This window comes from Natrix helvetica (assembly GCF_964273705.1).
Source record: "Natrix helvetica genome assembly, chromosome: W".
NCBI classification, from domain to species: domain Eukaryota; kingdom Metazoa; phylum Chordata; class Lepidosauria; order Squamata; family Natricidae; genus Natrix; species Natrix helvetica.
The window spans coordinates 32,505,143-32,574,066 of record NC_138555.1 but is presented as its reverse complement, the minus strand read 5'-3'; positions in this window follow the sequence as shown (position 1 = coordinate 32,574,066).

The window sequence follows — 68,924 nt, the reverse complement described above, 5'->3', positions numbered from 1 at the left end:
GTCTTAAAACTGTCTCATTGAATCCAGGAATAGGGAAGATGCAGAGCGGCTGGAAGTGTATGGATGTGCACCGGCTGTGATTCTTAAAACCGTCTGAGTGAATCCAGGAAGAGAGAAGAGGCAGAGGGGCTGAAAGATTGTGTGCGTGTTCACAAGCTATGATTTTTAAAAACATCTGAGTGAATCCAGGAAGAGGGAAGCGGCAGAGGGGCTGGAAATGTGTGGATGTGCACCATCTGTGAGTCTGAAAACTGTTTGAGTAAATCCAGGAAGAGGGAAGAGGCAGAGGGGCTGGAAGTGTGTGGATGTGCACCGCCTGTGATTCTTAAACCGTCTAAGTGAATCCAGGAAGAGGGAAGAGGCAGAGGGGCTGGAAGTGTGTGGATGTGCACCGGCTGTGAGTCTTAAAACCGTTTGAGTGAATCCAGGAAGAGGGAGGAGGCCGAGGGGCTGAAAGAGTGTGTGCGTGTTCACAAGCTGTGATTTTTAAAAACATCTGAGTGAATCCAGGAGGAGGGAAGAGGCAGAGGGGCTGGACGTGTGTCTATGTGCACCGGCTGTGAGTCTTAAATCCGTTTGAGTGAATCCAGGAAGAGGGAGGAGGCCGAGGGGCTGAAAGAGTGTGTGGGTGTTCACAAGCTGTGAGTCTTAAACCGTCTAAGTGAATCCAGGAACAGGGAAGAGGCAGAGGGGTTGGACGTGTGTCTATGTGCACCGGCTGTGAGTCTTAAATCCGTTTGAGTGAATCCAGGAAGAGGGAAGAGGCAGAGGGGCTGGAAGTGTGTCGATGTGCACCGCCTGTGAGTCTTAAACCGTCTTAGTGAATCCAGGAAGAGGGAAGAGGCAGAGGGGCTGGAAGTGTGTGGATGTGCACCGGCTGTGAGTCTTAAAACTGTCTCAGTGAATCCAGGAATAGGGAAGACGCAGGGCGGCTGGAAGTGTGTGGATGTGCACCGGCTGTGAGTCTTAAAACCGTTTGAGTGAATCCCGGAATTGGGAGGAGGCCGAGGGGCTGAAAGAGTGTGTGCGTGTTCACAAGCTGTGAGTCTTAAACCGTCTAAGTGAATCCAGGAACAGGGAAGAGGCAGAGGGGCTGGAACTGTGTGGATGTTCACTGCCTGTGATTCTTATACCTTCTAAGTGATTCCAGGAAGAGGGAAGAGACAGGGCGGCTGGAAGTGTATGGATGTGCACTGCCTGTGAGTCTTAAAACCGTCTGAGTGAATCCAGGAAGAGAGAAGAGGCAGAGGGGCTTGAAGTGTGTCGATGTGCACCGGCTGTGAGTCTTAAAACCGTTTGAGTGAATCCAGGAAGAGGGAGGAGGCCGAGGGGATGAAAGAGTGTGTGCGTCTTCACAAGCTGTGATTTTTAAAAACATCTGAGTGAATCCAGGAAGAGGGAAGAGGCAGAGGGGCTGGAAGTGTGTGCATGTGCACCGGCTGTGAGTCTGAAAACCGTCTGAGTGAATCCAGGAAGAGAGAAGAGGCAGAGGTCCAGGAAGTGTGTGGATGTGCACCGCCTGTGTTTCTTAAACCGTATGAGTGAATCCAGGAAGAGGGAAGAGGCAGAGGGGATGGAAGTGTGTGGATGTGCACCGGCTGTGAGTCTTAAAACCGTTTGAGTGAATCCAGGAAGAGGGGAGAGGCAGAGGGGTTGGAAGTGTGTGGATGTGCACCGGCTATGAGTCTTAAAACCATCTCAGTGAATCCAGGAATAGGGAAGACGCAGGGCGGCTGGAAGTGTATGGATGTGTACCGGCTGTGAGTCTGACAACCGTCTGAGTGAATCCAGGAAGAGGGAAGAGGCAGGGCGGCTGGAAGTGTATGGATGTGCAACGGCTGTGAGTCTTAAAACCGTTTGAGTGAATCCAGGAAGACGGAAGAGACAGTGGGGCTGAATGTGTGTGGATGTGCACTGGCTGTGAGTCTTAAAACTGTCTCAGTGAATCCAGGAATAGGGAAGATGCAGAGCGGCTGGAAGTTTATGGATGTGCACCGGCTGTGATTCTTAAAACCGTCTGAGTGAATCCAGGAAGAGAGAAGAGGCAGAGGGGCTGGAAGTGTGTCTATGTGCACCGGCTGTGAGTCTTAAATCCGTTTGATTGAATCCAGGAAGAGGGAGGAGGCCGAGGGGCTGAAAGATTGTGTGCGTGTTCACAAGCTGTGATTTTTAAAAACATCTGAGTGAATCCAGGAAGAGGGAAGCGGCAGAGGGGCTGGAAGTGTGTGGATGTGCACCGCCTGTGAGTCTTAAACCGTCTAAGTGAATCCAGGAAGAGGGAAGAGGCAGAGGGGCTGGAAGTGTGTGGATGTGCACCATCTGTGAGTCTGAAAACCGTTTGAGTAAATCCAGGAAGAGGGAAGAGGCAGAGGGGCTGGAAGCGTGTGGATGTGCACTGCCTGTGAGTCTTAAACCGTCTGAGTGAATCCAGGAAGAGTGGAGAGGCAGAGGGACTGGAAGTGTGTGGATGTGGAAAGGCTGTGAGTCTTAAAACCGTCTAAGTGAATCCAGGAAGAGGGGAGAGGCAAAGGGGCTGGAAGTGTGTGGATGTGCACCGGCTGTGAGTCTTAAAACCGTCTGAGTGAATCCAGGAAGAGAGAAGAGGCAGAGGGGCTGGAAGTGTGTCGATGTGCACCGGCTTTGAGTCTTAAAACCATTTGAGTGAATCCAGGAAGAAGGAGGAGGCCGAGGGGCTGAAAGAGTGTCTGCGTGTTCACAAGCTGTTATTTTTAAAAACATCTGAGTGAATCCAGGAAGAGGGAAGAGGCAGAGGGGCTGGAAGTGTGTGGATGTGCACCGCCTGTGATTCTTAAACCGTCTAAGTGAATCCAGGAAGAGGGAAGAGGCAGAGGGGCTGGAAGTGTGTGGATGTGCACCGGCTGTGAGTCTTAAAACCGTTTGAGTGAATCCAGGAAGAGGGAGGAGGCCGAGGGGCTGAAAGAGTGTGTGCGTGTTCACAAGCTGTGATTTTTAAAAACATCTGAGTGAATCCAGGAAGAGGGAAGAGGGAGAGGGGCTGGAAGTGTGTCGATGTGCACCGGCTGTGAGTCTTAAAACCGTCTCAGTGAATCCAGGAATAGGGAAGATGCAGAGCGGCTGGAAGTGTGTGGATGTGCACCGGCTGTGAGTCTTAAAACCGTCTGAGTGAATCCAGGAAGAGAGAAGAGGCAGAGGGGCTGGACGTGTGTCTATGTGCACCGGCTGTGAGTCTTAAATCCGTTTGAGTGAATCCAGGAAGAAGGAGGAGGCCGAGGGGCTGAAAGATTGTGTGCGTATTCACAAGCTGTGATTTTTAAAAACATCTGAGTGAATCCAGGAAGAGAGAAGAGGCAGAAGGGCTGGAAGTGTGTCGATGTGCACCGCCTGTGAGTCTTAAACCGTCTTAGTGAATCCAGGAAGAGGGAAGAGGCAGAGGGGCTGGAAGTGTGTGGATGTGCACCGGCTGTGAGTCTTAAAACCGTTTGAGTGAATCCAGGAAGAGGGAGGAGGCCGAGGGGCTGAAAGAGTGTGTGCGTGTTCACAAGCTGTGATTTTTAAAAACATCTGAGTGAATCCAGGATGAGGGAAGAGGCAGAGGGGCTGGACGTGTGTCTATGTGCACCGGCTGTGAGTCTTAAATCCGTTTGAGTGAATCCAGGAAGAAGGAGGAGGCCGAGGGGCTGAAAGATTGTGTGCATGTTCACAAGCTGTGATTTTTAAAAACATCTGAGTGAATCCAGGAAGAGAGAAGAGGCAGAGGGGCTGGAAGTGTGTCGATGTGCACCGCCTGTGAGTCTTAAACCGTCTTAGTGAATCCAGGAAGAGGGAAGAGGCAGAGGGGCTGGAAGTGTGTGGATGTGCACCGGCTGTGAGTCTTAAAACCGTCTCAGTGAATCCAGGAATAGGGAAGACGCAGGGCGGCTGGAAGTGTGTGGATGTGCACCGGCTGTGAGTCTTAAAACCGTTTGAGTGAATCCCGGAATTGGGAGGAGGCCGAGGGGCTGAAAGAGTGTGTGCGTGTTCACAAGCTGTGAGTCTTAAACCGTCTAAGTGAATCCAGGAACAGGGAAGAGGCAGAGGGGCTGGAAGTGTGTGGATGTTCACTGCCTGTGATTCTTATACCTTCTAAGTGATTCCAGGAAGAGGGAAGAGACAGGGCGGCTGGAAGTGTATGGATGTGCACTGCCTGTGAGTCTTAAAACCGTCTGAGTGAATCCAGGAAGAGAGAAGAGGCAGAGGGGCTTGAAGTGTGTCGATGTGCACCGGCTGTGAGTCTTAAAACCGTTTGAGTGAATCCAGGAAGAGGGAGGAGGCCGAGGGGATGAAAGAGTGTGTGCGTCTTCACAAGCTGTGATTTTTAAAAACATCTGAGTGAATCCAGGAAGAGGGAAGAGGCAGAGGGGCTGGAAGTGTGTGCATGTGCACCGGCTGTGAGTCTGAAAACCGTCTGAGTGAATCCAGGAAGAGAGAAGAGGCAGAGGTCCAGGAAGTGTGTGGATGTGCACCGCCTGTGTTTCTTAAACCGTATGAGTGAATCCAGGAAGAGGGAAGAGGCAGAGGGGATGGAAGTGTGTGGATGTGCACCGGCTGTGAGTCTTAAAACCGTTTGAGTGAATCCAGGAAGAGGGGAGAGGCAGAGGGGTTGGAAGTGTGTGGATGTGCACCGGCTATGAGTCTTAAAACCGTCTCAGTGAATCCAGGAATAGGGAAGACGCAGGGCGGCTGGAAGTGTATGGATGTGTACCGGCTGTGAGTCTGACAACCGTCTGAGTGAATCCAGGAAGAGGGAAGAGGCAGGGCGGCTGGAAGTGTATGGATGTGCACCGGCTATGAGTCTTAAAACCGTCTCAGTGAATCCAGGAATAGGGAAGACGCAGGGCGGCTGGAAGTGTATGGATGTGTACCGGCTGTGAGTCTGACAACCGTCTGAGTGAATCCAGGAAGAGGGAAGAGGCAGGGCGGCTGGAAGTGTATGGATGTGCAACGGCTGTGAGTCTTAAAACCGTTTGAGTGAATCCAGGAAGACGGAAGAGACAGTGGGGCTGAATGTGTGTGGATGTGCACTGGCTGTGAGTCTTAAAACTGTCTCAGTGAATCCAGGAATAGGGAAGATGCAGAGCGGCTGGAAGTTTATGGATGTGCACCGGCTGTGATTCTTAAAACCGTCTGAGTGAATCCAGGAAGAGAGAAGAGGCAGAGGGGCTGGAAGTGTGTCTATGTGCACCGGCTGTGAGTCTTAAATCCGTTTGATTGAATCCAGGAAGAGGGAGGAGGCCGAGGGGCTGAAAGATTGTGTGCGTGTTCACAAGCTGTGATTTTTAAAAACATCTGAGTGAATCCAGGAAGAGGGAAGAGGCAGAGGGGCTGGAAGTGTGTGGATGTGCACCATCTGTGAGTCTGAAAACCGTTTGAGTAAATCCAGGAAGAGGGAAGAGGCAGAGGGGCTGGAAGCGTGTGGATGTGCACTGCCTGTGAGTCTTAAACCGTCTGAGTGAATCCAGGAAGAGTGGAGAGGCAGAGGGACTGGAAGTGTGTGGATGTGGAAAGGCTGTGAGTCTTAAAACCGTCTAAGTGAATCCAGGAAGAGGGGAGAGGCAAAGGGGCTGGAAGTGTGTGGATGTGCACCGGCTGTGAGTCTTAAAACCGTCTGAGTGAATCCAGGAAGAGAGAAGAGGCAGAGGGGCTGGAAGTGTCTCGATGTGCACCGGCTTTGAGTCTTGAAACCATTTGAGTGAATCCAGGAAGAAGGAGGAGGCCGAGGGGCTGAAAGAGTGTGTGCGTGTTCACAAGCTGTTATTTTTAAAAACATCTGAGTGAATCCAGGAAGAGGGAAGAGGCAGAGGGGCTGGAAGTGTGTGGATGTGCACCGCCTGTGATTCTTAAACCGTCTAAGTGAATCCAGGAAGAGGGAAGAGGCAGAGGGGCTGGAAGTGTGTGGATGTGCACCGGCTGTGAGTCTTAAAACCGTTTGAGTGAATCCAGGAAGAGGGAGGAGGCCGAGGGGCTGAAAGAGTGTGTGCGTGTTCACAAGCTGTGATTTTTAAAAACATCTGAGTGAATCCAGGAAGAGGGAAGAGGGAGAGGGGCTGGAAGTGTGTCGATGTGCACCGGCTGTGAGTCTTAAAACCGTCTCAGTGAATCCAGGAATAGGGAAGATGCAGAGCGGCTGGAAGTGTGTGGATGTGCACCGGCTGTGAGTCTTAAAACCGTCTGAGTGAATCCAGGAAGAGAGAAGAGGCAGAGGGGCTGGACGTGTGTCTATGTGCACCGGCTGTGAGTCTTAAATCCGTTTGAGTGAATCCAGGAAGAAGGAGGAGGCCGAGGGGCTGAAAGATTGTGTGCGTATTCACAAGCTGTGATTTTTAAAAACATCTGAGTGAATCCAGGAAGAGAGAAGAGGCAGAGGGGCTGGACGTGTGTCTATGTGCACCGGCTGTGAGTCTTAAATCCGTTTGAGTGAATCCAGGAAGAAGGAGGAGGCCGAGGGGCTGAAAGATTGTGTGCGTATTCACAAGCTGTGATTTTTAAAAACATCTGAGTGAATCCAGGAAGAGAGAAGAGGCAGAAGGGCTGGAAGTGTGTCGATGTGCACCGCCTGTGAGTCTTAAACCGTCTTAGTGAATCCAGGAAGAGGGAAGAGGCAGAGGGGCTGGAAGTGTGTGGATGTGCACCGGCTGTGAGTCTTAAAACCGTCTCAGTGAATCCAGGAATAGGGAAGACGCAGGGCGGCTGGAAGTGTATGGATGTGTACCGGCTGTGAGTCTGACAACCGTCTGAGTGAATCCAGGAAGAGGGAAGAGGCAGGGCGGCTGGAAGTGTGTGGATGTGCACCGGCTGTGAGTCTTAAAACCGTTTGAGTGAATCCCGGAATTGGGAGGAGGCCGAGGGGCTGAAAGAGTGTGTGCGTGTTCACAAGCTGTGATTTTTAAAAACATCTGAGTGAATCCAGGAAGAGGGAAGAGGCAGAGGGGCTGGAAGTGTGTCGATGTGCACCGCCTGTGATTCTTAAACCGTCTAAGTGAATCCAGGAAGAGGGAAGAGGCAGAGAGGCTGGAAGTGTGTGGATGTGCACCGGCTGTGAGTCTTAAAACCGTTTGAGTGAATCCAGGAAGAGGGAGGAGGCCGAGGGGCTGAAAGAGTGTGTGCGTGTTCACAAGCTGTGATTTTTAAAAACATCTGAGTGAATCCAGGAAGAGAGAAGAGGCAGAGGGGCTGGAAGTGTGTTGATGTGCACTGGCTGTGAGTCTTAAAACCATCTCAGTGAATCCAGGAATAGGGAAGATGCAGAGCGGCTGGAAGTGTGTGGATGTGCACCGGCTGTGAGTCTGAAAACCGTCTGAGTGAATCCAGGAAGAGGGAGGAGGCCGAGGGGCTGAAAGAGTGTGTGCGTGTTCACAAGCTGTGATTTTTAAAAACATCTGAGTGAATCCAGGAAGAGGGAAGAGGCAGAGGGGCTGGAAGTGTGTGGATGTGCACCGCCTGTGAGTCTTCAAACCGTTTGAGTGAATCCAGGAAGAGGGAGGAGGCCGAGGGGCTGAAAGAGTGTGTGCGTGTTCACAAGCTGTGATTTTTAAAAACATCTGAGTGAATCCAGGAAGAGAGAAGAGGCAGAGGAGCTGGAAGTGTGTCGATGTGCACCGGCTGTGAGTCTTAAAACAGTCTCAGTGAATCCAGGAATAGGGAAGACGCAGGGCGGCTGGAAGTGTGTGGATGTGCACCGGCTGTGAGTCTGAAAACCGTCTGAGTGAATCCAGGAAGAGGGAGGAGGCCGAGGGGCTGAAAGAGTGTGTGCGTGTTCACAAGCTGTGATTTTTAAAAACATCTGAGTGAATCCAGGAAGAGGGAAGAGGCAGAGGGGCTGGAAGTGTGTGGATGTGCACCGCCTGTGAGTCTTCAAACCGTTTGAGTGAATCCAGGAAGAGGGAGGAGGCCGAAGGGCTGAAAGAGTGTGTGCGTGTTCACAAGCTGTGATTTTTAAAAACATCTGAGTGAATCCAGGAAGAGAGAAGAGGCAGAGGGGCTGGAAGTGTGTCGATGTGCACCGGCTGTGAGTCTTAAAACCGTCTCAGTGAATCCAGGAATAGGGAAGATGCAGAGCGGCTGGAAGTGTATGGATGTGCACCGGCTGTGAGTCTTAAAACCGTCTGAGTGAATCCAGGAAGAGAGATGAGGCAGAGGGGCTGGAAGTGTGTGTATGTGCACCGGCTGTGAGTCTTAAATCCGTTTGAGTGAATCCAGGAAGAGGGAGGAGGCCGAGGGGCTGAACGATTGTCTGTGTGTTCACAAGCTGTGATTTTTAAAAACATCTGAGTGAATCCAGGAAGAGAGAAGAGGCAGAGGGGCTGGAAGTGTGTCGATGTGCACCACCTGTGAGTCTGAAAACCGTCTGAGAGAATCCAGGAAGAGGGTAGAGGCAGGGCGGTTGGAAGTGTATGGATGTGCACCGGCTGTGAGTCTTAAAACCGTCTGAGTGAATCCAGGAAGAGAGAAGAGGCAGAGGTGCTAGAAGTGTATGGATGTGCACCGGCTGTGAGTCTTAAAACCGTTTGAGTGAATCCCGGAATTGGGAGGAGGCCGAGGGGCTGAAAGAGTGTGTGCGTGTTCACAAGCTGTGATTTTTAAAAACATCTGAGTGAATCCAGGAAGAGGGAAGAGGCAGAGGGGCTGGAAGTGTGTGGATGTGCACCGCCTGTGATTCTTAAACCGTCTAAGTGAATCCAGGAAGAGGGAAGAGGCAGAGGGGCTGGAAGTGTGTGGATGTGCACCGGCTGTGAGTCTTAAACCGTCTAAGTGAATCCAGGAATAGGGAAGACGCAGAGCGGCTGGAAGTGTATGGATGTGCACCGGCTGTGAGTCTTAAAACCGTCTGAGTGAATCCAGGAAGAGAGAAGAGGCAGAGGTGCTAGAAGTGTATGGATGTGCACCGGCTGTGAGTCTTAAAACCGTCTCAGTGAATCCAGGAATAGGGAAGACGCAGGGCGGCTGGAAGTGTGTGGATGTGCACCGGCTGTGAGTCTTAAAACCGTTTGAGAGAATCCCGGAATTGGGAGGAGGTCGAGGGGCTGAAAGAGTGTGTGCGTGTTCACAAGCTGTGATTTTTAAAAACATCTGAGTGAATCCAGGAAGAGGGAAGAGGCAGAGGGGCTGGAAGTGTGTGGATGTTCACCGCCTGTGAGTCTTCAAACCGTTTGAGTGAATCCAGGAAGAGGGAGGAGGCCGAGGGGCTGAAAGAGTGTGTGCGTGTTCACAAGCTGTGATTTTTAAAAACATCTGAGTGAATCCAGGAAGAGAGAAGAGGCAGAGGGGCTGGAAGTGTGTCGATGTGCACCAGCTTTGAGTCTTAAAACTGTCTCAGTGAATCCAGGAATAGGCAAGATGCAGAGCGGCTGGAAGTGTATGGATGTGCACCGGCTGTGAGTCTTAAAACCGACTGAGTGAATCCAGGAAGAGAGATGAGGCAGAGGGGCTGGAAGTGTGTCTATGTGCACCGGCTGTGAGTCTTAAATCCGTTTGAGTGAATCCAGGAAGAGGGAGGAGGCCGAGGGGCTGAACGATTGTGTGCGTGTTCACAAGCTGTGATTTTTAAAAACATCTGAGTGAATCCAGGAAGAGGGAAGAGGCAGAGGGGCTGGAAGTGTGTGGATGTGCACCATCTGTGAGTCTGAAAACCGTCTAAGTGAATCCAGGAAGAGGGAAGAGTGAGAGGGGCTGGAAGTGTGTGGATGTGCACCGGCTGTGAGTCTTAAAACAGTCTCAGTGAATCCAGGAAGAGGGAAGATGCAGGGCGGCTGGAAGTGTGTGGATGTGCACCGGCTGTGAGTCTGAAAACCGTCTGAGTGAATCCAGGAAGAGGGAGGAGGCCGAGGGGCTGAAAGATTGTGTGCGTGTTCACAAGCTGTGATTTTTAAAAACATCTGAGTGAATCCAGGGAGAGGGAAGAGGCAGAGGGGCTGGAAGTGTGTGGATGTGCACTGCCTGTGAGTCTTCAAACCGTTTGAGTGAATCCAGGAAGTGGGAGGAGTCCGAGGGGCTGAAAGAATGTGTGCGTGTTCACAAGCTGTGATTTTTAAAACCGTCTGAGTGAATCCAGGAAGAGAGATGAGGCAGAGGGGCTGGAAGTGTGTCTATCTGCACCGGCTGTGAGTCTTAAATCCGTTTGAGTGAATCCAGGAAGAGGGAGGAGGCCGAGGGGCTGAACGATTGTGTGCGTGTTCACAAGCTGTGATTTTTAAAAACATCTGAGTGAATCCAGGAAGAGAGAAGAGGCAGAGGGGCTGGAAGTGTGTCGATGTGCACCGCCTGTGAGTCTTAAACCGTCTAAGTGAATCCAGGAAGAGGAAAGAGGCAGAGGGGCTGGAAGTGTGTGGATGTGCACCAGCTGTGAGTCTGAAAACCGTCTAAGTGAATCCAGGAAGAGAGAAGAGGCAGAGGGGCTGGAAGTGTGTCGATGTGCACCGGCTGTGAGTCTTAAAACAGTCTCAGTGAATCCAGGAATAGGGAAGACGCAGGGCGGCTGGAAGTGTGTGGATGTGCACCGGCTGTGAGTCTGAAAACCGTCTGAGTGAATGCAGGAAGAGGGAGGAGGCCGAGGGGCTGAAAGAGTGTGTGCGTGTTCACAAGCTGTGATTTTTAAAAACATCTGAGTGAATCCAGGAAGAGGGAAGAGGCAGAGGGGCTGGAAGTGTGTGGATGTGCACCGCCTGTGAGTCTTCAAACCGTTTGAGTGAATCCAGGAAGAGGGAGGAGGCCGAGGGGCTGAAAGAGTGTGTGCGTGTTCACAAGCTGTGATTTTTAAAAACATCTGAGTGAATCCAGGAAGAGAGAAGAGGCAGAGGGGCTGGAAGTGTGTCGATGTGCACCGGCTGTGAGTTTTAAAACTGTCTCAGTGAATCCAGGAATAGGGAAGATGCAGAGCGGCTGGAAGTGTATGGATGTGCACCGGCTGTGAGTCTTAAAACCGTCTGAGTGAATCCAGGAAGAGAGATGAGGCAGAGGTGCTGGAAGTGTGTCGATGTGCACCGGCTGTGAGTCTGAAAACCGTCTGAGAGAATCCAGGAAGAGAGAAGAGGCAGAGGTGCTAGAAGTGTATGGATGTGCACCGGCTGTGAGTCTTAAAACCGTTTGAGAGAATCCCGGAATTGGGAGGAGGTCGAGGGGCTGAAAGAGTGTGTGCGTGTTCACAAGCTGTGATTTTTAAAAACATCTGAGTGAATCCAGGAAGAGGGAAGAGGCAGAGGGGCTGGAAGTGTGTGGATGTGCACCGGCTGTGAGTCTTCAAACCGTTTGAGTGAATCCAGGAAGAGGGAGGAGGCCGAGGGGCTGAAAGAGTGTGTGCGTGTTCACAAGCTGTGATTTTTAAAAACATCTGAGTGAATCCAGGAAGAGAGAAGAGGCAGAGGAGCTGGAAGTGTGTCGATGTGCACCGGCTGTGAGTCTTAAAACAGTCTCAGTGAATCCAGGAATAGGGAAGACGCAGGGCGGCTGGAAGTGTGTGGATGTGCACCGGCTGTGAGTCTGAAAACCGTCTGAGTGAATCCAGGAAGAGGGAGGAGGCCGAGGGGCTGAAAGAGTGTGTGCGTGTTCACAAGCTGTGATTTTTAAAAACATCTGAGTGAATCCAGGAAGAGGGAAGAGGCAGAGGGGCTGGAAGTGTGTGGATGTGCACCGCCTGTGAGTCTTCAAACCGTTTGAGTGAATCCAGGAAGAGGGAGGAGGCCGAAGGGCTGAAAGAGTGTGTGCGTGTTCACAAGCTGTGATTTTTAAAAACATCTGAGTGAATCCAGGAAGAGAGAAGAGGCAGAGGGGCTGGAAGTGTGTCGATGTGCACCGGCTGTGAGTCTTAAAACCGTCTCAGTGAATCCAGGAATAGGGAAGATGCAGAGCGGCTGGAAGTGTATGGATGTGCACCGGCTGTGAGTCTTAAAACCGTCTGAGTGAATCCAGGAAGAGAGATGAGGCAGAGGGGCTGGAAGTGTGTGTATGTGCACCGGCTGTGAGTCTTAAATCCGTTTGAGTGAATCCAGGAAGAGGGAGGAGGCCGAGGGGCTGAACGATTGTCTGTGTGTTCACAAGCTGTGATTTTTAAAAACATCTGAGTGAATCCAGGAAGAGAGAAGAGGCAGAGGGGCTGGAAGTGTGTCGATGTGCACCACCTGTGAGTCTGAAAACCGTCTGAGAGAATCCAGGAAGAGGGTAGAGGCAGGGCGGTTGGAAGTGTATGGATGTGCACCGGCTGTGAGTCTTAAAACCGTCTGAGTGAATCCAGGAAGAGAGAAGAGGCAGAGGTGCTAGAAGTGTATGGATGTGCACCGGCTGTGAGTCTTAAAACCGTTTGAGTGAATCCCGGAATTGGGAGGAGGCCGAGGGGCTGAAAGAGTGTGTGCGTGTTCACAAGCTGTGATTTTTAAAAACATCTGAGTGAATCCAGGAAGAGGGAAGAGGCAGAGGGGCTGGAAGTGTGTGGATGTGCACCGCCTGTGATTCTTAAACCGTCTAAGTGAATCCAGGAAGAGGGAAGAGGCAGAGGGGCTGGAAGTGTGTGGATGTGCACCGGCTGTGAGTCTTAAACCGTCTAAGTGAATCCAGGAATAGGGAAGACGCAGAGCGGCTGGAAGTGTATGGATGTGCACCGGCTGTGAGTCTTAAAACCGTCTGAGTGAATCCAGGAAGAGAGAAGAGGCAGAGGTGCTAGAAGTGTATGGATGTGCACCGGCTGTGAGTCTTAAAACCGTCTCAGTGAATCCAGGAATAGGGAAGACGCAGGGCGGCTGGAAGTGTGTGGATGTGCACCGGCTGTGAGTCTTAAAACCGTTTGAGAGAATCCCGGAATTGGGAGGAGGTCGAGGGGCTGAAAGAGTGTGTGCGTGTTCACAAGCTGTGATTTTTAAAAACATCTGAGTGAATCCAGGAAGAGGGAAGAGGCAGAGGGGCTGGAAGTGTGTGGATGTTCACCGCCTGTGAGTCTTCAAACCGTTTGAGTGAATCCAGGAAGAGGGAGGAGGCCGAGGGGCTGAAAGAGTGTGTGCGTGTTCACAAGCTGTGATTTTTAAAAACATCTGAGTGAATCCAGGAAGAGAGAAGAGGCAGAGGGGCTGGAAGTGTGTCGATGTGCACCAGCTTTGAGTCTTAAAACTGTCTCAGTGAATCCAGGAATAGGCAAGATGCAGAGCGGCTGGAAGTGTATGGATGTGCACCGGCTGTGAGTCTTAAAACCGACTGAGTGAATCCAGGAAGAGAGATGAGGCAGAGGGGCTGGAAGTGTGTCTATGTGCACCGGCTGTGAGTCTTAAATCCGTTTGAGTGAATCCAGGAAGAGGGAGGAGGCCGAGGGGCTGAACGATTGTGTGCGTGTTCACAAGCTGTGATTTTTAAAAACATCTGAGTGAATCCAGGAAGAGGGAAGAGGCAGAGGGGCTGGAAGTGTGTGGATGTGCACCATCTGTGAGTCTGAAAACCGTCTAAGTGAATCCAGGAAGAGGGAAGAGTGAGAGGGGCTGGAAGTGTGTGGATGTGCACCGGCTGTGAGTCTTAAAACAGTCTCAGTGAATCCAGGAAGAGGGAAGATGCAGGGCGGCTGGAAGTGTGTGGATGTGCACCGGCTGTGAGTCTGAAAACCGTCTGAGTGAATCCAGGAAGAGGGAGGAGGCCGAGGGGCTGAAAGATTGTGTGCGTGTTCACAAGCTGTGATTTTTAAAAACATCTGAGTGAATCCAGGGAGAGGGAAGAGGCAGAGGGGCTGGAAGTGTGTGGATGTGCACTGCCTGTGAGTCTTCAAACCGTTTGAGTGAATCCAGGAAGTGGGAGGAGTCCGAGGGGCTGAAAGAATGTGTGCGTGTTCACAAGCTGTGATTTTTAAAACCGTCTGAGTGAATCCAGGAAGAGAGATGAGGCAGAGGGGCTGGAAGTGTGTCTATCTGCACCGGCTGTGAGTCTTAAATCCGTTTGAGTGAATCCAGGAAGAGGGAGGAGGCCGAGGGGCTGAACGATTGTGTGCGTGTTCACAAGCTGTGATTTTTAAAAACATCTGAGTGAATCCAGGAAGAGAGAAGAGGCAGAGGGGCTGGAAGTGTGTCGATGTGCACCGCCTGTGAGTCTTAAACCGTCTAAGTGAATCCAGGAAGAGGAAAGAGGCAGAGGGGCTGGAAGTGTGTGGATGTGCACCAGCTGTGAGTCTGAAAACCGTCTAAGTGAATCCAGGAAGAGAGAAGAGGCAGAGGGGCTGGAAGTGTGTCGATGTGCACCGGCTGTGAGTCTTAAAACAGTCTCAGTGAATCCAGGAATAGGGAAGACGCAGGGCGGCTGGAAGTGTGTGGATGTGCACCGGCTGTGAGTCTGAAAACCGTCTGAGTGAATGCAGGAAGAGGGAGGAGGCCGAGGGGCTGAAAGAGTGTGTGCGTGTTCACAAGCTGTGATTTTTAAAAACATCTGAGTGAATCCAGGAAGAGGGAAGAGGCAGAGGGGCTGGAAGTGTGTGGATGTGCACCGCCTGTGAGTCTTCAAACCGTTTGAGTGAATCCAGGAAGAGGGAGGAGGCCGAGGGGCTGAAAGAGTGTGTGCGTGTTCACAAGCTGTGATTTTTAAAAACATCTGAGTGAATCCAGGAAGAGAGAAGAGGCAGAGGGGCTGGAAGTGTGTCGATGTGCACCGGCTGTGAGTTTTAAAACTGTCTCAGTGAATCCAGGAATAGGGAAGATGCAGAGCGGCTGGAAGTGTATGGATGTGCACCGGCTGTGAGTCTTAAAACCGTCTGAGTGAATCCAGGAAGAGAGATGAGGCAGAGGTGCTGGAAGTGTGTCGATGTGCACCGGCTGTGAGTCTGAAAACCGTCTGAGAGAATCCAGGAAGAGAGAAGAGGCAGAGGTGCTAGAAGTGTATGGATGTGCACCGGCTGTGAGTCTTAAAACCGTTTGAGAGAATCCCGGAATTGGGAGGAGGTCGAGGGGCTGAAAGAGTGTGTGCGTGTTCACAAGCTGTGATTTTTAAAAACATCTGAGTGAATCCAGGAAGAGGGAAGAGGCAGAGGGGCTGGAAGTGTGTGGATGTGCACCGGCTGTGAGTCTTCAAACCGTTTGAGTGAATCCAGGAAGAGGGAGGAGGCCGAGGGGCTGAACGATTGTGTGCGTGTTCACAAGCTGTGATTTTTAAAAACATCTGAGTGAATCCAGGAAGAGGGAAGAGGCAGAGGGGCTGGAAGTGTGTGGATGTGCACCATCTGTGAGTCTGAAAACCGTCTAAGTGAATCCAGGAAGAGGGAAGAGTGAGAGGGGCTGGAAGTGTGTGGATGTGCACCGGCTGTGAGTCTTAAAACAGTCTCAGTGAATCCAGGAAGAGGGAAGACGCAGGGCGGCTGGAAGTGTGTGGATGTGCACCGGCTGTGAGTCTGAAAACCGTCTGAGTGAATCCAGGAAGAGGGAGGAGGCCGAGGGGCTGAAAGATTGTGTGCGTGTTCACAAGCTGTGATTTTTAAAAACATCTGAGTGAATCCAGGAAGAGAGAAGAGGCAGAGGGGCTTGAAGTGTGTCGATGTGCACCGGCTGTGAGTCTTAAAACCGTCTCAGTGAATCCAGGAATAGGGAAGATGCAGAGCGGCTGGAAGTGTATGGATGTGCACCGGCTGTGAGTCTTAAAACCGTCTGAGTGAATCCAGGAAGAGAGATGAGGCAGAGGGGCTGGAAGTGTGTCTATGTGCACCGGCTGTGAGTCTTAAATCCATTTGAGTGAATCCAGGAAGAGGGAGGAGGCCGAGGGGCTGAACGATTGTGTGCGTGTTCACAAGCTGTGATTTTTAAAAACATCTGAGTGAATCCAGGAAGAGAGAAGAGGCAGAGGGGCTGGAAGTGTGTCGATGTGCACCGCCTGTGAGTCTTAAACCGTCTAAGTGAATCCAGGAAGAGGGAAGAGGCAGAGGGGCTGGAAGTGTGTGGATGTGCACCAGCTGTGAGTCTGAAAACCGTCTAAGTGAATCCAGGAAGAGGGAAGAGTGAGAGGGGCTGGAAGTGTGTGGATGTGCACCGGCTGTGAGTCTTAAAACCGTCTCAGTGAATCCAGGAATAGGGAAGACGCAGAGCGGCTGGAAGTGTGTGGATGTGCACCGGCTGTGAGTCTGAAAACAGTCTGAGTGAATCCAGGAAGAGGGAGGAGGCCGAGGGGCTGAAAGAGTGTGTGCGTGTTCACAAGCTGTGATTTTTAAAAACATCTGAGTGAATCCAGGAAGAGGGAAGAGGCAGAGGGGCTGGAAGTGTGTGGATGTGCACCGGCTGTGAGTCTGAAAACTGTCCGAGTGAATCCAGGAAGAGGGAAGAGGCAGAGGGGCTGGAATTGTGTGGATGTGCACCAGCTGTGAGTGTTAAAACCGTCTGAGTGAATCCAAGAAGAGGGAAGAGGCCGAGGGACTGTAAGTGTGTGGATGTGCAACGGCTGTGAGTCTGAAAACTGTCTGAGTGAATCCAGGAAGAGGGAGGAGGCCGAGGGGCTGAAAGATTGTATACGTGTTCACAAGCTGTGATTTTTAAAAACATCTGAGTGAATCCAGGAAGAGGGAAGAGGCAGAGGGGCTGGAAGTGTTTGGATGTGCACCGCCTGTGAGTCTTAAACCGTCTAAGTGAATCCAGGAAGAGGGAAGAGGCAGAGGGGCTGGAAGTGTGTGGATGTGCACCGGCTGTGAGTCTGAAAACCGTCTGAGTGAATCCAGGAAGAGGGAAGAGGCAGCGCGGCTGGAAGTGTATGGATGTGCAACGGCTGTGAGTCTTAAAACCGTTTGAGTGAATCCAGGAAGACGGAAGAGACAGTGGGGCTGGAAGTGTGCGGATGTGCACCGGCTGTGAGTCTGAAAACTGTCTGAGTGAATCCAGGAATAGGGAAGATGCAGAGCGGCTGGAAGTGTATGGATGTGCACCAGCTGTGAGTCTTAAAACCGTCTGAGTGAATCCAGGAAGAGAGATGAGGCAGAGGGGCTGGAAGTGTGTCTATGTGCACCGTCTGTGAGTCTTAAATCCGTTTGAGTGAATCCAGGAAGAGGGAGGAGGCCGAGGGGCTGAACGATTGTGTGCGTGTTCACAAGCTGTGATTTTTAAAAACATCTGAGTGAATCCAGGAAGAGAGAAGAGGCAGAGGGGCTGGAAGTGTGTCGATGTGCACCACCTGTGAGTCTTAAACCGTCTAAGTGAATCCAGGAAGAGGGAAGAGGCAGAGGGGCTGGAAGTGTGTGGATGTGCACCATCTGTGAGTCTGAAAACCGTCTAAGTGAATCCAGGAAGAAGGAAGAGTGAGAGGGGCTGGAAGTGTGTGGATGTGCACCGGCTGTGAGTCTTATAACCATCACAGTGAATCCAGGAATAGGGAAGACGCAGGGCAGCTGGAAGTGTGTGGATGTGCACCGGCTGTGAGTCTGAAAACCGTCTGAGTGAATCCAGGAAGAGAGAAGAGGCAGAGGGGCTGGAAGTGTGTCTATGTGCACCGGCTGTGAGTCTTAAATCCGTTTGATTGAATCCAGGAAGAGGGAGGAGGCTGAGGGGCTGGAAGTGTGCGGATGTGCACCGGCTGTGAGTCTGAAAACTGTCTGAGTGAATCCAGGAAGAGGGAAGAGGCAGAGGGGCTGGAAGTGTGTCTATGTGCACCGGCTGTGAGTCTTAAATCCGTTTGAGTGATCCAGGAAGAGGGAGGAGGCCGAGGGGCTGAAAGATTGTATACGTGTTCACAAGCTGTGATTTTTAAAAACATCTGAGTGAATCCAGGAAGAGGGAAGAGGCAGAGGGGCTGGAAGTGTGTGGATGTGCACCGGCTGTGAGTCTTAAAACCGTTTGAGTGAATCCAGGAAGAGGGAAGAGGCAGAGGGGCTGGAAGTGTGTGGAAGTGCACCATCTGTGAGTCTGAAAACCGTCTGAGTGAATCCAGGAAGAGGGAAGAGGCAGAGGGGCTGGAAGTGTGTGGATGTGCACCGGCTGTGAGTCTGAAAACTGTCTGAGTTAATCCAGGAAGAGGGAAGAGGCAGAGGGGCTGAAAGTGTGTGGATGTGCACCGGCTGTGAGTCTGAAAACCGTCTGAGTGAATCCAGGAAGACGGAAGAGACAGTGGGGCTGGAAGTGTGTGGATGTGCACCGGCTGTGAGTCTTAAAACTGTCTCAGTGAATCCAGGAATAGGGAAGACGCAGGGCGGCTGGAAGTGTATGGATGTGCACCGGCTGTGAGTCTGATAACCGTCTGAGTGAATCCAGGAAGAGGGAAGAGGCAGCGCGGCTGGAAGTGTATGGATGTGCAACGGCTGTGAGTCTTAAAACCGTTAGAGTGAATCCAGGAAGACGGAAGAGACATTGGGGCTGGAAGTGTGTGGATGTGCACTGGCTGTGAGTCTTAAAACTGTCTCAGTGAATCCAGGAATAGGGAAGATGCAGAGCGGCTGGAAGTGTATGGATGTGCACCGGCTGTGATTCTTAAAACCGTCTGAGTGAATCCAGGAAGAGAGAAGATGCAGAGCGGCTGGAAGTGTGTCTATGTGCACCGGCTGTGAGTCTTAAATCCGTTTGATTGAATCCAGGAAGAGGGAGGAGGCTGAGGGGCTGGAAGTGTGCGGATGTGCACCGGCTGTGAGTCTGAAAACTGTCTGAGTGAATCCAGGAAGAGGGAAGAGGCAGAGGGGCTGGAAGTGTATGGATGTGCACCGGCTGTGATTCTTAAAACCGTTTGATTGAATCCAGGAAGAGGGAGGAGGCTGAGGGGCTGAAAGATTGTATACGTGTTCACAAGCTGTGATTTTTAAAAACATCTGAGTGAATCCAGGAAGAGGGAAGAGGCAGAGGGGCTGGAAGTGTGTGGATGTGCACAGGCTGTGAGTCTTAAAACCGTTTGAGTGAATCCAGGAAGACGGAAGAGACATTGGGGCTGGAAGTGTGTGGATGTGCAATTGGCTGTGAGTCTGAAAACCGTCTGAGAGAATCCAGGAAGAGGGTAGGGGCAGGGCGGTTGGAAGTGTATGGATGTGCACCGGCTGTGAGTCTTAAAACCGTCTGAGTGAATCCAGGAAGAGAGAAGAGGCAGAGGGGCTGGAAGTGTGTGGATGTGCACCGCCTGTGATTCTTAAACCGTCTAAGTGAATCCAGGAAGAGGGAAGAGGCAGAGGGGCTGGAAGTGTGTGGATGTTCACCGGCTGTGAGTCTTAAAACCGTTTGAGTGAATCCAGGAAGAGGGAGGAGGCCGAGGGGCTGAAAGAGTGTGTGCGTGTTCACAAGCTGTGATTTTTAAAAACATCTGAGTGAATCCAGGAAGAGGGAAGAGGCAGAGGGGCTGGAAGTGTGTGGATGTGCACCGCCTGTGATTCTTAAACCGTCTAAGTGAATCCAGGAAGAGGGAAGAGGCAGAGGGGCTGGAAGTGTGTGGATGTGCACCGGCTGTGAGTCTTAAAACCGTTTGAGTGAATCCAGGAAGAGGGAGGAGGCCGAGGGGCTGAAAGAGTGTGTGCGTGTTCACAAGCTGTGATTTTTAAAAACATCTGAGTGAATCCAGGAAGAGTTAAGAGGGAGAGTGGCTGGAAGTGTGTCGATGTGCACCGACTGTGAGTCTTAAAACCGTCTCAGTGAATCCAGGAATAGGGAAGATGCAGAGCGGCTGGACGTGTGTCTATGTGCACCGGCTGTGAGTCTTAAATCCGTTTGAGTGAATCCAGGAAGAAGGAGGAGGCCGAGGGGCTGAAAGATTGTGTGCGTGTTCACAAGCTGTGATTTTTAAAAACATCTGAGTGAATCCAGGAAGAGAGAAGAGGCAGAGGGGCTGGAAGTGTGTCGATGTGCACCGCCTGTGAGTCTTAAACCGTCTAAGTGAATCCAGGAAGAGGGAAGATGCAGAGGGGCTGGAAGTGTGTGGATGTGCACCGGCTGTGAGTCTTAAAACCGTTTGAGTGAATCCCGGAATTGGGAGGAGGCCGAGGGGCTGAAAGAGTGTGTGCGTGTTCACAAGCTGTGATTTTTAAAAACATCTGAGTGAATCCAGGAAGAGGGAAGAGGCAGAGGGGCTGGAAGTGTGTGGATGTTCACTGCCTGTGATTCTTATACCTTCTAAGTGAATCCAGGAAGAGGGAAGAGGCAGAGGGGCTGGAAGTGTGTGGATGTGCACCAGCTGTGAGTCTTAAAACCGTCTGAGTGAATCCAGGAAGAGAGAAGAGGCAGAGGTGCTAGAAGTGTATGGATGTGCACCGGCTGTGAGTCTTAAAACCGTTTGAGTGAATCCCGGAATTGGGAGGAGGCCGAGGGGCTGAAAGAGTGTGTGCGTGTTCACAAGCTGGGATTTTTAAAAACATCTGAGTGAATCCAGGAAGAGGGAAGAGGCAGAGGGGCTGGAAGTGTGTGGATGTGCACCGCCTGTGATTCTTAAACCGTCTAAGTGAATCCAGGAAGAGGAAGAGGCAGAGGGGCTGGAAGTGTGTGGATGTACACCGGCTATGAGTCTTAAAACCGTTTGAGTTAATCCAGGAAGAGGGAGGAGGCCAAGGGGCTGAAAGAGTGTGTGCGTGTTCACAAGCTGTGATTTTTAAAAACATCTGAGTGAATCCAGGAAGAGGGTAGAGGCAGAGGGGCTGGAAGTGTGTCGATGTGCACCGGCTGTGAGTCTGAAAACTGTCCGAGTGAATCCAGGAAGAGGGAAGAGGAAGAGTGGCTGGAAGTGTGTGGATGTGCACCAGCTGTGAGTGTTAAAACCGTCTGAGTGAATCCAAGAAGAGGGAAGAGGCCGAGGGACTGTAAGTGTGTGGATGTGCAACGGCTGTGAGTTTGAAAACTGTCTGAGTGAATCCAGGAAGAGGGAAGAGGCAGAGGGGCTGGAAGTGTGCGGATGTGCACCGGCTGTGAGTCTGAAAACTCTCTGAGTGAATCCAGGAAGAGGGAAGAGGCAGAGGGGCTGGAAGTGTGTCTATGTGCACCGGCTGTGAGTCTTAAATCTGTTTGAGTGATCCAGGAAGAGGGAGGAGGCCGAGGGGCTGAAAGATTGTATACGTGTTCACAAGCTGTGATTTTTAAAAACATCTGAGTGAATCCAGGAAGAGGGAAGAGGCAGAGGGGCTGGAAGTGTGTGGATGTGCACCGCCTGTGAGTCTTAAACCGTCTAAGTGAATCCAGGAAGAGGGAAGAGGCAGAGGGGCTGGAAGTGTGTGGATGTGCACTGGCTGTGAGTCTTAAAACTGTCTCAGTGAATCCAGGAATAGGGAAGATGCAGAGCGGCTGGAAGTGTATGGATGTGCACCGGCTGTGATTCTTAAAACCGTCTGAGTGAATCCAGGAAGAGAGAAGAGGCAGAGGGGCTGGAAGTGTGTCTATGTGCACCGGCTGTGAGTCTTAAATCCGTTTGATTGAATCCAGGAAGAGGGAGGAGGCTGAGGGGCTGGAAGTGTGCGGATGTGCACCGGCTGTGAGTCTGAAAACTGTCTGAGTGAATCCAGGAAGAGGGAAGAGGCAGAGGGGCTGGAAGTGTGTCTATGTGCACCGGCTGTGAGTCTTAAATCCGTTTGAGTGATCCAGGAAGAGGGAGGAGGCCGAGGGGCTGAAAGATTGTATACGTGTTCACAAGCTGTGATTTTTAAAAACATCTGAGTGAATCCAGGAAGAGGGAAGAGGCAGAGGGGCTGGAAGTGTGTGGATGTGCACCGCCTGTGAGTCTTAAACCGTCTAAGTGAATCCAGGAAGAGGGAAGAGGCAGAGGGGCTGGAAGTGTGTGGATGTGCACCATCTGTGAGTCTGAAAACCGTCTGAGTGAATCCAGGAAGAGGGAAGAGGCAGAGGGGCTGGAAGTGTGTGGATTTGCACTGGCTGTGAGTCTTAAAACTGTCTCAGTGAATCCAGGAAGAGGGAAGACGCAGGGCGGCTGGAAGTGTATGGATGTGCACCGGCTGTGAGTCTGAAAACCGTCTGAGTGAATCCAGGAAGAGGGAAGAGGCAGCGCGGCTGGAAGTGTATGGATGTGCAACGGCTGTGAGTCTTAAAACCGTTTGAGTGAATCCAGGAAGACGGAAGAGACATTGGGGCTGGAAGTGTGTGGATGTGCACCGGCTGTGAGTCTTAAAACCGTTTGAGTGAATCCAGGAAGAGGGAGGAGGCCGAGGGGCTGAAAGAGTGTGTGCGTGTTCACAAGCTGTGATTTTTAAAAACATCTGAGTGAATCCAGGAAGAGTTAAGAGGGAGAGTGGCTGGAAGTGTGTCGATGTGCACCGGCTGTGAGTCTTAAAACCGTCTCAGTGAATCCAGGAATAGGGAAGATGCAGAGCGGCTGGAAGTGTATGGATGTGCACCGGCTGTGAGTCTTAAAACCGTCTGAGTGAATCCAGGAAGAGAGAAGAGGCAGAGGGGCTGGACGTGTGTCTATGTGCACCGGCTGTGAGTCTTAAATCCGTTTGAGTGAATCCAGGAAGAAGGAGGAGGCCGAGGGGCTGAAAGATTGTGTGCGTGTTCACAAGCTGTGATTTTTAAAAACATCTGAGTGAATCCAGGAAGAGAGAAGAGGCAGAGGGGCTGGAAGTGTGTCGATGTGCACCGCCTGTGAGTCTTAAACCGTCTAAGTGAATCCAGGAAGAGGGAAGAGGCAGAGGGGCTGGAAGTGTGTGGATGTGCACCGGCTGTGAGTCTTAAAACCGTTTGAGTGAATCCAGGAAGAGGGAGGAGGCCGAGGGGCTGAAAGAGTGTGTGCGTGTTCACAAGCTGTGATTTTTAAAAACATCTGAGTGAATCCAGGAAGAGTTAAGAGGGAGAGTGGCTGGAACTGTGTCGATGTGCACCGGCTGTGAGTCTTAAAACCGTCTCAGTGAATCCAGGAATAGGGAAGATGCAGAGCGGCTGGAAGTGTATGGATGTGCACCGGCTGTGAGTCTTAAAACCGTCTGAGTGAATCCAGGAAGAGAGAAGAGGCAGAGGGGCTGGACGTGTGTCTATGTGCACCGGCTGTGAGTCTTAAATCCGTTTGAGTGAATCCAGGAAGAAGGAGGAGGCCGAGGGGCTGAAAGATTGTGTGCGTGTTCACAAGCTGTGATTTTTAAAAACATCTGAGTGAATCCAGGAAGAGAGAAGAGGCAGAGGGGCTGGAAGTGTGTCGATGTGCACCGCCTGTGAGTCTTAAACCGTCTAAGTGAATCCAGGAAGAGGTAAGAGGCAGAGGGGCTGGAAGTGTGTGGATGTGCACCGGCTGTGAGTCTTAAAACCGGCTCAGTGAATCCAGGAATAGGGAAGACGCAGGGCGGCAGGAAGTGTGTGGATGTGCACCGGCTGTGAGTCTTAAAACCGTTTGAGTGAATCCCGGAATTGGGAGGAGGCCGAGGGGCTGAAAGAGTGTGTGCGTGTTCACAAGCTGTGATTTTTAAAAACATCTGAGTGAATCCAGGAAGAGGGAAGAGGCAGAGGGGCTGGAAGTGTGTGGATGTGCACCGCCTGTGATTCTTAAACCGTCTAAGTGAATCCAGGAAGAGGAAGAGGCAGAGGGGCTGGAAGTGTGTGGATGTACACCGGCTATGAGTCTTAAAACCATCTCAGTGAATCCAGGAATAGGGAAGATGCAGAGCGGCTGGAAGTGTATAGATGTGCACCGGCTGTGAGTCTGAAAACCGTCTGAGTGAATCCAGGAAGAGAGAAGAGGCAGAGGGGATGGATGTGTGTCTATGTGCACCGGCTGTGAGTCTTAAATCCGTTTGAGTGAATCCAGGAAGAGGGAGGAGGCCGAGGGGCTGAAAGATTGTGTGCGTGTTCACAAGCTGTGATTTTTAAAAACATCTGAGTGAATCCAGGAAGAGAGAAGAGGCAGAGGGGCTGGAAGTGCTTCGATGTCCACCGCCTGTGAGTCTTAAACCGTCTAAGTGAATCCAGGAAGAGGGAAGAGGCAGAGGGGCTGGAAGTGTGTGGATGTGCACCATCTGTGAGTCTGAAAACCGTCTAAGTGAATCCAGGAAGAGTGAAGAGTGAGAGGGGCTGGAAGTGTGTGGATGTGCACCGGCTGTGAGTCTTAAAACCGTCACAGTGAATCCAGGAATAGGGAAGACGCAGGGCAGCTGGAAGTGTGTGGATGTGCACCGGCTGTGAGTCTGAAAACCGTCTGAGTGAATCCAGGAAGAGGGAGGAGGCCGAGGGGCTGGAAGTGTGCGGATGTGCACCGGCTGTGAGTCTGAAAACTGTCTGAGTGAATCCAGGAAGAGGGAAGAGGCAGAGGGGCTGGAAGTGTGTCTATGTGCACTGGCTGTGAGTCTTAAATCCGTTTGAGTGATCCAGGAAGAGGGAGGAGGCCGAGGGGCTGAAAGATTGTATACGTGTTCACAAGCTGTGATTTTTAAAAACATCTGAATGAATCCAGGAAGAGGGAAGAGGCAGAGGGGCTGGAAGTGTGTGGATGTGCACCGCCTGTGAGTCTTAAACCGTCTAAGTGAATTCAGGAAGAGGGAAGAGGCAGAGGGGCTGGAAGTGTGTGGATGTGCACCATCTGTGAGTCTGAAAACCGTCTGAGTGAATCCAGGAAGAGGGAAGAGGCAGAGGGGCTGGAAGTGTGCGGATGTGCACCGGCTGTGAGTCTGAAAACTGTCTGAGTTAATCCAGGAAGAGGGAAGAGGCAGAGGGGCTGAAAGTGTGTGGATGTGCACCGGCTGTGAGTCTGAAAACCGTCTGAGTGAATCCAGGAAGAGGGAAGAGGCAGCGCGGCTGGAAGTGTATGGATGTGCAACGGCTGTGAGTCTTAAAACCGTTTGAGTGAATCCAGGAAGACGGAAGAGACAGTGGGGCTGGAAGTGTGTGGATGTGCACTGGCTGTGAGTCTTAAAACTGTCTCAGTGAATCCAGGAATAGGGAAGACGCAGGGCGGCTGGAAGTGTATGGATGTGCACCGGCTGTGAGTCTTAAAACCGTCTGAGTGAATCCAGGAAGAGAGAAGAGGCAGAGGGGCTGGACGTGTGTCTATGTGCACCGGCTGTGAGTCTTAAATCCGTTTGAGTGAATCCAGGAAGAAGGAGGAGGCCGAGGGGCTGGAAGTGTGTGGATGTGCACCGGCTGTGAGTCTTAAAACCGTCTCAGTGAATCAAGGAATAGGGAAGACGCAGGGCGGCTGGAAGTGTGTGGATGTGCACCGGCTGTGAGTCTTAAAACCGTTTGAGTGAATCCCGGAATTGGGAGGAGGCCGAGGGGCTGAAAGAGTGTGTGCGTGTTCACAAGCTGTGATTTTTAAAAACATCTGAGTGAATCCAGGAAGAGGGAAGAGGCAGAGGTGCTGGAAGTGTGTGGATGTTCACTGCCTGTGATTCTTATACCTTCTAAGTGAATCCAGGAAGAGGGAAGAGGCAGAGGGGCTGGAAGTGTGTGGATGTGCACCGGCTGTGAGTCTTAAAACCGTCTGAGTGAATCCAGGAAGAGAGAAGAGGCAGAGGTGCTAGAAGTGTATGGATGTGCACCGGCTGTGAGTCTTAAAACCGTTTGAGTGAATCCCGGAATTGGGAGGAGGCCGAGCGGCTGAAAGAGTGTGTGCGTGTTCACAAGCTGTGATTTTTAAAAACATCTGAGTGAATCCAGGAAGAGGGAAGAGGCAGAGGGGCTGGAAGTGTGTGGATGTACACCGGCTATGAGTCTTAAAACCGTTTGAGTGAATCCAGGAAGAGGGAGGAGGCCGAGGGGCTGAAAGAGTGTGTGCGTGTTCACAAGCTGTGATTTTTAAAACCGTCTGAGTGAATCCAGGAAGAGAGAAGAGGCAGAGGGGATGGAAGTGTGTGGATGTGCACCATCTGTGAGTCTGAAAACCATCTAAGTGAATCCAGGAAGAGGGAAGAGTGAGAGGGGCTGGAAGTGTGTGGATGTGCACCGGCTGTGAGTCTTAAAACCGTCTCAGTGAATCCAGGAATAGGGAAGACGCAGGGCGGCTGGAAGTGTGTGGATGTGCACCGGCTGTGAGTCTTAAAACCGTTTGAGAGAATCCCGGAATTGGGAGAAGGTCGAGGGGCTGAAAGAGTGTGTGCGTGTTCACAAGCTGTGATTTTTAATAATAATAATAATAATAATAATAATAATTTGGATTTATTAGCCGCTCCCTTTCCAAGTTGGACTCGGGGCGGCGTACAATGGAGCATAAAACATAGAAGATAAATAACAGCACATAAACGTACATAAATACAAAACACACATACACGGAGGAGGTAACAAATTTCATCATTTAGACAGTTAAAAATCAGCATTAAAATACCCCAATTGTAAAAACCCAATATGCAATTAAGAATTAATATTTAAAGACAATTTAAAAAACAGTTAGGAGGAATAAGAGAAAAATTACGATTGAGCCAGGCCAGATAATTGAAAGAGGTGGGTCTTCAGCTGTACACGGAAGGAGCGGAGATCGGAAGTGATCCTGATGTCACGGGGGAGGTCATTCCACAGGGCTGGGCCCATCACAGAGAAGGCTCTGCTCCTGGGTGTCGCCCCCCGGCACTGTTTGGCGGACGGCACCCGGAGAAGTCCCTCTCTGTGTGAGCGAATTGGTCGTAGGGATGTGTGGGGCAGGATGCGATCCTGCATATAACTAGGCCCTGTGCCATGAAGCGCTTTAAAGATCATAATCAAAACCTTGAAACGCACTCGGTAGACCACAGGAAGCCAGTGCAGCTCGCGCAGGAGAGGTGTTACAGGGGAGTATCTAGTCCTCCCCATAATCACCCGCGCGGCCGCATTCTGGACCAACTGTAGTCTCCGAGTGCATCTCAAGGGAAGCTCCATGTAGAGAGCATTGCAGTAATCCAGGCGAGACGTCACTAGCGCATGGGTGACTGTGCGTAGGGCATCCCGGTCCAATAAGGGGCGCAATTGGCGCATCAGGCTAACCTGATGGAACGCCCCCCTTGCCACGGCTGTTACATGATCATCCATGGACAGCCGGGCATCCAGGAGGACGCCCAAATTGCGCACCTGTTCCATGGGGGCTAGTTGGACGCCCCCGATGGCCAGAGATGGAAGCACCTGGTTGAACCGGGAGGCCGGAAGCCACAGCCACTCCGTCTTGGAAGGGTTGAGTTTTAGTCGGTTGCCATCCATCCAGACCCGTACGGCCTCCAGACACCGGGACATCATTTCGACGGCCTCATTGGGGTGGTTCGGGGTGGAAATGTATAGCTGAGTATCATCAGCATACAGATGATATCCCACCCCAAAACCACGGATGATCTCGCCCAGCGGTTTCATATATGTGTTGAACAGGAGAGGCGAGAGCACCGATCCCTGTGGCACTCCACATGTGAGTGGCCTCCGGGTCGAACTCTGCTCCCCTGCCAACACACGTTGCGTCCGATCAGAGAGGTAGGAGCCAAACCACCGTAAAACGGTGCCCCTGACTCCTAGCCCCTCTAGCCGGTGCAACAGGATACCATGGTCGATGGTATCGAACGCCGCCGAGAGATCTAATAGGACCAGGATAGAGGAACAACCCCTATCTCTGGCCCTCCAGAGATCATCAACCAATGCGACCAAGGCCGTCTCCATGCTGTGCCCGGGTCGGAAGCCGGACTGGCGCGGGTCTAGATAATCATTTTCCTCCAGGTGACGTGGGAACTGCTGTACCACCACACTCTCTACAACCTTCGCTAAAAAAGGAAGGTTGGAGACTGGACGATAATTGACTAGGTCCGTTGGGTCCAGGGAAGGCTTCTTGAGCAGGGGCCTCACCACCGCCTCTTTCAAGGCGGCCGGAAGAGACCCCTCACCCAGCGAGGCGTTCACCAGGCCAAGGAGCCAGTCACGCGTAACCTCCCAGGATTCCAGTACAAGCCAGGAGGGACACGGGTCCAATAAACATGTGGTGGGTCGCAGACGTCCACGCAACCTGTCCAAATCCTCGATGGCAACCGAGTCAAACTCCTCCCAAAGCAGTCCCTCAAGACTCGCCACGGGCGTCTCTACTGAACCACTGAAAGGGGCCCATCCCATCCGGATTTGAGCGACTTTGTCCTGTAGATATTTCCCAAACTCCTCTGCTCTGCCCTGTAGTGGGGCTTCCCGTGGTCTCTCAAACAAGAGAGAGCGGGTCACCCGAAACAGGGCGGCAGGGCGGTTATCTGCAGACGCAATAAGAGCGGCACAATGTTGACATTTGGCCGCTCTTAATGTCACAAGGTACGTCTTCAAATAGGCTCGTGCCTGTGCTCGGTCAAATTCGGAACGGGAGGATCTCCAACGACTCTCTAGGCGTCTCTTGTGGCGTTTCATCACCCTTAGCTCCTCGGTAAACCAAGGTGCCAGGGTGGTTCGTCGCCGCAGGAGAGGCCGCAAAGGCGCCACCCGGTCTAGGGCCCCGGTAGTCGCACTATTCCATGCGTCTACCAGGTCCTCCACTCGGGGGCGGGTCAGGTCCACAGGAGGTGGCCCAAGTTCCGTCTGGAACCTATCCGGTTCCATCAGGCGCTTGGGGCGGAACCATCTAATGCCTTCCAGTTCCGCCTCCTCGCGGCGGGGGGTAGCACCAGGGAAGTCCAGCCGGAGAAGTGAGTGATCCGACCATGACAGGGGAATAATGTCTAGATCCCCTCTTCCCAGATCACTCGTCCACTGGCCAGAGACGAAAACAAGGTCCAGGGTGTGGCCTCCCTCGTGAGTAGGGCCCTGAATTAACTGGGTCAGGTCCATGGCTGTCATGGAAGCCATGAACTCCCGAACCCCCTCAGACGCTTCTCCCATCGACGGCAGATTAAAATCCCCCATCACTAAAAGTTTGGGGGTCTCAACCGCCACCGATGAGATCAGCTCAAGGAGTTCGGGCAGGGCCGCTGAAGTATAGCGAGGAGCCAGGTATACTATCAGCAGGCCCAACTGCCTCCCTGGGCCCCATCTCACGACGAGGGACTCACACCCGGATGTCTGCGGCACGGTGAACTCTCTCGGCTCTAAGTCTTCCCGGATAATCACTGCTACCCCGCCGCCCCTTCCCTGGGCCCGAGGCTGGTGAAATGCTCGATAACCTGGCGGGCACATTTCCACAAGGGGTAGACCTCCCTCGTGGCCCAACCAGGTCTCGGTTATTCCGGCGAGGTCCGGCTCCCCCTCCAAAATTAGATCGTGGATGAGGGGGGCCTTATTAACAACGGACCTCGCGTTGCATAACAGCAGTCTCAGGCCTTGGGTCTGTAGATCCTGACCACCTAGTATGCAGGGGTTGGTACAAACGACCGGGAATGACCAAAAACCCCGGTCTCCCAACCGACTACCCGCTCTTAAACTGTCCTCGCACCTGCCCCTCCCCACGACCGTTGGTATTAAGGAGCCCTGCACAGGAATGCTATCTTCCCTCTCCTCCCCCACTCCGCTCCCTCCTCTTTCGACCACACCTAGGTGCCTGGCTCTTCCATCCCTCCTAACCGGTTCCCCCCCCCCATCCCTACAACCCCTCCCCCCCCCATCCTTATAACCCCTTACAACTTTTAAAAAACATTTAATTAAAAAACCCCTTAACGTGCGCTTCCTCCACCTCTCTGGGTTAATGAACCCGTCCTCAAGGTGGGCCCTTGAAAGGGCAGGAGGCCATAGCTGCGAGAGGGGGGAATCTCGTAGCTGTAGTAGGTCTAGCCTTGTATATAACATGATTAGACAGGGCCAAAACATCTGAGTGAATCCAGGAAGAGGGAAGAGGCAGAGGGGGTGGAAGTGTGTGGATGTGCACTGCCTGTGAGTCTTCAAACCGTTTGAGTGAATCCAGGAAGAGGGAGGAGGCCGAGGGGCTGAATAAATGTGTGCGTGTTCACAAGCTGTGATTTTTAAAAACATCTGAGTGAATCCAGGCAGAGAGAAGAGGCAGAGGGGCTGGAAGTGTGTCGATGTGCACCGGCTGTGAGTCTTAAAACCGTCTCAGTGAATCCAGGAATAGGGAAGAGGCAGAGCGGCTGGAAGTGTGTGGATGTGCACCGGCTGTGAGTCTTAAAACCATCTCAGTGAATCCAGGAATAGGGAAGATGCAGAGGGGCTGGAAGTGTGTCGATGTGCACCGGCTGTGAGTCTTAAAACCGTTTGAGTGAATCCAGGAAGAGGGAGGAGGCCGAGGGGATGAAAGAGTGTGTGCGTCTTCACAAGCTGTGATTTTTAAAAACATCTGAGTGAATCCAGGAGGAGGGAAGAGGCAGAGGGGATGGAAGGGTGTGGATGTGCACCGGCTGTGAGTCTGAAAACTGTCTGAGTGAATCCAGGAAGAGAGAAGAGGCAGAGGTCGAGGAAGTGTGTGGATGTTCACTGCCTGTGTTTCTTAAACCGTCTGAGTGAATCCAGGAAGAGGGAAGAGGCAGAGGGGCTGGAAGTGTGTGGATGTGCAATTGGCTGTGAGTCTTAAAACCGTCTGAGAGACTCCAGGAAGAGGGAAGAGGCAGGGCGGGTGGAAGTGTGTGGATGTGCAATTGGCTGTGAGTCTGAAAACCGTCTGAGTGAATCCAGGAAGAGGGAAGAGGCAGGGCAGCTGGAAGTGTATGGATGTGCACCGGCTGTGAGTCTTAAAACAGTTTGAGTGAATCCAGGAAGAGGGAAGAGACAGTGTGGCAGGAAGTGTGTGGATGTGCACCAGCTGTGAGTCTGAAAACTGTCTGAGTGAATCCAGGAAGAGAGAAGAGGCAGAGGGGCTGGAAGTGTGTCGATGTGCACCGGCTGTGAGTCTTAAAACCGTTTGAGTGAATCCAGGAAGAGGGAGGAGGCCGAGGGGCTGAAAGAGTGTGTGCGTGTTCACAAGCTGTGATTTTTAAAAACATCTGAGTGAATCCAGGAACAGGGAAGAGGCAGAGGGGCTGGAAGTGTGTGGATGTGCACCGCCTGTGAGTCTTAAAACCGTTTGAGTGAATCCCGGAATTGGGAGGAGGCCGAGGGGCTGGAAGTGTGTGGATGTGCACCGCCTGTGAGTCTTAAAACCGTCTAAGTGAATCCAGGAAGAGAGAAGAGGCAGGTGGGCTTGAAGCGTGTCGATGTGCACCTGCTGTGAGTCTTAAAACCGTCTGAGTGAATCCAGGAAGAGAGAAGAGGCAGAGGGGCTGGAAGTGTGTCGATGTGCACCGGCTGTGAGTCTTAAAACCGTCTAAGTGATTCCAGGAAGAGGGAAGAGGCAGAGGGGCTGGAAGTGTGTGGATGTGCACCGGCTGTGAGTCTTCAAACCGCCTCAGTGAATCCAGGAATAGGGAAGATGCAGGGCGGCTGGAAGTGTATGGATGTGCACTGCCTGTGAGTCTTAAAACCGTCTGAGTGAATCCAGGAAGAGAGAAGAGGCAGAGGGGCTTGAAGTGTGTTGATGTGCACCGGCTGTGAGTCTTAAAACCGTTTGAGTGAATCCCGGAATTGGGAGGAGGCCGAGGGGCTGGAAGTGTGTGGATGTGCACCGCCTGTGAGTCTTAAAACCGTCTAAGTGAATCCAGGAAGAGAGAAGAGGCAGGTGGGCTTGAAGCGTGTCGATGTGCACCTGCTGTGAGTCTTAAAACCGTCTGAGTGAATCCAGGAAGAGAGAAGAGGCAGAGGGGCTGGAAGTGTGTCGATATGCACCGGCTGTGAGTCGTAAAACCGTTTGAGTGAATCCAGGAAGAGGGAGGAGGCCGAGGGGATGAAAGAGTTTGTGCGTCTTCACAAGCTGTGATTTTTAAAAACATCTGAGTGAATCCAGGAAGAGGGAAGAGGCAGAGGGGCTGGAAGTGTGTGCATGTGCAACGCCTGTGAGTCTTAAACTGTCTAAATGAATCCAGGAAGAGGGAAGCGGCAGAGGGGCTGGAAGTGTGTGGATGTGCACCGACTGTGAGTCTTAAAACCGTCTGAGTGGATCCAGGAAGAGAGAAGAGGCAGAGGTCTAGGAAGTGTGTGGATGTGCACCGCCTGTGTTTCATAAACCGTCTGAGTGAATCCAGGAAGAGGGAAGCGGCAGAGGGGCTGGAAGTGTATGGATGTGCACCGGCTGTGAGTCTTAAAACCGTCTGAGTGAATCCAGGAAGAGGGAAGAGGCATAGGGGCTGGAAGTGTGTGGATGTGCACCGGCTGTGAGTCTTAAAACCATCTGAGTGAATCCAGGAAGAGAGAAGAGGCAGAGGGGCTGGAAGTGTGTCGATGTGCACCGGCTGTGAGTCTTAAAACCGTTTGAGTGAATCCAGGAAGAGGGAGGAGGCCGAGGGGCTGAAAGAGTGTGTGCGTGTTCACAAGCTGTGATTTTTAAAAACATCTGAGTGAATCCAGGAAGAGATAAGAGGCAGAGGGGCTGGAAGTGTGTAGATGTGCACCGCCTGTGAGTCTTAAAACCGTCTAAGTGAATCCAGAAAGAGGGAACAGGCAGAGGGGCTGGAAGTGTGTGGATGTGCACCGGCTGTGAGTCTTAAAACCGTCTCAGTGAATCCAGGAATAGGGAAGATGCAGGGCGGCTGGAAGTGTATGGATGTGCACTGCCTGTGAGTGTTAAAACCGTCTGAGTGAATCCAGGAAGAGAGAAGAGGCAGAGGGGCTTGAAGTGTGTCGATGTGCACCGGCTGTGAGTCTTAAAACCGTCTGAGTGAATCCAGGAAGAGAGAAGAGGCAGAGGGGCTGGAAGTGTGTCGATGTGCACCGGCTGTAAGTCTTAAAACCGTTTGAGTGAATCCAGGAAGAGGGAGGAGGCCGAGGGGATGAAAGAGTGTGTGCGACTTCACAAGCTGTGATTTTTAAAAACATCTGAGTGAATTCAGGAGGAGGGAAGAGGCAGAGGGGCTGGAAGTGTGTGCATGTGCAACGCCTGTGAGTCTTAAACCGTCTAAGTGAATCCAGGAAGAGGGAAGAGGCAGAGGGGCTGGAAGGGTGTGGATGTGCACCGGCTGTGAGTCTGAAAACCGTCTAAGTGAATCCAGGAAGAGAGAAGAGGCAGAGGTCGAGGAAGTGTGTGGATGTGCACCGCCTGTGTTTCTTAAACCGTCTAAGTGAATCCAGGAAGAGGGAAGAGGCAGAGGGGCTGGAAGGGTGTGGATGTGCACCGGCTGTGAGTCTGAAAACCGTCTAAGTGAATCCAGGAAGAGAGAAGAGGCAGAGGTCGAGGAAGTGTGTGGATGTGCACCGCCTGTGTTTCTTAAACCGTCTGAGTGAATCCAGGAAGAGGGAAGAGGCAGAGGGGCTGGAAGTGTGTGGATGTGCAATTGGCTGTGAGTCTGAAAATCGTCTGAGAGACTCCAGGAAGAGGGAAGAGGCAGGGCGGCTGGAAGTGTGTGGATGTGCAATTGGCTGTGAGTCTGAAAACCGTCTGAGTGAATCTAGGAAAATGGAAGAGGCAGGGCGGCTGGAAGTTTATGGATGTGCACCGGCTGTGAGTCTTAAAACAGTTTGAGTGAATCCAGTAAGAGGGAAGAGACAGTGTGGCAGGAAGTGTGTGGATGTGCACCAGCTGTGAGTCTGAAAACTGTCTGAGTGAATCCAGGAAGAGAGAAGAGGCAGAGGGGCTGGAAGTGTGTCGATGTGCACCGGCTGTGAGTCTTAAAACCGTTTGAGTGAATCCAGGAAGAGGGAGGAGGCCGAGGGGCTGAAAGAGTGTGTGCGTGTTCACAAGCTGTGATTTTTAAAAACATCTGAGTGAATCCAGGAAGAGGGAAGAGGGAGAGGGGCTGGAAGTGTGTGCATGTGCAACGCCTGTGTGTCTTAAACTGTCTAAATGAATCCAGGAAGAGGGAAGCGGCAGAGGGGCTGGAAGTGTGTGGATGTGCACCGGCTGTGAGTCTTAAAACCGTCTGAGTGAATCCAGGAAGAGAGAAGAGGCAGAGGTCCAGGAAGTGTGTGGATGTGCACCGCCTGTGTTTCTTAAACCGTCTGAGTGAATCCAGGAAGAGGGAAGCTGCAGAGGCGCTGGAAGTGTGTGGATCTGCACCGGCTGTGAGTCTTAAAACCGTCTAAGTGAATCCAGGAAGAGGGAAGCGGCAGAGGGGCTGGAAGTGTGTGGATGTGCACCGGCTGTGAGTCTTAAAACCGTTTGAGTGAATCCAGGAATAGGGAAGATGCAGGGCGGCTGGAAGTGTATGGATGTGCACTGCCTGTGAGTCTTAAAACCGTCTGAGTGAATCCAGGAAGAGAGAAGAGGCAGAGGGGCTTGAAGTTTGTTGATGTGCACCGGCTGTGAGTCTTAAAACCGTCTGAGTGAATCCAGGAAGAGAGAAGAGGCAGAGGGGCTGGAAGTGTGTCGATGTGCACCGGCTGTGAGTCTTAAAACCGTTTGAGTGAATCCAGGAAGAGGGAGGAGGCCGAGGGGATGAAAGAGTGTGTGCGTCTTCACAAGCTGTGATTTTTAAAAACATCTGAGTGAATCCAGGAACAGGGAAGAGGCAGAGGGGCTGGAAGTGTGTGCATGTGCAACGCCTGTGAGTCTTAAACTGTCTAAATGAATCCAGGAAGAGGGAAGCGGCAGAGGGGCTGGAAGTGTGTGGATCTGCACCGGCTGTGAGTCTGAAAACCGTCTGAGTGAATCCAGGAAGAGAGAAGAGGCAGAGGTCCAGGAAGTGTGTGGATGTGCACCAGCTGTGAGTCTGAAAACTGTCTGAGTGAATCCAGGAAGAGGGAAGAGGCAGAGGGGCTGGAAGTGTGTGGATGTGCACCGGCTGTGAGTCTGAAAACTGTCTGAGTGAATCCAGGAAGAGGGAAGAGGCAGGGCGGCTGGAAGTGTATGGATGTGCACCGGCTGTGAGTCTTAAAACCGTTTGAGTGAATCCAGGAAGAGGGAAGAGACAGTGTGGCGGGAAGTGTGTGGATGTGCACCAGCTGTGAGTCTTAAAACCGTCTGTGTGAATCCAAGAAGAGGGAAGAGGCCGAGGGGCTGAAATAGTGCGTGCGTGTTCACAAGCTGTGATTTTTAAAAACATCTGAGTGAATCCAGGAAGAGGGAAGAGACAGAAAGGCTGGAAGTGTGTGGATGTGCAATTGGCTGTGAGTCTGAAAACCGTCTGAGAGAATCTAGGAAGAGGGAAGAGGCAGGGCGGCTGGAAGTGTGTGGATGTGCACCATCTGTGAGTCTGAAAACCGTCTATGTGAATCCAGGAAGAGGGAAGAGGCAGGGCGGCTGGAAGTGTATGGATGTGCACCGACTGTGAGTCTGAAAACCGTCTGAGTGAATCCAGGAAGAGAGAAGAGGCAGAGGAGCTGGAAGTGTGTCGATGTGCACCGGCTTTGAGTCTTAAAACCATTTGAGTGAATCCAGGAAGAAGGAGGAGGCCGAGGGGCTGAAAGAGTGTGTGCGTGTTCACAAGCTGTGATTTTTAAAAACATCTGAGTGAATCCAGGAAGAGGGAAGAGGGAGAAGGGCTGGAAGTGTGTGGATGTGCAATTGGCTGTGAGTTTGAAAACCGTCTGAGAGAATGCAGGAAGAGGGAAGAGGCAGGGCGGCTGGAAGTGTATGGATGTGCACCGGCTGTGTGTCTTAAAACCGTCTGAGTGAATCCAGGAAGAGAGGAGAGGCAGAGGGGCTAGAAGTGTGTGGATGTGCACCGGCTGTGAGTCTTAAAACCGTTTGAGTGAATCCCGGAATTGGCAGGAGGCCGAGGGGCTGAAAGAGTGTGTGCGTGTTCACAAGCTGTGATTTTTAAAAACATCTGAGTGAATCCAGGAAGAGAGAAGAGGCAGAGGGGCTGGAAGTGTGTGGATGTGCACCGGCTGTGAGTCTGAAAACTGACTGAGTGAATCCAGGAAGAAGGAAGAGGCAGAGGGGCTGGAAGTGTGTGGATGTGCACCGGCTGTGAGTCTGAAAACCGTTTGAGTGAATCCAGGAAGAGGGAAGAGACAGTGTGGCAGGAAGTGTGTGGATGTGCACCAGCTGTGAGTCTGAAAACTGTCTGAGTGAATCCAGGAAGAGAGAAGAGGCAGAGGGGCTGGAAGTGTGTGGACGTGCAACGGCTGTGATTCTTAAAACCGTCTCAGTGAATCCAGGAATAGGGAAGAGGCAGGACGGCTGGAAGTGTGTGGATGTGCAGTGCCTGTGAGTCTTAAACCGTCTATGTGAATCCAGGAAAAGGGAAGAGGCAGAAGGGCTAGAAGTGTGTGGATGTGCAATTGGCTGTGAGTCTGAAAACCGTCTGAGAGAATCCAGGAAGAGGGAAGAGGCAGAGGGGCTGGAAGTGTGTGCATGTGCAACGCCTGTGAGTCTTAAACCGTCTAAGTGAATCCAGGAAGAGGGAAGAGGCAGAGGGGCTGGAAGTGTGTGGATGTGCACCGGCTGTGAGTCTGAAAACCGTCTGAGTGAATCCAGGAAGACAGAAGAGGCAGAGGTCCAGGAAGTGTGTGGATGTGCACCGCCTGTGTTTCTTAAACCGTCTGAGTGAATCCAGGAAGAGGGAAGAGGCAGAGGGGCTGGAAGTGTGTGGATGTGCACCGGCTATGAGTCTGAAAATCGTCTGAGTGAATCCAGGAAGAGGGAAGAGGCAGGGCGGCTGGAAGTGTATGGATGTGCACCGGCTGTGAGTCTTAAAACCGTTTGAGTGAATCCAGGAAGAGGGAAGAGACAGTGTGGCGGGAAGTGTGTGGATGTGCACCAGCTGTGAGTCTTAAAACCGTCTGTGTGAATCCAAGAAGAGGGAAGAGGCCGAGGGGCTGAAAGAGTGCGTGCGTGTTCACAAGCTGTGATTTTTAAAAACATCTGAGTGAATCCAGGAAGAGGGAAGAGACAGAAAGGCTGGAAGTGTGTGGATGTGCAATTGGCTGTGAGTCTGAAAACCGTCTGAGAGAATCCAGGAAGAGGGAAGAGGCAGGGCGGCTGGAAGTGTGTGGATGTGCACCATCTGTGAGTCTGAAAACCGTCTATGTGAATCCAGGAAGAGGGAAGAGGCAGGGCGGCTGGAAGTGTATGGATGTGCACCGACTGTGAGTCTGAAAACCGTCTGAGTGAATCCAGGAAGAGAGAAGAGGCAGAGGGGCTGGAAGTGTGTCGATGTGCACCGGCTTTGAGTCTTAAAACCATTTGAGTGAATCCAGGAAGAAGGAGGAGGCCGAGGGGCTGAAAGAGTGTGTGCGTGTTCACAAGCTGTGATTTTTAAAAACATCTGCGTGAATCCAGGAACAGGGAAGAGGCAGAAAGGCTGGAAGTGTGTGGATGTGCAATTGGCTGTGAGTCTGAAAACCGTCTGAGAGAATCCAGGAAGAGGGAAGAGGCAGGGCGTCTGGAAGTGTATGGATGTGCACCGGCTGTGTGTCATAAAACCGTCTGAGTGAATCCAGGAAGAGAGGAGAGGCAGAGGGGCTAGAAGTGTGTGGATGTGCACCGGCTGTGAGTCTGAAAACCCTCTGAGTGAATCCAGGAAGAGGGAAGAGGCAGGGCGTCTGGAAGTGTGTGGATGTGCACCGGCTGTGAGTCTGAAAACCGTCTGAGTGAATCCAGGAAGAGGGAAGAGGCAGGGCGTCTGGAAGTGTATGGATGTGCACCGGCTGTGAGTCTTAAAACCGTTTGAGTGAATCCAGGAAGAGGGAAGAGACAGTGTGGCAGGAAGTGTGTGGATGTGCAACAGCTGTGAGTCTGAAAACTGTCTGAGTGAATCCATGAAGAGAGAAGAGGCAGAGGGGCTGGAAGTGTGTCGATGTGCACCGGCTGTGAGTCTTAAAACCGTCTCAGTGAATCCAGGAATAGGGAAGATGCAGGGCGGCTAGAAGTGTATGGATGTGCACTGCCTGTGAGTCTTAAAACCGTCTGAGTGAATCCAGGAAGAGAGAAGAGGCAGAGGGGCTGGAAGTGTGTGGATGTGCACCGCCTGTGAGTCTGAAAACTGTCTGAGTGAATCCAGGAAGAGGGAAGAGGCAGAGGGGCTGGAAGTGTGTGGATGTGCACCGGCTGTGCGTCTTAAAACCGTTTGAGTGAATCCAGGAAGAGGGAGGAGGCCGAGGGGCTGAAAGAGTGTGTGCGTGTTCACAAGCTGTGATTTTTAAAAACATCTGAGTGAATCCAGGAAGAGAGAAGAGGCAGAGGGGCTGGAAGTGTGTGGATGTGCACCGCCTGTGAGTCTTAAAACCGTCTAAGTGAATCCAGGAAGAGGGAAGAGGCAGAGGGGCTGGAAGTGTGTGGATGTGCACCGGCTGTGAGTCTTAAAACCGTTTGAGTGAATCCAGGAAGAGGGAAGAGACAGTGTGGCAGGAAGTGTGTGGATGTGCACCAGCTGTTAGTCTGAAAACTGTCTGAGTGAATCCAGGAAGAGAGAAGAGGCAGAGGGGCTGGAAGTGTGTGGATGTGCAACGGCTGTGAGTCTGAAAACTGTCTGAGTGAATCCAGGAAGAGGGAAGAGGCAGAGGGGCTGGAAGTGTGTGGATGTGCACCGGCTGTGAGTCTTAAAACCGTCTGAGTGAATCCAGGAAGAGGGAAGAGGAAGAGGGGCTGGAAGTGTGTGGATGTGCAACGGCTGTGAGTCTGAAAACTGTCTGAGTGAATCCAGGAAGAGGGAAGAGGCAGAGGGGCTGGAAGTGTGTGGATGTGCACCGGCTGTGAGTCTTAAAACCGTTTGAGTGAATCCAGGAAGAGGGAGGAGGCCGAGGGGCTGAAAGAGTTTGTGCGTGTTCACAAGCTGTGATTTTTAAAAACATCTCAGTGAATCCAGGAATAGGGAAGATGCAGGGCGGCTGGAAGTGTATGGATGTGCACTGCCTGTGAGACTTAAAACCGTCTGAGTGAATCCAGGAAGAGAGAAGAGGCAGAGGGGCTGGAAGTGTGTGCATGTGCACCGCCTGTGAGTCTTAATCCATCTAAGTGAATCCAGGAAGAGGGAAGAGGCAGAGGGGCTGGAAGTTTGTGGATGTGCACCGGCTGTGAGTCTGAAAACCGTCTGAGTGAATCCAGGAAGAGAGAAGAGGCAGAGGTCCAGGAAGTGTGTGGATGTGCACCGCCTGTGTTTCTTAAACCGTCTAAGTGAATCCAGGAAGAGGGAAGAGGCAGAGGGGCTGGAAGTGTGTGGATGTGCACCGGCTGTGAGTCTTAAAACCGTTTGAGTGAATCCAGGAAGAGGGAGGAGGCCGAGGGGCTGAAAGAGTGTCTGCGTGTTCACAAGCTGTGATTTTTAAAAACATCTCAATGAATCCAGGAATAGGGAAGAGGCAGGGCGGCTGGAAGTGTATGGATGTGCACCGGCTGTGAGTCTTAAAACCGTTTGAGTGAATCCAGGAAGAGGGAAGAGACAGTGTGCCGGGAAGTGTGTGGATGTGCACCAGCTGTGAGTCTTAAAACCGTCTGAGTGAATCCAAGAAGAGGGAAGAGGCCGAGGGGCTGAAAGAGTGCGGGCGTGTTCACAAGCTGTGATTTTTAAAAACATCTGAGTGAATCCAGGAAGAGGGAAGAGGCAGGGCGGCTGGAAGTGTGTGCATGTGCAGTGCCTGTGAGTCTTAAACCGTCTAAGTGAATCCAGGAAGAGGAAAGAGGCAGAGGGGCTGGAAGTGTGTGGATGTGCACCGGCTGTGAGTCTGAAAACTGTCTGAGTGAATCCAGGAAGAGGGAAGAGGCAGAGGGGCTGGAAGTGTGTGGATGTTCACCGGCTGTGAGTCCTAAAACCGTCTCAGTGAATCCAGGAATAGGGAAGACGCAGGGTGGCTGGAAGTGTATGGATGTGCACCGGCTGTGAGTCTGAAAACCGTCTGAGTGAATCCAGGAAGAGGGAAGAGGCAGGGCGGCTGGAAGTGTGTCGATGTGCACCGGCTGTGAGTCTTAAAACCGTTTGAGTGAATCCAGGAAGAGGGAGGAGGCCGAGGGGCTGAAAGAGTGTCTGCGTGTTCACAAGCTGTGATTTTTAAAAACATCTCAATGAATCCAGGAATAGGGAAGAGGCAGGGCGGTTGGAAGTGTATGGATGTGCACCGGCTGTGAGTCTTAAAACCGTTTGAGTGAATCCAGGAAGAGGGAAGAGACAGTGTGCCGGGAAGTGTGTGGATGTGCACCAGCTGTGAGTCATAAAACCGTCTGAGTGAATCCAAGAAGAGGGAAGAGGCCGAGGGGCTGAAAGAGTGCGTGCGTGTTCACAAGCTGTGATTTTTAAAAACATCTGAGTGAATCCAGGAAGAGGGAAGAGGCAGGGCGGCTGGAAGTGTGTGCATGTGCAGTGCCTGTGAGTCTTAAACCGTCTAAGTGAATCCAGGAAGAGGGAAGAGGCAGAGGGGCTGGAAGTGTGTGGATGTGCATCGGCTGTGAGTCTGAAAACTGTCTGAGTGAATCCAGGAAGAGGGAAGAGGCAGAGGGGCTGGAAGTGTGTGGATGTTCACCGGCTGTGAGTCTTAAAACCGTCTCAGTGAATCCAGGAATAGGGAAGACGCAGGGTGGCTGGAAGTGTATGGATGTGCACCGGCTGTGAGTCTGAAAACCGTCTGAGTGAATCCAGGAAGAGGGAAGAGGCAGGGCGGCTGGAAGTGTGTCGATGTGCACCGGCTGTGAGTCTTAAAACCGTTTGAGTGAATCCAGGAAGAGGGAGGAGGCCGAGGGGCTGAAAGAGTGTGTGCGTGTTCACAAGCTGTGATTTTTAAAAACATCTGAGTGAATCCAGGAAGAGGGAAGAGGCAGGGCGGCTGGAAGTTTGTGCATGTGCAGTGCCTGTGAGTCTTAAACCGTCTAAGTGAATCCAGGAAGAGGGAAGAGGCAGAGGGGCTGGAAGTGTGTGGATGTGCACCGGATGTGAGTCTGAAAACTGTCTGAGTGAATCCAGGAAGAGGAAAGAGGCAGAGGGGCTGGAAGTGTGTGGATGTTCACCGGCTGTGAGTCTTAAAACCGTCTCAGTGAATCCAGGAAGAGGGAAGAGGCAGAGGGGCTGGAAGTGTGTGGATGTTCACCGGCTGTGAGTCTTAAACCGTCTCAGTGAATCCAGGAATAGGGAAGACGCAGGGTGGCTGGAAGTGTATGGATGTGCACCGGCTGTGAGTCTGAAAACCGTTTGAGTGAATCCAGGAAGAGGGAGGAGGCTGAGGGGCTGAAAGAGTGTGTGTGTGTTCACAAGCTGTGATTTTTAAAAACATCTGAGTGAATCCAGGAAGAGGGAAGAGGCAGAGGGGCTGGAAGTGTGTGGATGTGCACCGCCTGTGTTTCTTAAACCGTCTGAGTGAATCCAGGAAGAGGGAAGAGGAAGAGGGGATGGAAGTGTATGGATGTGCACCGGCTGTGAGTCTTAAAACCGTTTGAGTGAATCCAGGAAGAGGGAAGAGACAGTGTAGCGGGAAGTGTGTGGATGTGCACCAGCTGTGAGTCTTAAAACCGTCTGTGTGAATCCAAGAAGAGGGAAGAGGCCGAGGGGCTGAAAGAGTTCGTGCGTGTTCACAAGCTGTGATTTTTAAAAACATCTGAGTGAATCCAGGAAGAGGGAAGAGGCAGAGGGGCTGGAAGTGAGTGCATGTGCACCGCCTGTGAGTCTTAAACCGTCTAAGTGAATCCAGGAAGAGGGAAGAGGCAGAGGGGCTGGAAGTGTGTGGATGTGCACCAGCTGTGAGTCTGAAAACTGTCTGAGTGAATCCAGGAAGAGAGAAGAGGCAGAGGGGCTGGAAGTGTGTCGATGTGCACCGGCTGTGAGTCTTAAAACCGTTCGAGTGAATCCAGGAAGCGGGAGGAGGCCGAGGGGCTGAAAGAGTGTGTGCGTGTTCACAAGCTGTGATTTTTAAAAACATCTGAGTGAATCCAGGAAGAGGGAAGAGGCAGGGCGGCTGGAAGTTTGTGCATGTGCAGTGCCTGTGAGTCTTAAACCGTCTAAGCGAATCCAGGAAGAGGGAAGAGGCAGAGGGGCTGGAAGTGTGTGGATGTGCACCGCCTGTGAGTCTTAAACCATCTAAGTGAATCCAGGAAGAGGGAAGAGGCAGAGGGGCTGGAAGTGTGTGGATGTGCACCGGCTGTGAGTCTGAAAACCGTCTGAGTGAATCCAGGAAGAGAGAAGAGGCAGAGGTCCAGGAAGTGTGTGGATGTGCACCGCCTGTGTTTCTTAAACCGTCTGAGTGAATCCAGGAAGAGGGAAGAGGCAGAGGGGCTGGAAGTTTGTGGATGTGCACCGGCTGTGAGTCTGAAAACCGTCTGAGTGAATCCAGGAAGAGGGAAGAGGCAGGGCGGCTGGAAGTGTATGGATGTGCACCGGCTGTGAGTCTTAAAACCGTTTGAGTGAATCCAGGAATAGGGAAGAGACAGTGTGGCGGGAAGTGTGTGGATGTGCACCAGCTGTGAGTCTTAAAACCGTCTGTGTGAATCCAAGAAGAGGGAAGAGGCCGAGGGGCTGAAAGAGTGCGTGCGTGTTCACAAGCTGTGATTTTTAAAAACATCTGAGTGAATCCAGGAAGAGGGAAGAGACAGAGGGGCTGGAAGTGTGTGGAGGTGCACCGGCTGTGAGTCTTAAAACCGTCTCAGTGAATCCAGGAATAGGGAAGAGGCAGGGCGGCTGGAAGTGTGTGGATGTGCAGTGCCTGTGAGTCTTAAACCGTCTATGTGAATCCAGGAAGAGGGAAGATGCAGGGCAGCTGGAAGTGTATGGATGTGCACTGCCTGTGAGTCTTAAAACCGTCTGAGTGAATCCAGGAAGAGAGAGGCAGAGGGGCTTGAAGTGTGTCGATGTGCACCGGCTCTGAGTCTTAAAACCGTCTGAGTGAATCCAGGAAGAGAGAAGAGGCAGAGGGGCTGGAAGTGTGTGGATGTGCACCGGCTGTGAGTCTCAAAACCGTTTGAGTGAATCCAGGAAAATGGAGGAGGCCGAGGGGCTGATAGAGTGTGTGCGCGTTCACAAGCTGTGATTTTTAAAAACATCTGAGTGAATCCAGGAAGACAGAAGAGGCAGAGGTGCTGGAAGTGTGTGGATGTGCACCGCCTGTGAGTCTTAAAACCGTCTAAGTGAATCCAGGAAGAGGTAAGAGGCAGAGGGGCTGGAAGTGTGTGGATGTGCACCGGCTGTGAGTCTTAAAACCGTCTCAGTGAATCCAGGAATAGGGAAGATGCAGGGCGGCTGGAAGTGTATGGATGTGCACTGCCTGTGAGCCTTAAAACCGTCTGAGTGAATCCAGGAAGAGAGAAGAGGCAGAGGGGCTTGTAGTGTGTCGATGTGCACCGGCTGTGAGTCTTAAAACCGTCTGAGTGAATCCAGGAAGAGAGAAGAGGCAGAGGGGCTGGAAGTGTGTCGATGTTCACCGGCTGTGAGTCTTAAAACCGTTTGAGTGAATCCAGGAAGAGGGAGGAGGCCGAGGGGCTGGAAGTGTGTGGATGTTCACCGGCTGTGAGTCTGAAAACCGTCTGAGTGAATCCAGGAAGAGAGAAGAGGCAGAGGTCCAGGAAGTGTGTGGATGTGCACCGCCTGTGTTTCTTAAACCGTCTGAGTGAATCCAGGAAGAGGGAAGAGGCAGAGGGGCTGGAAGTGTGTGGATGTGCACCGGCTGTGAGTCTGAAAACCGTCTGAGTGAATCCAGGAAGAGGGAAGAGGCAGGGCGGCTGGAAGTGTATGGATGTGCACCGGCTGTGAGTCTGAAAACCGTTTGAGTGAATCCAGGAAGAGGGAAGAGACAGTGTGGCAGGAAGTGTGTGGATGTGCACCAGCTGTGAGTCTGAAAACTGTCTGAGTGAATCCAGGAAGAGAGAAGAGGCAGAGGGGCTGGAAGTGTGTCGATGTGCACCAGCTGTGAGTCTTAAAACCGTTTGAGTGAATCCAGGAAAATGGAGGAGGCCGAGGGGCTGAAAGAGTGTGTGCGTGTTCACAAGCTGTGATTTTTAAAAACATCTGAGTGAATCCAGGAAGACAGAAGAGGCAGAGGGGCTGGAAGTGTGTGGATGTGCACCGCCTGTGAGTCTTAAAACTGTCTGAGTGAATCCAGGAAGAGGGAAGAGGCAGGGCGGCTGGAAGTGTATGGATGTGCACCGGCTGTGAGTCTTAAAACCGTTTGAGTGAATCCAGGAATAGGGAAGAGACAGTGTGGCGGGAAGTGTGTGGATGTGCACCAGCTGTGAGTCTTAAAACCGTCTGTGTGAATCCAAGAAGAGGGAAGAGGCCGAGGGGCTGAAAGAGTGCGTGCGTGTTCACAAGCTGTGATTTTTAAAAACATCTGAGTGAATCCAGGAAGAGGGAAGAGACAGAGGGGCTGGAAGTGTGTGGAGGTGCACCGGCTGTGAGTCTTAAAACCGTCTCAGTGAATCCAGGAATAGGGAAGAGGCAGGGCGGCTGGAAGTGTGTGGATGTGCAGTGCCTGTGAGTCTTAAACCGTCTATGTGAATCCAGGAAGAGGGAAGATGCAGGGCAGCTGGAAGTGTATGGATGTGCACTGCCTGTGAGTCTTAAAACCGTCTGAGTGAATCCAGGAAGAGAGAAGAGGCAGAGGGGCTGGAAGTGTGTGGATGTGCACCGGCTGTGAGTCTCAAAACCGTTTGAGTGAATCCAGGAAAATGGAGGAGGCCGAGGGGCTGATAGAGTGTGTGCGCGTTCACAAGCTGTGATTTTTAAAAACATCTGAGTGAATCCAGGAAGACAGAAGAGGCAGAGGTGCTGGAAGTGTGTGGATGTGCACCGCCTGTGAGTCTTAAAACCGTCTAAGTGAATCCAGGAAGAGGGAAGAGGCAGAGGGGCTGGAAGTGTGTGGATGTGCACCGGCTGTGAGTCTTAAAACCGTCTCAGTGAATCCAGGAATAGGGAAGATGCAGGGCGGCTGGAAGTGTATGGATGTGCACTGCCTGTGAGCCTTAAAACCGTCTGAGTGAATCCAGGAAGAGAGAAGAGGCAGAGGGGCTTGTAGTGTGTCGATGTGCACCGGCTGTGAGTCTTAAAACCGTCTGAGTGAATCCAGGAAGAGAGAAGAGGCAGAGGGGCTGGAAGTGTGTCGATGTGCACCGGCTGTGAGTCTGAAAACTGTCTGAGTGAATCCAGGAAGAGAGAAGAGGCAGAGGTCCAGGAAGTGTGTGGATGTGCACCGCCTGCGTTTCTTAAACCGTCTGAGTGAATCCAGGAAGAGGGAAGAGGCAGAGGGGCTGGAAGTGTGTGGATGTGCACCGGCTGTGAGTCTGAAAACCGTCTGAGTGAATCCAGGAAGAGGGAAGAGGCAGGGCGGCTGGAAGTGTATGGATGTGCACCGGCTGTGAGTCTGAAAACCGTTTGAGTGAATCCAGGAAGAGGGAAGAGACAGTGTGGCAGGAAGTGTGTGGATGTGCACCAGCTGTGAGTCTGAAAACCGTCTGAGTGAATCCAGGAAGAGAGAAGAGGCAGAGGGGCTGGAAGTGTGTCGATGTGCACCAGCTGTGAGTCTTAAAACCGTTTGAGTGAATCCAGGAAAATGGAGGAGGCCGAGGGGCTGAAAGAGTGTGTGCGTGTTCACAAGCTGTGATTTTTAAAAACATCTGAGTGAATCCAGGAAGACAGAAGAGGCAGAGGTGCTGGAAGTGTGTGGATGTGCACCGCCTGTGAGTCTTAAAACCGTCTAAGTGAATCCAGGAAGAGGGAAGAGGCAGTGTGGCAGGAAGTGTGTGGATGTGCACCAGCTGTGAGTCTGAAAACTGTCTAAGTGAATCCAGTAAGAGAGAAGAGGCAGAGGGGCCTGAAGTGTGTCGATGTGCACCGGCTGTGAGTCTGAAAACTGTCTGAGTGAATCCAGGAAGAGAGAAGAGGCAGAGGTCCAGGAAGTGTGTGGATGTGCACCGCCTGTGTTTCTTAAACCGTCTGAGTGAATCCAGGAAGAGGGAAGAGGCAGGGCTTCTGGAAATGTATGGATGTGCATCGGCTGTGAGTCTTAAAACGGTTTGAGTGAATCCAGGCAGAGGGAAGAGACAGTGTGGCAGGAAGTTTGTGGATGTGCACCAGCTGTGAGTCTTAAAACTGTCTGAGTGAATCCAGGAAGAGGGAGGAGGCGGAGGGGCTGAAAGAGTGTGTGCGTGTTCACAAGCTGTGATTTTTAAAAACATCTGAGTGAATCCAGGAAGAGGGAAGAGACAGTGTGGCAGGAAGTGTGTGGATGTGCACCAGCTGTGAGTCTGAAAACTATCTGAGTGAATCCATGAAGAGAGAAGGGGCAGAGGGGCTGGAAGTGTGTCGATGTGCACCGGCTGTGAGTCTTAAAACCGTCTCAGTGAATCCAGGAATAGGGAAGACGCAGGGCAGCTGGAAGTGTGTGGATGTGCACCGGCTGTGAGTCTGAAAACCGTCTGAGTGAATCCAGGAAGAGAGAAGAGGCAGAGGTCCAGGAAGTGTGTGGATGTGCACTGCCTGTGTTTCTTAAACCGTCTGAGTGAATTCAGGAAGAGGGAAGAGGAAGAGGGGCTGGAAGTGTGTGCATGTGCACCGCCTGTGAGTCTTAAACCGTCTAAGTGAATCCAGGAAGAGGGAAGAGGCAGAGGGGTTGGAAGTGTGTGGATGTGCACCGGCTGTGAGTCTGAAAACTGTCTGAGTGAATCCAGGAAGAGAGAAGAGGCAGAGGGGCTGGAAGTGTGTCGATGTGCACTGGCTGTGAGTCTTAAAACCGTTTGAGTGAATCCAGGAAGAGGGAGGAGGCCGAGGGGCTGAAAGAGTGTGTGCGTGTTCACAAGCTGTGATTTTTAAAAACATCTGAGTGAATCCAGGAAAAGAGAAGAGGCAGAGGGGCTGGAAGTGTGTGGATGTGCACCGCCTGTGAGTCTTAAAACCGTCAAAGTGAATCCAGGAAGAGGGAAGAGGCAGAGGGGCTGGAAGTGTGTGGATGTGCACCGGCTGTGAGTCTTAAAACCGTCTCAGTGAATCCAGGAAGAGAGAAGAGGCAGAGGGGCTGGAAGTGTGTCGATGTGCACCGGCTGTGAGTCTTAAAACCGTTTGAGTGAATCCAGGAAGAGGGAGGAGGCCGAGGGGATGAAACAGTGTGTGCGTCTTCACAAGCTGTGATTTTTAAAAACATCTGAGTGAATCCAGGAAGAGGGAAGAGGCAGAGGGGCTGGAAGTGTGTGCATGTGCACCGGCTGTGAGTCTTAAACCGTCTGAGAGAATCCAGGAAGAGGGAAGAGGCAGGGCGGCTGGAAGTGTATGGATGTGCACCGGCTGTGAGTCTGAAAACCGTCTGAGTGAATCCAGGAAGAAGGAGGAGGCCGAGGGGCTGAAAGAGTGTGTGCGTGTTCACAAGGTGTGATTTTTAAAAACATCTGAGTGAATCCAGGAAGAGGGAAGAGGCAGAAGGGCTGGAAGTGTGTGGATGTGCAATTGGCTGTGAGTCTGAAAACCGTCTGAGAGAATCCAGGAAGAGGGAAGAGGCAGGGCGGCTGGAAGTGTATGGATGTGCACCGGCTATGAGTCTGAAAACTGTCTGAGTGAATCCAGGAAGAGAGAAGAGGCAGAGGCGCTGGAAGTGTGTCGATGTGCACCGGCTTTGAGTCTGAAAACCATTTGAGTGAATCCAGGAAGAAGGAGGAGGCCGAGGGGCTGAAAGTGTGTGTGCGTGTTCACAAGCTGTGATTTTTAAAAACATCTGAGTGAATCCAGGAAGAGGGAAGAGGCAGAGGGGCTGGAAGTGTGTGGATGTGCACCGGCTGTGAGTCTTAAAACCGTCTCAGTGAATCCAGGAATAGGAAAGATTCAGGGCGGCTGGAAGTGTATGGATGTGCACTGCCTGTGAGTCTTAAAACCGTCTGAGTGAATCCAGGAAGAGAGAAGAGGCAGGTGGGCTTGAAGCGTGTCGATGTGCACCGGCTGTGAGTCTTAAAACCGTCTGAGTGAATCCAGAAAGAGAGAAGAAGCAGAGGGGCTGGAAGTGTGTCGATGTGCACCGGCTGTGAGTCTTAAAACCGTTTGAGTGAATCCAGGAAGAGGGAGGAGGCCGAGGGGATGAAAGAGTGTGTGCGTCTTCACAAGCTGTGATTTTTAAAACCGTCTGAGTGAATCCAGGAAGAGAGAAGAGGCAGAGGTCCAGGAAGTGTGTGGATGTGCACTGCCTGTGTTTCTTAAACCGTCTGATTGAATTCAGGAAGAGGGAAGAGGAAGAGAGGCTGGAAGTGTGTGGATGTGCACCGGCTGTGAGTCTGAAAACTGTCTGAGTGAATCCAGGAAGAGGGAAGAGGCAGAGGGGGTGGAAGTGTGTGGATGTGCACCGGCTGTGAGTCTGAAAACCGTCTGAGTGAATCCAGGAAGAGGGAAGAGGCAGGGCGGCTGTAAGTGTATGGATGTGCACCGGCTGTGAGTCTTAAAACCGTTTGAGTGAATCCAGGAAGAGGGAAGAGACAGTGTGGCGGGAAGTGTGTGGATGTGCACCAGCTGTGAGTCTTAAAACCGTTTGAGTGAATCCAGGAAGAGGGAAGAGACAGTGTGGCGGGAAGTGTGTGGATGTGCACCAGCTGTGAGTCTTAAAACCGTCTGAGTGAATCCAAGAAGAGGGAAGAGGCCGAGGGGCTGAAAGAGTGCGTGCGTTTTCACAAGCTGTGATTTTTAAAAACATCTGAGTGAATACAGGAAGAGGGAAGAGACAGAGGGGCTGGAAGTGTATGGATGTGCACCGGCTGTGAGTCTGAAAACCGTCTGAGTGAATCCAGGAAGAGAGAAGAGGCAGAGGGGCTGGAAGTGTGTCGATGTGCACCGGCTTTGAGTCTTAAAACCATTTGAGTGAATCCAGGAAGAAGGAGGAGGCCGAGGGGCTGAAAGAGTGTGTGCGTGTTCACAAGCTGTGATTTTTAAAAACATCTGAGTGAATCCAGGAAGAGGGAAGAGGGAGAAGGGCTGGAAGTGTGTGGATGTGCAATTGGCTGTGAGTCTGAAAACCGTCTGAGAGAATGCAGGAAGAGGGAAGAGGCAGGGCGGCTGGAAGTGTATGGATGTGCACCGGCTGTGTGTCTTAAAACCGTCTGAGTGAATCCAGGAAGAGAGGAGAGGCAGAGGGGCTAGAAGTGTGTGGATGTGCACCAGCTGTGAGTCTGAAAACTGTCTGAGTGAATCCAGGAAGAGAGAAGAGGCAGAGGGGCTGGAAGTGTGTCGATGTGCACCGGCTGTGAGTCTTAAAACCGTCTCAGTGAATCCAGGAATAGGGAAGATGCAGGGTGGCTAGAAGTGTATGGATGTGCACTGCCTGTGAGTCTTAAAACCGTCTGAGTGAATCCAGGAAGAGGGAGGAGGCCGAGGGGCTGAAAGAGTGTGTGCGTGTTCACAAGCTGTGATTTTTAAAAACATCTGAGTGAATCCAGGAAGAGGGAAGAGGCAGAGGGGCTGGAAGTGTGTGCATGTGCACCGCCTGTGAGTCTTAAACCGTCTAAGTGAATCCAGGAAGAGGGAAGAGGCAGAGGGGTTGGAAGTTTGTGGATGTGCACCGGCTGTGAGTCTGAAAACTGTCTGAGTGAATCCAGGAAGGGAGAAGAGGCAGAGGTCCAGGAAGTGTGTGGATGTGCACTGCCTGTGTTTCTTAAACCGTCTGAGTGAATCCAGGAAGAGGGAAGAGGAAGAGGGGCTGGAAGTGTGTGGATGTGCAACGGCTGTGAGTCTGAAAACTGTCTGAGTGAATCCAGGAAGAGGGAAGAGGCAGAGGGGTTGGAAGTGTGTGGATGTGCACCGGCTGTGAGTCTGAAAACCGTCTGAGTGAATCCAGGAAGAGTGAAGAGGCAGGGCGGCTGGAAGTGTATGGATGTGCACCGGCTGAGAGTCTGAAAACCGTCTGAGTGAACCAGGAAGAGGGAAGAGACAGTGTGGCGGGAAGTGTGTGGATGTGCACCAGCTGTGAGTCTTAAAACCGTCTGAGTGAATCCAAGAAGAGGGAAGAGGCCGAGGGGCTGAAAGAGTGCGTGCGTGTTCACAAGCTGTGATTTTTAAAAACATCTGAGTGAATCCAGGAAGAGGGAAGAGGCAGGGCGGCTGGAAGTGTATGGATGTGCACCGGCTGAGAGTCTGAAAACCGTCTGAGTGAATCCAGGAAGAAGGAGGAGGCCGAGGGGCTGAAAGAGTGTGTGCGTGTTCACAAGCTGTGATTTTTAAAAACATCTGAGTGAATCCAGGAAGAGGGAAGAGGGAGAAGGGCTGGAAGTGTGTGGATGTGCAATTGGCTGTGAGTCTGAAAACCGTCTGAGAGAATGCAGGAAGAGGGAAGAGGCAGGGCGGCTGGAAGTATATGGATGTGCACCGGCTGTGTGGTTGGAAGTTTGTGGATGTGCACCGGCTGTGAGTCTGAAAACTGTCTGAGTGAATCCAGGAAGAGAGAAGAGGCAGAGGTCCAGGAAGTGTGTGGATGTGCACTGCCTGTGTTTCTTAAACCGTTTGAGTGAATCCAGGAAGACGGAAGAGGAAGAGGGGCTGGAAGTGTGTGGATGTGCAACGGCTGTGAGTCTGAAAACTGTCAGAGTGAATCCAGGAAGAGGGAAGAGGCAGAGGGGTTGGAAGTGTGTGGATGTGCACCGGCTGTGAGTCTGAAAACCGTCTGAGTGAATCCAGGAAGAGGGAAGAGGCAGGGCGGCTGGAAGTGTATGGATGTGCACCGGCTGTGAGTCTTAAAACCGTTTGAGTGAATCCAGGAAGAGGGAAGAGACAGTGTGGCGGGAAGTGTGTGGATGTGCACCAGCTGTGAGTCTTAAAACCGTCTGAGTGAATCCAAGAAGAGAGAAGAGGCCGAGGGGCTGAAAGAGTGCGTGCGTGTTCACAAGCTGTGATTTTTAAAAACATCTGAGTGAATCCAGGAAGAGGGAAGAGGCAGGGCGGCTGGAAGTGTATGGATGTGCACCGGCTGTGAGTCTGAAAACCGTCTGAGTGAATCCAGGAAGAGAGAAGAGGCAGAGGGGCTGGAAGTGTGTCGATGTGCACCGGCTTTGAGTCTTAAAACCATTTGAGTGAATCCAGGAAGAAGGAGGAGGCCGAGGGGCTGAAAGAGTGTGTGCGTGTTCACAAGCTGTGATTTTTAAAAACATCTGAGTGAATCCAGGAAGAGGGAAGAGGGAGAAGGGCTGGAAGTGTGTGGATGTGCAATTGGCTGTGAGTTTGAAAACCGTCTGAGAGAATGCAGGAAGAGGGAAGAGGCAGGGCGGCTGGAAGTGTATGGATGTGCACCGGCTGTGTGTCTTAAAACCGTCTGAGTGAATCCAGGAAGAGAGGAGAGGCAGAGGGGCTAGAAGTGTGTGGATGTGCACCGGCTGTGAGTCTTAAAACCGTTTGAGTGAATCCCGGAATTGGCAGGAGGCCGAGGGGCTGAAAGAGTGTGTGCGTGTTCACAAGCTGTGATTTTTAAAAACATCTGAGTGAATCCAGGAAGAGAGAAGAGGCAGAGGGGCTGGAAGTGTGTGGATGTGCACCGCCTGTGAGTCTGAAAACTGACTGAGTGAATCCAGGAAGAAGGAAGAGGCAGAGGGGCTGGAAGTGTGTGGATGTGCACCGGCTGTGAGTCTGAAAACCGTTTGAGTGAATCCAGGAAGAGGGAAGAGACAGTGTGGCAGGAAGTGTGTGGATGTGCACCAGCTGTGAGTCTGAAAACTGTCTGAGTGAATCCAGGAAGAGAGAAGAGGCAGAGGGGCTGGAAGTGTGTGGATGTGCACCGGCTGTGATTCTTAAAACCGTCTCAGTGAATCCAGGAATAGGGAAGAGGCAGGACGGCTGGAAGTGTGTGGATGTGCAGTGCCTGTGAGTCTTAAACCGTCTATGTGAATCCAGGAAAAGGGAAGAGGCAGAAGGGCTAGAAGTGTGTGGATGTGCAATTGGCTGTGAGTCTGAAAACCGTCTGAGAGAATCCAGGAAGAGGGAAGAGGCAGAGGGGCTGGAAGTGTGTGCATGTGCAACGCCTGTGAGTCTTAAACCGTCTAAGTGAATCCAGGAAGAGGGAAGAGGCAGAGGGGCTGGAAGTGTGTGGATGTGCACCGGCTGTGAGTCTGAAAACCGTCTGAGTGAATCCAGGAAGACAGAAGAGGCAGAGGTCCAGGAAGTTTGTGGATGTGCACCGCCTGTGTTTCTTAAACCGTCTGAGTGAATCCAGGAAGAGGGAAGAGGCAGAGGGGCTGGAAGTGTGTGGATGTGCACCGGCTGTGAGTCTGAAAATCGTCTGAGTGAATCCAGGAAGAGGGAAGAGGCAGGGCGGCTGGAAGTGTATGGATGTGCACCGGCTGTGAGTCTTAAAACCGTTTGAGTGAATCCAGGAAGAGGGAAGAGACAGTGTGGTGGGAAGTGTGTGGATGTGCACCAGCTGTGAGTCTTAAAACCGTCTGTGTGAATCCAAGAAGAGGGAAGAGGCCGAGGGGCTGAAAGAGTGCGTGCGTGTTCACAAGCTGTGATTTTTAAAAACATCTGAGTGAATCCAGGAAGAGGGAAGAGACAGAAAGGCTGGAAGTGTGTGGATGTGCAATTGGCTGTGAGTCTGAAAACCGTCTATGTGAATCCAGGAAGAGGGAAGAGGCAGGGCGGCTGGAAGTGTATGGATGTGCACCGACTGTGAGTCTGAAAACCGTCTGAGTGAATCCAGGAAGAGAGAAGAGGCAGAGGAGCTGGAAGTGTGTCGATGTGCACCGGCTTTGAGTCTTAAAACCATTTGAGTGAATCCAGGAAGAAGGAGGAGGCCGAGGGGCTGAAAGAGTGTGTGCGTGTTCACAAGCTGTGATTTTTAAAAACATCTGAGTGAATCCAGGAAGAGGGAAGAGGGAGAAGGGCTGGAAGTGTGTGGATGTGCAATTGGCTGTGAGTTTGAAAACCGTCTGAGAGAATGCAGGAAGAGGGAAGAGGCAGGGCGGCTGGAAGTGTGTGGATGTGCACCGGCTGTGAGTCTTAAAACCGTCTGAGTGAATCCAGGAAGAGAGGAGAGGCAGAGGGGCTAGAAGTGTGTGGATGTGCACCGGCTGTGAGTCTTAAAACCGTTTGAGTGAATCCCGGAATTGGCAGGAGGCCGAGGGGCTGAAAGAGTGTGTGCGTGTTCACAAGCTGTGATTTTTAAAAACATCTGAGTGAATCCAGGAAGAGAGAAGAGGCAGAGGGGCTGGAAGTGTGTGGATGTGCACCGCCTGTGAGTCTGAAAACTGACTGAGTGAATCCAGGAAGAAGGAAGAGGCAGAGGGGCTGGAAGTGTGTGGATGTGCACCGGCTGTGAGTCTGAAAACCGTTTGAGTGAATCCAGGAAGAGGGAAGAGACAGTGTGGCAGGAAGTGTGTGGATGTGCACCAGCTGTGAGTCTGAAAACTGTCTGAGTGAATCCAGGAAGAGAGAAGAGGCAGAGGGGCTGGAAGTGTGTGGACGTGCAACGGCTGTGATTCTTAAAACCGTCTCAGTGAATCCAGGAATAGGGAAGAGGCAGGACGGCTGGAAGTGTGTGGATGTGCAGTGCCTGTGAGTCTTAAACCGTCTATGTGAATCCAGGAAAAGGGAAGAGGCAGAAGGGCTAGAAGTGTGTGGATGTGCAATTGGCTGTGAGTCTTAAACCGTCTAAGTGAATCCAGGAAGAGGGAAGAGGCAGAGGGGCTGGAAGTGTGTGCATGTGCACCGGCTGTGAGTCTGAAAACCGTCTGAGTGAATCCAGGAAGACAGAAGAGGCAGAGGTCCAGGAAGTGTGTGGATGTGCACCGCCTGTGTTTCTTAAACCGTCTGAGTGAATCCAGGAAGAGGGAAGAGGCAGAGGGGCTGGAAGTGTGTGGATGTGCACCGGCTATGAGTCTGAAAATCGTCTGAGTGAATCCAGGAAGAGGGAAGAGGCAGGGCGGCTGGAAGTGTATGGATGTGCACCGGCTGTGAGTCTTAAAACCGTTTGAGTGAATCCAGGAAGAGGGAAGAGACAGTGTGGCGGGAAGTGTGTGGATGTGCACCAGCTGTGAGTCTTAAAACCGTCTGTGTGAATCCAAGAAGAGGGAAGAGGCCGAGGGGCTGAAAGAGTGCGTGCGTGTTCACAAGCTGTGATTTTTAAAAACATCTGAGTGAATCCAGGAAGAGGGAAGAGGCAGGGCGGCTGGAAGTGTGTGGATGTGCACCATCTGTGAGTCTGAAAACCGTCTATGTGAATCCAGGAAGAGGGAAGAGGCAGGGCGGCTGGAAGTGTATGGATGTGCACCGACTGTGAGTCTGAAAACCGTCTGAGTGAATCCAGGAAGAGAGAAGAGGCAGAGGGGCTGGAAGTGTGTCGATGTGCACCGGCTTTGAGTCTTAAAACCATTTGAGTGAATCCAGGAAGAAGGAGGAGGCCGAGGGGCTGAAAGAGTGTGTGCGTGTTCACAAGCTGTGATTTTTAAAAACATCTGCGTGAATCCAGGAAGAGGGAAGAGGCAGAAAGGCTGGAAGTGTGTGGATGTGCAATTGGCTGTGAGTCTGAAAACCGTCTGAGAGAATCCAGGAAGAGGGAAGAGGCAGGGCGGCTGGAAGTGTATGGATGTGCACCGGCTGTGTGTCATAAAACCGTCTGAGTGAATCCAGGAAGAGAGGAGAGGCAGAGGGGCTAGAAGTGTGTGGATGTGCACCGGCTGTGAGTCTGAAAACCGTCTGAGTGAATCCAGGAAGAGGGAAGAGGCAGGGCGTCTGGAAGTGTGTGGATGTGCACCGGCTGTGAGTCTGAAAACCGTCTGAGTGAATCCAGGAAGAGGGAAGAGGCAGGGCGTCTGGAAGTGTATGGATGTGCACCGGCTGTGAGTCTTAAAACCGTTTGAGTGAATCCAGGAAGAGGGAAGAGACAGTGTGGTGGGAAGTGTGTGGATGTGCACCAGCTGTGAGTCTTAAAACCGTCTGTGTGAATCCAAGAAGAGGGAAGAGGCCGAGGGGCTGAAAGAGTGCGTGCGTGTTCACAAGCTGTGATTTTTAAAAACATCTGAGTGAATCCAGGAAGAGGGAAGAGACAGAAAGGCTGGAAGTGTGTGGATGTGCAATTGGCTGTGAGTCTGAAAACCGTCTATGTGAATCCAGGAAGAGGGAAGAGGCAGGGCGGCTGGAAGTGTATGGATGTGCACCGACTGTGAGTCTGAAAACCGTCTGAGTGAATCCAGGAAGAGAGAAGAGGCAGAGGAGCTGGAAGTGTGTCGATGTGCACCGGCTTTGAGTCTTAAAACCATTTGAGTGAATCCAGGAAGAAGGAGGAGGCCGAGGGGCTGAAAGAGTGTGTGCGTGTTCACAAGCTGTGATTTTTAAAAACATCTGAGTGAATCCAGGAAGAGGGAAGAGGGAGAAGGGCTGGAAGTGTGTGGATGTGCAATTGGCTGTGAGTTTGAAAACCGTCTGAGAGAATGCAGGAAGAGGGAAGAGGCAGGGCGGCTGGAAGTGTATGGATGTGCACCGGCTGTGTGTCTTAAAACCGTCTGAGTGAATCCAGGAAGAGAGGAGAGGCAGAGGGGCTAGAAGTGTGTGGATGTGCACCGGCTGTGAGTCTTAAAACCGTTTGAGTGAATCCCGGAATTGGCAGGAGGCGGAGGGGCTGAAAGAGTGTGTGCGTGTTCACAAGCTGTGATTTTTAAAAACATCTGAGTGAATCCAGGAAGAGAGAAGAGGCAGAGGGGCTGGAAGTGTGTGGATGTGCACCGCCTGTGAGTCTGAAAACTGACTGAGTGAATCCAGGAAGAAGGAAGAGGCAGAGGGGCTGGAAGTGTGTGGATGTGCACCGGCTGTGAGTCTGAAAACCGTTTGAGTGAATCCAGGAAGAGGGAAGAGACAGTGTGGCAGGAAGTGTGTGGATGTGCACCAGCTGTGAGTCTGAAAACTGTCTGAGTGAATCCAGGAAGAGAGAAGAGGCAGAGGGGCTGGAAGTGTGTGGATGTGCAACGGCTGTGATTCTTAAAACCGTCTCAGTGAATCCAGGAATAGGGAAGAGGCAGGACGGCTGGAAGTGTGTGGATGTGCAGTGCCTGTGAGTCTTAAACCGTCTATGTGAATCCAGGAAAAGGGAAGAGGCAGAAGGGCTAGAAGTGTGTGGATGTGCAATTGGCTGTGAATCTGAAAACCGTCTGAGAGAATCCAGGAAGAGGGAAGAGGCAGAGGGGCTGGAAGTGTGTGCATGTGCAACGCCTGTGAGTCTTAAACCGTCTAAGTGAATCCAGGAAGAGGGAAGAGGCAGAGGGGCTGGAAGTGTGTGGATGTGCACCGGCTGTGAGTCTGAAAACCGTCTGAGTGAATCCAGGAAGACAGAAGAGGCAGAGGTCCAGGAAGTGTGTGGATGTGCACCGCCTGTGTTTCTTAAACCGTCTGAGTGAATCCAGGAAGAGGGAAGAGGCAGAGGGGCTGGAAGTGTGTGGATGTGCACCGGCTATGAGTCTGAAAATCGTCTGAGTGAATCCAGGAAGAGGGAAGAGGCAGGGCGGCTGGAAGTGTATGGATGTGCACCGGCTGTGAGTCTTAAAACCGTTTGAGTGAATCCAGGAAGAGGGAAGAGACAGTGTGGCGGGAAGTGTGTGGATGTGCACCAGCTGTGAGTCTTAAAACCGTCTGTGTGAATCCAAGAAGAGGGAAGAGGCCGAGGGGCTGAAAGAGTGCGTGCGTGTTCACAAGCTGTGATTTTTAAAAACATCTGAGTGAATTCAGGAAGAGGGAAGAGACAGAAAGGCTGGAAGTGTGTGGATGTGCAATTGGCTGTGAGTCTGAAAACCGTCTATGTGAATCCAGGAAGAGGGAAGAGGCAGGGCGGCTGGAAGTGTATGGATGTGCACCGACTGTGAGTCTGAAAACCGTCTGAGTGAATCCAGGAAGAGAGAAGAGGCAGAGGGGCTGGAAGTGTGTCGATGTGCACCGGCTTTGAGTCTTAAAACCATTTGAGTGAATCCAGGAAGAAGGAGGAGGCCGAGGGGCTGAAAGAGTGTGTGCGTGTTCACAAGCTGTGATTTTTAAAAACATCTGCGTGAATCCAGGAAGAGGGAAGAGGCAGAAAGGCTGGAAGTGTGTGGATGTGCAATTGGCTGTGAGTCTGAAAACCGTCTGAGAGAATCCAGGAAGAGGGAAGAGGCAGGGCGGCTGGAAGTGTATGGATGTGCACCGGCTGTGTGTCATAAAACCGTCTGAGTGAATCCAGGAAGAGAGGAGAGGCAGAGGGGCTAGAAGTGTGTGGATGTGCACCGGCTGTGAGTCTGAAAACCGTCTGAGTGAATCCAGGAAGAGGGAAGAGGCAGGGCGTCTGGAAGTGTGTGGATGTGCACCGGCTGTGAGTCTGAAAACCGTCTGAGTGAATCCAGGAAGAGGGAAGAGGCAGGGCGTCTGGAAGTGTATGGATGTGCACCGGCTGTGAGTCTTAAAACCGTTTGAGTGAATCCCGGAATTGGGAGGAGGCCGAGGGGCTGAAAGAGTGTGTGCGTGTTCACAAGCTGTGATTTTTAAAAACATCTGAGTGAATCCAGGAAGAGGGAAGAGGCAGGGCGTCTGGAAGTGTATGGATGTGCACCGGCTGTGAGTCTTAAAACCGTTTGAGTGAATCCAGGAAGAGGGAAGAGACAGTGTGGCAGGAAGTGTGTGGATGTGCAACAGCTGTGAGTCTGAAAACTGTCTGAGTGAATCCATGAAGAGAGAAGAGGCAGAGGGGCTGGAAGTGTGTCGATGTGCACCGGCTGTGAGTCTTAAAACCGTCTCAGTGAATCCAGGAATAGGGAAGATGCAGGGCGGCTAGAAGTGTATGGATGTGCACTGCCTGTGAGTCTTAAAACCGTCTGAGTGAATCCAGGAAGAGAGAAGAGGCAGAGGGGCTGGAAGTGTGTGGATGTGCACCGCCTGTGAGTCTGAAAACTGTCTGAGTGAATCCAGGAAGAGGGAAGAGGCAGAGGGGCTGGAAGTGTGTGGATGTGCACCGGCTGTGAGTCTTAAAACCGTTTGAGTGAATCCAGGAAGAGGGAGGAGGCCGAGGGGCTGAAAGAGTGTGTGCGTGTTCACAAGCTGTGATTTTTAAAAACATCTGAGTGAATCCAGGAAGAGAGAAGAGGCAGAGGGGCTGGAAGTGTGTGGATGTGCACCGCCTGTGAGTCTTAAAACCGTCTAAGTGAATCCAGGAAGAGGGAAGAGGCAGAGGGGCTGGAAGTTTGTCGATGTGCACCGGCTGTGAGTCTTAAAACCGTCTGAGTGAATCCAGGAAGAGGGAGGAGGCCGAGGGGCTGAAAGAGTGTGTGCGTGTTCACAAGCTGTGATTTTTAAAAACATCTCAGTGAATCCAGGAATAGGGAAGATGCAGGGCGGCTGGAAGTGTATGGATGTGCACCGACTGTGAGTCTTAAAACCGTCTCAGTGAATCCAGGAAGAGGGAAGAGGCAGAGGGGCTGGAAGTGTGTGCATGTGCAACGCCTGTGAGTCTTAAACCGTCTAAGTGAATCCAGGAAGAGGGAAGAGGCAGAGGGGCTGGAAGTGTGTGGATGTGCACCGGCTGTGAGTCTGAAAACCGTCTGAGTGAATCCAGGAAGACAGAAGAGGCAGAGGTCCAGGAAGTTTGTGGATGTGCACCGCCTGTGTTTCTTAAACCGTCTGAGTGAATCCAGGAAGAGGGAAGAGGCAGAGGGGCTGGAAGTGTGTGGATGTGCACCGGCTGTGAGTCTGAAAATCGTCTGAGTGAATCCAGGAAGAGGGAAGAGGCAGGGCGGCTGGAAGTGTATGGATGTGCACCGGCTGTGAGTCTTAAAACCGTTTGAGTGAATCCAGGAAGAGGGAAGAGACAGTGTGGTGGGAAGTGTGTGGATGTGCACCAGCTGTGAGTCTTAAAACCGTCTGTGTGAATCCAAGAAGAGGGAAGAGGCCGAGGGGCTGAAAGAGTGCGTGCGTGTTCACAAGCTGTGATTTTTAAAAACATCTGAGTGAATCCAGGAAGAGGGAAGAGACAGAAAGGCTGGAAGTGTGTGGATGTGCAATTGGCTGTGAGTCTGAAAACCGTCTATGTGAATCCAGGAAGAGGGAAGAGGCAGGGCGGCTGGAAGTGTATGGATGTGCACCGACTGTGAGTCTGAAAACCGTCTGAGTGAATCCAGGAAGAGAGAAGAGGCAGAGGAGCTGGAAGTGTGTCGATGTGCACCGGCTTTGAGTCTTAAAACCATTTGAGTGAATCCAGGAAGAAGGAGGAGGCCGAGGGGCTGAAAGAGTGTGTGCGTGTTCACAAGCTGTGATTTTTAAAAACATCTGAGTGAATCCAGGAAGAGGGAAGAGGGAGAAGGGCTGGAAGTGTGTGGATGTGCAATTGGCTGTGAGTTTGAAAACCGTCTGAGAGAATGCAGGAAGAGGGAAGAGGCAGGGCGGCTGGAAGTGTGTGGATGTGCACCGGCTGTGAGTCTTAAAACCGTCTGAGTGAATCCAGGAAGAGAGGAGAGGCAGAGGGGCTAGAAGTGTGTGGATGTGCACCGGCTGTGAGTCTTAAAACCGTTTGAGTGAATCCCGGAATTGGCAGGAGGCCGAGGGGCTGAAAGAGTGTGTGCGTGTTCACAAGCTGTGATTTTTAAAAACATCTGAGTGAATCCAGGAAGAGAGAAGAGGCAGAGGGGCTGGAAGTGTGTGGATGTGCACCGCCTGTGAGTCTGAAAACTGACTGAGTGAATCCAGGAAGAAGGAAGAGGCAGAGGGGCTGGAAGTGTGTGGATGTGCACCGGCTGTGAGTCTGAAAACCGTTTGAGTGAATCCAGGAAGAGGGAAGAGACAGTGTGGCAGGAAGTGTGTGGATGTGCACCAGCTGTGAGTCTGAAAACTGTCTGAGTGAATCCAGGAAGAGAGAAGAGGCAGAGGGGCTGGAAGTGTGTGGACGTGCAACGGCTGTGATTCTTAAAACCGTCTCAGTGAATCCAGGAATAGGGAAGAGGCAGGACGGCTGGAAGTGTGTGGATGTGCAGTGCCTGTGAGTCTTAAACCGTCTATGTGAATCCAGGAAAAGGGAAGAGGCAGAAGGGCTAGAAGTGTGTGGATGTGCAATTGGCTGTGAGTCTTAAACCGTCTAAGTGAATCCAGGAAGAGGGAAGAGGCAGAGGGGCTGGAAGTGTGTGCATGTGCACCGGCTGTGAGTCTGAAAACCGTCTGAGTGAATCCAGGAAGACAGAAGAGGCAGAGGTCCAGGAAGTGTGTGGATGTGCACCGCCTGTGTTTCTTAAACCGTCTGAGTGAATCCAGGAAGAGGGAAGAGGCAGAGGGGCTGGAAGTGTGTGGATGTGCACCGGCTATGAGTCTGAAAATCGTCTGAGTGAATCCAGGAAGAGGGAAGAGGCAGGGCGGCTGGAAGTGTATGGATGTGCACCGGCTGTGAGTCTTAAAACCGTTTGAGTGAATCCAGGAAGAGGGAAGAGACAGTGTGGCGGGAAGTGTGTGGATGTGCACCAGCTGTGAGTCTTAAAACCGTCTGTGTGAATCCAAGAAGAGGGAAGAGGCCGAGGGGCTGAAAGAGTGCGTGCGTGTTCACAAGCTGTGATTTTTAAAAACATCTGAGTGAATCCAGGAAGAGGGAAGAGGCAGGGCGGCTGGAAGTGTGTGGATGTGCACCATCTGTGAGTCTGAAAACCGTCTATGTGAATCCAGGAAGAGGGAAGAGGCAGGGCGGCTGGAAGTGTATGGATGTGCACCGACTGTGAGTCTGAAAACCGTCTGAGTGAATCCAGGAAGAGAGAAGAGGCAGAGGGGCTGGAAGTGTGTCGATGTGCACCGGCTTTGAGTCTTAAAACCATTTGAGTGAATCCAGGAAGAAGGAGGAGGCCGAGGGGCTGAAAGAGTGTGTGCGTGTTCACAAGCTGTGATTTTTAAAAACATCTGCGTGAATCCAGGAAGAGGGAAGAGGCAGAAAGGCTGGAAGTGTGTGGATGTGCAATTGGCTGTGAGTCTGAAAACCGTCTGAGAGAATCCAGGAAGAGGGAAGAGGCAGGGCGGCTGGAAGTGTATGGATGTGCACCGGCTGTGTGTCATAAAACCGTCTGAGTGAATCCAGGAAGAGAGGAGAGGCAGAGGGGCTAGAAGTGTGTGGATGTGCACCGGCTGTGAGTCTGAAAACCGTCTGAGTGAATCCAGGAAGAGGGAAGAGGCAGGGCGTCTGGAAGTGTGTGGATGTGCACCGGCTGTGAGTCTGAAAACCGTCTGAGTGAATCCAGGAAGAGGGAAGAGGCAGGGCGTCTGGAAGTGTATGGATGTGCACCGGCTGTGAGTCTTAAAACCGTTTGAGTGAATCCAGGAAGAGGGAAGAGACAGTGTGGTGGGAAGTGTGTGGATGTGCACCAGCTGTGAGTCTTAAAACCGTCTGTGTGAATCCAAGAAGAGGGAAGAGGCCGAGGGGCTGAAAGAGTGCGTGCGTGTTCACAAGCTGTGATTTTTAAAAACATCTGAGTGAATCCAGGAAGAGGGAAGAGACAGAAAGGCTGGAAGTGTGTGGATGTGCAATTGGCTGTGAGTCTGAAAACCGTCTATGTGAATCCAGGAAGAGGGAAGAGGCAGGGCGGCTGGAAGTGTATGGATGTGCACCGACTGTGAGTCTGAAAACCGTCTGAGTGAATCCAGGAAGAGAGAAGAGGCAGAGGAGCTGGAAGTGTGTCGATGTGCACCGGCTTTGAGTCTTAAAACCATTTGAGTGAATCCAGGAAGAAGGAGGAGGCCGAGGGGCTGAAAGAGTGTGTGCGTGTTCACAAGCTGTGATTTTTAAAAACATCTGAGTGAATCCAGGAAGAGGGAAGAGGGAGAAGGGCTGGAAGTGTGTGGATGTGCAATTGGCTGTGAGTTTGAAAACCGTCTGAGAGAATGCAGGAAGAGGGAAGAGGCAGGGCGGCTGGAAGTGTATGGATGTGCACCGGCTGTGTGTCTTAAAACCGTCTGAGTGAATCCAGGAAGAGAGGAGAGGCAGAGGGGCTAGAAGTGTGTGGATGTGCACCGGCTGTGAGTCTTAAAACCGTTTGAGTGAATCCCGGAATTGGCAGGAGGCGGAGGGGCTGAAAGAGTGTGTGCGTGTTCACAAGCTGTGATTTTTAAAAACATCTGAGTGAATCCAGGAAGAGAGAAGAGGCAGAGGGGCTGGAAGTGTGTGGATGTGCACCGCCTGTGAGTCTGAAAACTGACTGAGTGAATCCAGGAAGAAGGAAGAGGCAGAGGGGCTGGAAGTGTGTGGATGTGCACCGGCTGTGAGTCTGAAAACCGTTTGAGTGAATCCAGGAAGAGGGAAGAGACAGTGTGGCAGGAAGTGTGTGGATGTGCACCAGCTGTGAGTCTGAAAACTGTCTGAGTGAATCCAGGAAGAGAGAAGAGGCAGAGGGGCTGGAAGTGTGTGGATGTGCAACGGCTGTGATTCTTAAAACCGTCTCAGTGAATCCAGGAATAGGGAAGAGGCAGGACGGCTGGAAGTGTGTGGATGTGCAGTGCCTGTGAGTCTTAAACCGTCTATGTGAATCCAGGAAAAGGGAAGAGGCAGAAGGGCTAGAAGTGTGTGGATGTGCAATTGGCTGTGAATCTGAAAACCGTCTGAGAGAATCCAGGAAGAGGGAAGAGGCAGAGGGGCTGGAAGTGTGTGCATGTGCAACGCCTGTGAGTCTTAAACCGTCTAAGTGAATCCAGGAAGAGGGAAGAGGCAGAGGGGCTGGAAGTGTGTGGATGTGCACCGGCTGTGAGTCTGAAAACCGTCTGAGTGAATCCAGGAAGACAGAAGAGGCAGAGGTCCAGGAAGTGTGTGGATGTGCACCGCCTGTGTTTCTTAAACCGTCTGAGTGAATCCAGGAAGAGGGAAGAGGCAGAGGGGCTGGAAGTGTGTGGATGTGCACCGGCTATGAGTCTGAAAATCGTCTGAGTGAATCCAGGAAGAGGGAAGAGGCAGGGCGGCTGGAAGTGTATGGATGTGCACCGGCTGTGAGTCTTAAAACCGTTTGAGTGAATCCAGGAAGAGGGAAGAGACAGTGTGGCGGGAAGTGTGTGGATGTGCACCAGCTGTGAGTCTTAAAACCGTCTGTGTGAATCCAAGAAGAGGGAAGAGGCCGAGGGGCTGAAAGAGTGCGTGCGTGTTCACAAGCTGTGATTTTTAAAAACATCTGAGTGAATTCAGGAAGAGGGAAGAGACAGAAAGGCTGGAAGTGTGTGGATGTGCAATTGGCTGTGAGTCTGAAAACCGTCTATGTGAATCCAGGAAGAGGGAAGAGGCAGGGCGGCTGGAAGTGTATGGATGTGCACCGACTGTGAGTCTGAAAACCGTCTGAGTGAATCCAGGAAGAGAGAAGAGGCAGAGGGGCTGGAAGTGTGTCGATGTGCACCGGCTTTGAGTCTTAAAACCATTTGAGTGAATCCAGGAAGAAGGAGGAGGCCGAGGGGCTGAAAGAGTGTGTGCGTGTTCACAAGCTGTGATTTTTAAAAACATCTGCGTGAATCCAGGAAGAGGGAAGAGGCAGAAAGGCTGGAAGTGTGTGGATGTGCAATTGGCTGTGAGTCTGAAAACCGTCTGAGAGAATCCAGGAAGAGGGAAGAGGCAGGGCGGCTGGAAGTGTATGGATGTGCACCGGCTGTGTGTCATAAAACCGTCTGAGTGAATCCAGGAAGAGAGGAGAGGCAGAGGGGCTAGAAGTGTGTGGATGTGCACCGGCTGTGAGTCTGAAAACCGTCTGAGTGAATCCAGGAAGAGGGAAGAGGCAGGGCGTCTGGAAGTGTGTGGATGTGCACCGGCTGTGAGTCTGAAAACCGTCTGAGTGAATCCAGGAAGAGGGAAGAGGCAGGGCGTCTGGAAGTGTATGGATGTGCACCGGCTGTGAGTCTTAAAACCGTTTGAGTGAATCCCGGAATTGGGAGGAGGCCGAGGGGCTGAAAGAGTGTGTGCGTGTTCACAAGCTGTGATTTTTAAAAACATCTGAGTGAATCCAGGAAGAGGGAAGAGGCAGGGCGTCTGGAAGTGTATGGATGTGCACCGGCTGTGAGTCTTAAAACCGTTTGAGTGAATCCAGGAAGAGGGAAGAGACAGTGTGGCAGGAAGTGTGTGGATGTGCAACAGCTGTGAGTCTGAAAACTGTCTGAGTGAATCCATGAAGAGAGAAGAGGCAGAGGGGCTGGAAGTGTGTCGATGTGCACCGGCTGTGAGTCTTAAAACCGTCTCAGTGAATCCAGGAATAGGGAAGATGCAGGGCGGCTAGAAGTGTATGGATGTGCACTGCCTGTGAGTCTTAAAACCGTCTGAGTGAATCCAGGAAGAGAGAAGAGGCAGAGGGGCTGGAAGTGTGTGGATGTGCACCGCCTGTGAGTCTGAAAACTGTCTGAGTGAATCCAGGAAGAGGGAAGAGGCAGAGGGGCTGGAAGTGTGTGGATGTGCACCGGCTGTGAGTCTTAAAACCGTTTGAGTGAATCCAGGAAGAGGGAGGAGGCCGAGGGGCTGAAAGAGTGTGTGCGTGTTCACAAGCTGTGATTTTTAAAAACATCTGAGTGAATCCAGGAAGAGAGAAGAGGCAGAGGGGCTGGAAGTGTGTGGATGTGCACCGCCTGTGAGTCTTAAAACCGTCTAAGTGAATCCAGGAAGAGGGAAGAGGCAGAGGGGCTGGAAGTTTGTCGATGTGCACCGGCTGTGAGTCTTAAAACCGTCTGAGTGAATCCAGGAAGAGGGAGGAGGCCGAGGGGCTGAAAGAGTGTGTGCGTGTTCACAAGCTGTGATTTTTAAAAACATCTCAGTGAATCCAGGAATAGGGAAGATGCAGGGCGGCTGGAAGTGTATGGATGTGCACCGACTGTGAGTCTGAAAACCGTCTGAGTGAATCCAGGAAGAGAGAAGAGGCAGAGGGGCTGGAAGTGTGTCGATGTGCACCGGCTTTGAGTCTTAAAACCATTTGAGTGAATCCAGGAAGAAGGAGGAGGCCGAGGGGCTGAAAGAGTGTGTGCGTGTTCACAAGCTGTGATTTTTAAAAACATCTGCGTGAATCCAGGAAGAGGGAAGAGGCAGAAAGGCTGGAAGTGTGTGGATGTGCAATTGGCTGTGAGTCTGAAAACCGTCTGAGAGAATCCAGGAAGAGGGAAGAGGCAGGGCGGCTGGAAGTGTATGGATGTGCACCGGCTGTGTGTCATAAAACCGTCTGAGTGAATCCAGGAAGAGAGGAGAGGCAGAGGGGCTAGAAGTGTGTGGATGTGCACCGGCTGTGAGTCTGAAAACCGTCTGAGTGAATCCAGGAAGAGGGAAGAGGCAGGGCGTCTGGAAGTGTGTGGATGTGCACCGGCTGTGAGTCTGAAAACCGTCTGAGTGAATCCAGGAAGAGGGAAGAGGCAGGGCGTCTGGAAGTGTATGGATGTGCACCGGCTGTGAGTCTTAAAACCGTTTGAGTGAATCCCGGAATTGGGAGGAGGCCGAGGGGCTGAAAGAGTGTGTGCGTGTTCACAAGCTGTGATTTTTAAAAACATCTGAGTGAATCCAGGAAGAGAGAAGAGGCAGAGGGGCTGGAAGTGTGTGGATGTGCACCGCCTGTGAGTCTGAAAACTGTCTGAGTGAATCCAGGAAGAGGGAAGAGGCAGGGCGTCTGGAAGTGTATGGATGTGCACCGGCTGTGAGTCTTAAAACCGTTTGAGTGAATCCAGGAAGAGGGAAGAGACAGTGTGGCAGGAAGTGTGTGGATGTGCAACAGCTGTGAGTCTGAAAACTGTCTGAGTGAATCCATGAAGAGAGAAGAGGCAGAGGGGCTGGAAGTGTTTCGATGTGCACCGGCTGTGAGTCTTAAAACCGTCTCAGTGAATCCAGGAATAGGGAAGATGCAGGGCGGCTAGAAGTGTATGGATGTGCACTGCCTGTGAGTCTTAAAACCGTCTGAGTGAATCCAGGAAGAGAGAAGAGGCAGAGGGGCTGGAAGTGTGTGGATGTGCACCGCCTGTGAGTCTGAAAACTGTCTGAGTGAATCCAGGAAGAGGGAAGAGGCAGAGGGGCTGGAAGTGTGTGGATGTGCACCGGCTGTGAGTCTGAAAACCGTCAGAGTGAATCCAGGAAGAGAGAAGAGGCAGAGGGGCTGGAAGTGTGTCGATGTGCACCGGCTTTGAGTCTTAAAACCATTTGAGTGAATCCAGGAAGAAGGAGGAGGCCGAGGGGCTGAAAGAGTGTGTGCGTGTTCACAAGCTGTGATTTTTAAAAACATCTGAGTGAATCCAGGAAGAGGGAAGAGGCAGAAGGGCTGGAGGTGTGTGGATGTGCACCGGCTGTGTGTCATAAAACCGTCTGAGTGAATCCAGGAATTGGGAGGAGGCCGAGGGGCTGAAAGAGTGTGTGCGTGTTCACAAGCTGTGATTTTTAAAAACATCTGAGTGAATCCAGGAAGAGAGAAGAGGCAGAGGGGCTGGAAGTGTGTGGATGTGCACCGCCTGTGAGTCTGAAAACTGTCTGAGTGAATCCAGGAAGAGGGAAGAGGCAGAGGGGCTGGAAGTGTGTGGATGTGCACCGGCTGTGAGTCTGAAAACCGTCTGAGTGAATCCAGGAAGAGGGAAGAGGCAGGGCGTCTGGAAGTGTATGGATGTGCACCGGCTGTGAGTCTTAAAACCGTTTGAGTGAATCCAGGAAGAGGGAAGAGACAGTGTGGCAGGAAGTGTGTGGATGTGCACCAGCTGTGAGTCTGAAAACTATCTGAGTGAATCCATGAAGAGAGAAGGGGCAGAGGGGCTGGAAGTGTGTCGATGTGCACCGGCTGTGAGTCTTAAAACCGTCTCAGTGAATCCAGGAATAGGGAAGATGCAGGGCGGCTAGAAGTGTATGGATGTGCACTGCCTGTGAGTCTTAAAACCGTCTGAGTGAATCCAGGAAGAGAGAAGAGGCAGAGGGGCTGGAAGTGTGTGCATGTGCACCGCCTGTGAGTCTTAAACCGTCTAAGTGAATCCAGGAAGAGGGAAGAGGCAGAGGGGTTGGAAGTTTGTGGATGTGCACCGGCTGTGAGTCTGAAAACTGTCTGAGTGAATCCAGGAAGAGAGAAGAGGCAGAGGTCCAGGAAGTGTGTGGATGTGCACTGCCTGTGTTTCTTAAACCGTCTGAGTGAATTCAGGAAGAGGGAAGAGGAAGAGGGGCTGGAAGTGTGTGCATGTGCACCGCCTGTGAGTCTTAAACCGTCTAAGTGAATCCAGGAAGAGGGAAGAGGCAGAGGGGTTGGAAGTGTGTGGATGTGCACCGGCTGTGAGTCTGAAAACTGTCTGAGTGAATCCAGGAAGAGAGAAGAGGCAGAGGGGCTGGAAGTGTGTCGATGTGCACTGGCTGTGAGTCTTAAAACCGTTTGAGTGAATCCAGGAAGAGGGAGGAGGCCGAGGGGCTGAAAGAGTGTGTGCGTGTTCACAAGCTGTGATTTTTAAAAACATCTGAGTGAATCCAGGAAAAGAGAAGAGGCAGAGGGGCTGGAAGTGTGTGGATGTGCACCGCCTGTGAGTCTTAAAACCGTCAAAGTGAATCCAGGAAGAGGGAAGAGGCAGAGGGGCTGGAAGTGTGTGGATGTGCACCGGCTGTGAGTCTTAAAACCGTCTCAGTGAATCCAGGAAGAGAGAAGAGGCAGAGGGGCTGGAAGTGTGTCGATGTGCACCGGCTGTGAGTCTTAAAACCGTTTGAGTGAATCCAGGAAGAGGGAGGAGGCCGAGGGGATGAAACAGTGTGTGCGTCTTCACAAGCTGTGATTTTTAAAAACATCTGAGTGAATCCAGGAAAAGAGAAGAGGCAGAAGGGCTGGAGGTGTGTGGATGTGCACCGGCTGTGTGTCATAAAACCGTCTGAGTGAATCCAGGAATTGGGAGGAGGCCGAGGGGCTGAAAGAGTGTGTGCGTGTTCACAAGCTGTGATTTTTAAAAACATCTGAGTGAATCCAGGAAGAGAGAAGAGGCAGAGGGGCTGGAAGTGTGTGGATGTGCACCGCCTGTGAGTCTGAAAACTGTCTGAGTGAATCCAGGAAGAGGGAAGAGGCAGAGGGGCTGGAAGTGTGTGGATGTGCACCGGCTGTGAGTCTGAAAACCGTCTGAGTGAATCCAGGAAGAGGGAAGAGGCAGGGCGTCTGGAAGTGTATGGATGTGCACCGGCTGTGAGTCTTAAAACCGTTTGAGTGAATCCAGGAAGAGGGAAGAGACAGTGTGGCAGGAAGTGTGTGGATGTGCACCAGCTGTGAGTCTGAAAACTATCTGAGTGAATCCATGAAGAGAGAAGGGGCAGTGGGGCTGGAAGTGTGTCGATGTGCACCGGCTGTGAGTCTTAAAACCGTCTCAGTGAATCCAGGAATAGGGAAGATGCAGGGCGGCTAGAAGTGTATGGATGTGCACTGCCTGTGAGTCTTAAAACCGTCTGAGTGAATCCAGGAAGAGAGAAGAGGCAGAGGGGCTGGAAGTGTGTGCATGTGCACCGCCTGTGAGTCTTAAACCGTCTAAGTGAATCCAGGAAGAGGGAAGAGGCAGAGGGGTTGGAAGTTTGTGGATGTGCACCGGCTGTGAGTCTGAAAACTGTCTGAGTGAATCCAGGAAGAGAGAAGAGGCAGAGGTCCAGGAAGTGTGTGGATGTGCACTGCCTGTGTTTCTTAAACCGTCTGAGTGAATTCAGGAAGAGGGAAGAGGAAGAGGGGCTGGAAGTGTGTGCATGTGCACCGCCTGTGAGTCTTAAACCGTCTAAGTGAATCCAGGAAGAGGGAAGAGGCAGAGGGGTTGGAAGTGTGTGGATGTGCACCGGCTGTGAGTCTGAAAACTGTCTGAGTGAATCCAGGAAGAGAGAAGAGGCAGAGGGGCTGGAAGTGTGTCGATGTGCACTGGCTGTGAGTCTTAAAACCGTTTGAGTGAATCCAGGAAGAGGGAGGAGGCCGAGGGGCTGAAAGAGTGTGTGCGTGTTCACAAGCTGTGATTTTTAAAAACATCTGAGTGAATCCAGGAAAAGAGAAGAGGCCGAGGGGCTGAAAGAGTGTGTGCGTGTTCACAAGCTGTGATTTTTAAAAACATCTGAGTGAATCCAGGAAGAGGGAAGAGGGAGAAGGGCTGGAAGTGTGTGGATGTGCAATTGGCTGTGAGTCTGAAAACCGTCTGAGAGAATGCAGGAAGAGGGAAGAGGCAGGGCGGCTGGAAGTGTATGGATGTGCACCGGCTGTGTGGTTGGAAGTTTGTGGATGTGCACCGGCTGTGAGTCTGAAAACTGTCTGAGTGAATCCAGGAAGAGAGAAGAGGCAGAGGTCCAGGAAGTGTGTGGATGTGCACTCCCTGTGTTTCTTAAACCGTTTGAGTGAATCCAGGAAGACGGAAGAGGAAGAGGGGCTGGAAGTGTGTGGATGTGCAACGGCTGTGAGTCTGAAAACTGTCAGAGTGAATCCAGGAAGAGGGAAGAGGCAGAGGGGTTGGAAGTGTGTGGATGTGCACC